This window comes from Lithobates pipiens, unplaced genomic scaffold (genome assembly GCF_037356315.1).
Source record: "Lithobates pipiens isolate NorthernLeopardFrog02 unplaced genomic scaffold, aLitPip1_a1.2 Scaffold_19, whole genome shotgun sequence".
NCBI classification, from domain to species: Eukaryota; Metazoa; Chordata; class Amphibia; order Anura; family Ranidae; genus Lithobates; species Lithobates pipiens.
Window position 1 is genome coordinate 28,278,204 of NW_027507764.1, and position 64,489 is coordinate 28,342,692.

The 64,489-nt window shown below is 45.8% G+C and overlaps 1 protein-coding gene and 1 long non-coding RNA gene across 2 annotated transcripts; both read right to left on the reverse strand.

Annotated features, from left to right (window-relative positions):
* Window positions 1–19,823: 19,823 nt before the first annotated feature.
* Window positions 19,824–21,723, reverse strand: LOC143998166 (uncharacterized). Its single transcript, XR_013277768.1, has 2 exons — window positions 21,249–21,723; window positions 19,824–20,038 (listed from the first exon to the last, which is right to left on the reverse strand). It is a non-coding gene; the product is annotated as an uncharacterized LOC143998166 (long non-coding RNA).
* A 10,572-nt stretch (window positions 21,724–32,295) lies between these two features.
* Window positions 32,296–44,206, reverse strand: LOC143995859 (uncharacterized). Its single transcript, XM_077490587.1, has 3 exons — window positions 43,884–44,206; window positions 38,689–38,848; window positions 32,296–33,025 (listed from the first exon to the last, which is right to left on the reverse strand). The coding sequence occupies exons 1-3, from the start codon at window positions 44,089–44,091 to the stop codon at window positions 32,401–32,403; spliced, it is 993 nt and encodes a 330-aa protein (XP_077346713.1). The 5' UTR covers window positions 44,092–44,206; the 3' UTR covers window positions 32,296–32,400.
* Window positions 44,207–64,489: the final 20,283 nt, after the last annotated feature.

Sequence of the window (64,489 nt, forward strand, 5' to 3'; positions counted from 1 at the left end):
ATACATTTAGGCCAAAATGTATTCAGCCACATGTCTTTGGTAAAAAAAAAGTCAATAATTGTATATTTATTGGTTTGCGCAAAAGTTGTCACATCTACAAACTAAGGTACGTTTTCTGGAATTTACACAGCTTTTAGTTTACGACTGCCTATCTCATTTCTTGAGGTGCTAAATTGGCAGGGCAGTACAAAACCCCCCCAAATGACCCCATTTTGGAAAGTAGACCCCCTAAGGAAATTGATAAGAGGCATGTTGAGCCCATTGAATATTTTATTTTTTTGCCTCAAGCGATTGAATAATGACAAAAAAAAATTTTTTATTTTTTTTTTACACAAAGTTGTCACTAAATGATATATTGCTCACACATGCTATGGGCATATGTGAAATGACACCCCAAAATAAATTCTGCTGCTTCTCCTGAGTACGGGGATACCACATATGTGGGACTTTTTGGGAGCCAACCGCGTACGGGGCCCCGAAAACCAAGCACCGCCTTCAGGCTTTCTAAGGGCGTAAATTTTTGAGTTCACTTCTCACTACCTATTACAGTTTTGAAGGCCATAAAATGCCAAGATGGCACAAAACCCCCACAAATGACCCCATTTTAGAAAGTAGACACCCCAAGCTATTTGCTGAGAGGCATGTTGAGTTCATGGAATATTTTATATTTTGCCACAAGTTGCGGGAAAATTACAAACTTTTTTTTTTTTTTTTTTTTTTTTTCACAAAGTTGTCACTAAATGATATATTGCTCACGCATGCCATGGGCATATGTGAAATGACACCCCAAAATAAATTCTGCTGCTTCTCCTGAGTACGGGGATACCACATATGTGGGACTTTTTGGGAGCCTAGCCGCGTACGGGGCCCCGAAAACCAAGCACCGCCTTCAGGCTTTCTAAGGGCGTTACAGTTTTGAAGGCCATAAAATGCCAAGATGGCACAAACCCCCCCCAAATGACCCCATTTTGGAAAGTAGACACCCCTAAATTTAGGGGTACACTAGTGAGACTAGGTAATAAATGGCGGGTGCCCTGAAACTATAAAAAAATAACTAACCAACCAGCGTCACCTGTAACAGTTATATGGTGATCACTGGTGAAAGGGTTAACTAGGGGGCAATCAGGGGGCTTTATGCGGTAGTATATGGGGGTCCCTGGCTCTATAAAAAGCTGCGGCGAACCTAAATACCTACCTGCCTAACTAGCGTCACCTGTGACACTAATACGGCGATCAGAAAAATGATCGCTTATTAGGCTGGGTTCACACTGGAGCGATGCGGAAATGCCGCGAATCCGCGGCGGGTTCCCGCATCGCATGCCTCCCGGCGGCAGTTCACACTGCCCTATGCGGACTGCTGGGAGTGTCAGTGAAATGTTACTGACACCCCCAGATCAGTTCGCATATCGCAGTGCGATCTGCAAACTCGGATCGCATGGTGTGAACACCCATGCGATCCGATTCTGCTGCGGGCCAAAAAAAGGGTCCCGTGTGAATTTGCGGCGGGTGCGGCGGTTGTGGCGGGTGCGGCGAATGGCTGAACTCGAATCGCACAGAGATCGGATGTGATTTGCACTGCAGTGCGGTGCGAATCACATCCGTTCTCATAAACCGCTGCAATGTGAACCCAGCCTTAGTGACACTGGCGACGGGGGGTGATCACGGGGTTAAACCTTTATTGGGGGGGTTAGGGGGGTACATTAGAACTAAAGGGGGCTAACCCTAACTGCCCTAACAGTTATTACAGTCACAAATGACACCAATGCAAAAAAAAAAAATAAATGACATTGGTGTCACTGTGACTGGGGGGCAGGGGTAATTGGGGGGGTGATCGGGGGGTAAAGGGGGGGTGTGAGTGTGCCTGGCATGTTCTACTGTGTGTGTAGAGTGTTGGTGCAACTCACCGATCCGCTCTCCTCCGTGTCGGAACGAAAAATACCGACACGGAGGAGAGAATACATCACTTCCTCTCCTGTGTTTACATTACAGGAGAGGAAGTGATGTCACGGGGGATTCCTATTCGTCGGGAGCGATCGCGTGGGGGTGGCCATGAATGAATGGCTGCCCCCTCGTCCCGGATCGCTCCCGGACGAAAACCGACCGCCGCAGGCACCGGGCGGGGGCCCGATCGGGCCCCCGACCCGCGGGAGGCAAGGGACGTACATGTACGCCAATATGCCTGCCCGTGCCATGCTGTCGACGTACATCGTCGTGCGGCGGTCGGCAACTGGTTAATATAGCAAAAAGTTAAAAAAAAAAAAAATTTCGAAATTGTGGCTTTTTTTGTTTATAGCGCAAAAAAAATAAAAAACTGCAGAGGTGATCAAATACCACCAAAAGAAAGCTCTATTTGTGGGGAAAAAAAAAGGACGTCAATTTTGTTTGGGTGCCACGTCGCACGACCGCGCAATTGTTAGAGCGACTCGCAAAAAAATGGTCCGGTCATTGAGCAGCCACATCTTCCGGGGCTGAAGTGGTTAAATGTGCCTCAGGCTAACCGGAGAAGTTCCTTTTTAAAATTGGGTCGTATTTGGCAAGTAGCTCTTTGATGAAGAGAGTTTCCATTGGTAACCTCTGCCAGGCGCTCTCTGTGACCACGAAAGGCTGTTTTTCGTTTTCTTTACCTTTTTTGTTTTACGCCTCCACTGATCATAGAATACACATGCTTCCATGTGACTTTGTGAAGACTCCTGGATCTGATCAGACAGCCTCTGCCACTTCTCGATCTCTTTTGCCCATGCAGGTTCAAATCCTACTTTTTTCTTACGGTCTGCAAACAACCAGCGTGGTTCACAGGACTCTGAATTAAGCTTTGGGGAGTAACAAAGCCACATTAAAGGTAGTTTTAAGCCCCGTCCTGGTGACTCGCTCTTAATAACTTTCAGAAAAGCATCTTTTCTTAGTATCATCATCCCTGGGGGGGGGGGGGGGGTCCTGGAGGTCTGCATGGGCCATGAACTAATATAAACCTTTTAACATTTGGATCTGTTCTGGTGTCTGGGTAATGACCCCTATCAGTCACGCATTTCTCACCAACAATACGATTTTCAATGGCACCACCTGGAGATGCTCTACTGCTCACCAAATCTTTATCATCATCAGTATTTGGGGTGGTGCCAAGAGGTTGTGTCTTGTGTTGTGCTACCGCCTTCAGGTGATTGCGGTCAAGCCAGCCGCGGTTTGAAAATACACGGTCTAGCCGGCCGCCAAAAAAAAAACCTGTGTGCCTATTACTATGAGTGCGGTAATTTTAGTAACAGTAGAGAGAGAACGCACTTCCAGAGCGCTCGAGTTTCCCAAATCTGTCTGTCTTTATTTCTCTTGAATTCTTAAAGCAGGATTCCATTGTCAGCAACTTTTTTTTTTTTGGCTATGACAATCAATAACCGTGTTAATTACAGCACTCACTTCTTCTGTTTTAAACTCGATTGTCTGTCCGCATTGGAGAACTTAAAAAAAATCAACATCCTGACCGTTGTCATTTTGCCTGTGGGCATGTGAAGCCCACAGGCACCCTCTTCCGGGATACGGGCATGCTGATGGACCAGCATGCACCGCCCATTAGAGCGCAGATCTCGCGCATGCGCAGTATCGCCGCCATCAACTGCATAGGTTGTCATCACAACGGGCGGCGTCGTAGGAAGTCCCGCCCCGTTGTGATGGCAACAAAGATAACCAGCATATAACCTGCATATAACCAGCTAGAGCGGAGAATCAGAGGAGAGAGCGGTGCTGGAGTTAGAGGAAAGGTAAGTATTAAAAGATCTTTTAAATTACAGCAAAATATATCATGAAGATAAATTAAACTGAAAATATATAAATTAAATTATAATTTAACTAAAAACGGCTTCATACAGTGTGTGTGTGTGTGTGTGTATGTATATATATATATATATATATATATATATAATTTACTTATTTATATTGGCATACTTTTTTTTTAACTACAGATAGAAATGATATATATATATATATATATAACAAATTAATATGTCTGTGCGTCTCTCTCTTTCTCTCTCTCTCTCACTCATTAAAAAGGAATACAAATTATATATATTATGTATTTTTATATATATATATTGTAAGGGATCTTCCCGGGGTAGGGTGTGTTTGGACACAGTTCACAGCAGACTTGGAATTTATAAAGCAGATCTTGGCGTTTATTCGTGGTACAAACAGTCCAGCAAACAAAATATACAGCAACACCGTGCTTTCTAAGTACAACAAAAATAAAAGTCCTAGCCCGGCTGGGCGCTTACTAACAGGTTCTGCTCACCTATCTGACACTTACAAACACAGCGTCTTTCGCCTGGATATCGCAGGGTGAGTTTTAGCTCCAGCAGTGGCTGTGCTTGCAGCTTCCTTCAACACACAGATTGTTCGTTCCCTGGCTGAGAGCAATCACCTGCAGACCCTGCAGTGCCTTTAGCTTCCCAGGCTAATTAGGATCAAAGCTCACCTGATCCCAAACCCAGAACTGGATCGGGGGATGTGGAATGACAGGTCCCTCTACCAAACCTACCTGCCATTCCATATAAACCCAGGCCCGGCAAAATTAAATAACAACTCAGCAGCATATCGCTGCTGAGAAACTGATCCATCCTGGATTTACCATCTCACACTGTGTAGCAACCTAGGTGAGATGTACACCCCCTCGATCACTTCTCCAGTGACATGTCTACATATCCCCCCCCTCTTTTTCAGACCGGAGGGCTGAGCCTTTTGTCCCCACAGACAACTCACCCTCGACAATGCGTCAGCATTTGCCTGTAATTTCCCTGGCCTGTGTTCCACAGTGAAATTAAAGTTTTGTAGGGAGAGAAACCATCTAGTCACTCTTGCATTTCTCTCCTTGTTTAACTTCATCCATGTTAGGGGGGCATGGTCTGTCACCAACTTGAATTTCCTGCCTAGCAAGTAATACTTTAACGATTCTAGGGCCCACTTTACTGCCAAACATTCTCGCTCCACAATGGCATAATTTTTCTCGGCCGGGGTTAGTTTTCTACTCAAGTACGTCACTGGATGCTCCTCACCATTCACTACTTGTGAGAGTACTGCACCTAAGCCTGTGTTAGAGGCATCTGTCTGGACCAGAAATTCTCGCCTGAAATCGGGGGTAACTAACACAGGTGGTTGGCACAAGGCAGACTTAAGGCTTTGGAAAGCCTTCTCGGCCTCTGGGGTCCACGTGACCATTGCTGTCTTTCCGCCCTTTGTCAAGACAGTTAGTGGAGCAGCAACTGAGGCAAAGTTCGGCACAAATCTACGGTAATACCCCGTAATACCCAGGAAAGCTCTAACCTGTTTCCTTGTCAGGGGTCTAGGCCAATTCTGTATTGCCTCAATTTTATTTAGCTGTGGCTTAATCAACCCTCTCCCAATAATGTAGCCCAGATATTTGGCCTCTTCTAGGGCTAGAGCACACTTCTCGGCATTTATGGTCAACCCCGCATCACTTATGGCATCCAACACGGCCTGTACCTTACAGAGGTGACTTTCCCAATCAGGGCTAAAAATGACCACATCATCGAGGTAGGCAGCTGAGTAATCACGATGTGGTCGCAGAATCAAGTCCATCAACCTCTGGAAAGTTGCAGGCGCTCCATGTAACCCGAATGGCATCACTACATACTGGAATAGCCCATCAGGGGTGGAGAATGCAGTTTTCTCTTTAGCCTCACCAGAAAGTGGAATCTGCCAGTAGCACTTTGTGAGATCGAGAGTGGTTATGTACCTGGCGTTACCCAACTTCTCAATCAACTCATCTACCCTGGGCATAGGATACGCATCGAACTTGGAGATCTCATTCAACTTTCTGAAATCGTTACAGAACCTCCAAGTTCCATTGGGCTTTGGGATTAGCACAATTGGGCTGGACCATTCACTCTGTGACACCTCAATTACCCCCAGAGCAAGCATACGTTTTACCTCGGCAGATACGGCTTCCCTACGTGCCTCCGGTATCCTATAGGGCTTAAGGTTTACTCTGCTTCTAGGCTCAGTTTCAATGTGATGATGGATGAGGTGTGTACGCCCTGGGAGGTCAGAGAACTTGTTTTTGTTTTTCTGTAAAAATTCCTGAGCCTCCTGTTTCTGTGACACTGATAGAGTATCACCTACCTTGACTGGAGGGATTGGTTGTGACAAATCATTAACAGTATTTGTCGCCACCAAGGATTCCCTGTCTTTCCAGGGCTTGATCAAGTTTATGTGATAAACTTGGAAAGGCTTCCTTCTACCTGGTTGGTGCACCTTGTAGTTCACCTCACTGATCTTTTCAACAATTTCATAAGGACCTTGCCACTTCGCCAAGAATTTACTCTCAACAGTGGGGACTAGTATAAGGACCCTATCGCCTGGGTTGAATGTCCTGATTCTTGCGGACCGGTTGTAAATTCTACTTTGGGCCTCTTGAGCCCTCTGGAGGCGTTCCCTTACCAGGGGCATTACAGTGGCTATACGGTCCTGCATTTGTGCTACATGCTCAATAACACTCTTGTATGGGGTGGACTCATTCTCCCATGTCTCTTTTGCAATGTCCAGTAGACCCCTAGGGTGATGACCATAGACCAACTCGAATGGTGAGAACCCTGTGGACGCTTGGGGCACCTCCCTAATAGCAAACATGAGGTAGGGTAATAAATGATCCCAGTCACGACCATCTTTTGCCACCACTTTCTTCAACATATGTTTCAAAGTTTTATTAAATCTCTCCACCAATCCGTCCGTCTGGGGGTGGTATACAGAGGTACGGATGTGTGAGATTTTAAATAGTTTGCATAATTCCTTCATTACTTTCGACATAAATGGCGTACCTTGGTCAGTTAGGATTTCTTTGGGGATCCCAGTCCTAGAGAACATATAAAACAACTCACGTGCAATTGTTTTAGATGCAGTGTTTCTTAAGGGTACAGCCTCAGGATAGCGGGTCGCATAATCCAGGACTACCAAAATATACTGGTGTCCTCTAGCTGACTTTACAATGGGACCCACTAAATCCATGGCAATACGCTCAAAAGGCACCTCTATAATAGGGAGCGAAACCAAAGGACTGCGAAAATGTGACACTGGGGCACTAACCTGACATGTGGGGCACGACTCACAGTATTTTTTAATGTCATCATATATGGCCGGCCAAAAAAACCTCTGGAGAACCCTCTCTCGCGTTTTGTCAGTCCCCAAGTGTCCCCCAAGAACATGGTTATGTGCCATGTCAAGCACCTGACGCCGGTACGGCTTAGGTACCAGAAGCTGTTCCACAATCTCATCTTTAACCTTATTGACTCTATAGAAAAGATCATTAGTCACCGAAAAATGTGGAAATCTTTTTTCAGCATCTGGTTCCTGAGGTACCCCATTCATAACAGCAACCTGCTCTCTCGCATTTTGGAGAGTGGGGTCCTGTAATTGTGCAGTCCCAAAATTATCGCTAGACACCTCTAAGTCTAGTATATTTTGCTCAGTGGGAGGAGCCTCCTCCTCCCCAGCCAGGACCTGCAAAGGAAAACAATCATTTTCATCCCGCACATTTTTATCATTCACAGTGGACAAGGCAACCCCCTTAGAGGTATCCTCACTCCTTTTGGGGATTTTTTCTTTTTTTCCAAAGAGCCCAGAATAATGGAAAATCGCGCCCCAATATTACATTATGCATGAGGTTTTTAACCACACCCACTTCATATTGTACGGTGCCTTGTTCAGTCCCGACTTTAGCCAGCACTATAGGGTACACTTTTGTATCACCATGTATGCACACAACACTCATATGCTTTTTAGACTCTAAGTCCCCAGTCACCAGGCTAGCATGCACCAAGGTTACAAGGCTTCCTGAGTCCATTAACGCTTTAACAGGAAAGTCATTGATTGTAATGTTGCAGATTTGCGGTTCAGTCTCTAGTCCAGGAACTGCAGCACAAGATGGTTCCGCAAATAGCGACTGACGCCGGCTAGCGTCACATTCCATGGGTTCAGAGGTAAGAGGGCAATGGGCAGACACGTGTCCCGCCTCATGGCATCTCCAACACTGGATAGGGCCTGGTCTCTTTGGCAAGGAGTCCTTTTCAGAGCCCCTTAGCCACCCGGGACCATCACCAGTCTTTTGTCCCTGAGACACCACTTGAGCCCTTTTCCCCCCATCAGCACCCCTCCACACTCCCCCAATAGATGGAAGTCTCTTACCAGCTGACGGCACAGTTCTGGCGCTCCGGGGAGGTGAAGATGCTGCAGGAACATCACGGAGGTAGTCCTCAGTTGCCTGGAACCTTTCCACAAGGTTGACAAGTTCGTTTGCGTTCCTAGGATCACCTTGTCCCACCCAGCGTTGCAGGTCAGTAGGAAGCGCTCGGAGGTAGCGATCCATCACAACCTTCTCTAGGATTTGTGCAGGAGTAGAAGTGTCTGGCTCCAACCACTTTCTTGCCAAATGGATTAGGTCATACATCTGGGACCTCGCTGATTTGTCCAGACTGTAGCTCCAGTTGCGTACCCTCCGGGCACGGACTGCAGTAGTAACTCCTAGTCGGGCAAGTATCTCCTCTTTTAGCCGAGTATAGTCCTTAACCTCTTGCTCACTGAGGTCATAGTAGGCCTTTTGAGGTTCACCTGTTAAATAGGGCGCAATTACCTCTGCCCACTCAGCGGCTGGTAACTTCTCTCGCTCAGCCACGCGCTCAAATACTGTTAGATAGGCCTCAACATCGTCCTCAGCAGTCATCTTTTGCAGCGCTTTCTGCACAGTCCTTCTCCCAAAAAAAATCTCTGGAGCGGCTCCCTCCATTGTGGGTGGATTAGCAACCACAGGCGCCTCTCGATTTACTATCAGGTGCTCGATAAGTTGTTGTTGGCTTTGGCGCAAAGCTTGCAACTCTTCCTTATGCATCCGCTGTTGTGCAGCCATCATCTGCTGTTGTGCAGCCATGGACTGTTCATGTCGTCTATTGGCCTCTGTCTGCGCCTGCTGTTGTTGCAAACTCACTTGCATAAACTGCTTCAGCATCTCCTCCATGTTGCTGGACTGTTTTTGGAGTGTAGTTGCAGCTTTCACCCAGGACATCAGCAGCTGTAGCCAAGTCTGTCCACACCGTTGCCCCTAGCAACCGCGTTGCCCGCTACCTCCACCAATTGTAAGGGATCTTCCCGGGGTAGGGTGTGTTTGGACACAGTTCACAGCAGACTTGGAATTTATAAAGCAGATCTTGGCGTTTATTCGTGGTACAAACAGTCCAGCAAACAAAATATACAGCAACACCGTGCTTTCTAAGTACAACAAAAATAAAAGTCCTAGCCCGGCTGGGCGCTTACTAACAGGTTCTGCTCACCTATCTGACACTTACAAACACAGCGTCTTTCGCCTGGATATCGCAGGGTGAGTTTTAGCTCCAGCAGTGGCTGTGCTTGCAGCTTCCTTCAACACACAGATTGTTCATTCCCTGGCTGAGAAGCAATCACCTGCAGACCCTGCAGAGCCTTTACCTTCCCAGGCTAATTAGGATCCAAGCTCACCTGATCCCAAACCCAGAACTGGATCGGGGGATGTGGAATGACAGGTCCCTCTACCAAACCTACCTGCCATTCCATATAAACCCAGGCCCGGCAAAATTAAATAACAACTCAGCAGCATATCGCTGCTGAGAAACTGATCCATCCTGGATTTACCATCTCACACTGTGTAGCAACCTAGGTGAGATGTACACCCCCTCGATCACTTCTCCAGTGACATGTCTACAATATATATATATATATATATATATATATATATATATATATATATATATATATATATATATATATATATATATATATATATATATATATAATTAGTCTTTATGTCAAATGCATTTATAAAATATGTGTGTGTGTGTATATGTGTATATATATATATATATATATATATATTCAGAAAAAAATTATGTTGCTAATGTATATAGATAGGGAGACCTAATATACTAATATATATATATATATATATAGATAGATAGATATAGATAGATAGATAGATATAGATATATAAAATGTGTGTGTATTTGATAAACTAAAATAAAGATTTGTTAGCTTTCTTTCTTATCTGTAAATCCCCCTCCACCCCTCCCCCCCATTTCTTTTCTTTTTTTTTAACTATCTCTGCCAGTTGTTATGGTAACATTTCTAATCTTGGCCATAAAAAGCCATCACAAGGTAGCCTTATTTGTTTCCAGTCAGCACACTAATTAGCATTCTTTTGGCTAAGGTTTCCATGAGTCCTTGTGCAAAATTCTCTGTCTATCTCTATTCTCTATTCTCTAATTCAAGAATAGAGTTTTTTGGGTTATAGGGATAATCGGAAAGCTGTACATGCCAGCCTCATTATACCAAACCCAAACCAAAAAGGTTGATGTTGGACTATACCGGTACTTTTATACATACATGGTAAGCAAGAGATTGAAAAGTAAAATTTAATATAAGTTTAACCACTTTCAGACCGGACCATTTTGCTGGTCAATGACCAGAGGTCTTTTTACAATTTGGCACTGCGCTGCTTTAACTGGTAATTGCGCGGTCATGCAATGTTGTACCCAAACAAAATTTGCGTCCTTTTCTTCCCACAAATAGAGCTTTCTTTTGATGGTATTTGATTGCCTCTGCGATTTTTATTTTTTGCGATATAAATGTAAAAAGACCGCAAATTTTGAAAAAAAATGATATTTTCTACTTTTTGTTATTAGAAAAATCCAGTAAACTCAATTTTAGTCATACATTTAGGCCAAAATGTATTCAGCCACATGTCTTTGGTAAAAAAAAAGTCAATAATTGTATATTTATTGGTTTGCGCAAAAGTTGTCACATCTACAAACTAAGGTACGTTTTCTGGAATTAACGCAGCTTTTAGTTTACGACTGCCTATCTCATTTCTTGAGGTGCTAAAATGGCAGGGCAGTACAAAACCCCCCCAAATGACCCCATTTTGGAAAGTAGACACCCTAAGGAAATTGATAAGTGGCATGTTGAGCCCATTGAATATTTTATTTTTTTGCCTCAAGCGATTAAATATTGACAAAAAAATTTTTTTTTTTTTTTTTACACAAAGTTGTCACTAAATGATATATTGCTTACACATGCTATGGGCATATGTGAAATGACACCCCAAAATAAATTCTGCTGCTTCTCCTGAGTACGGGGATACCACATATGTGGGACTTTTTGGGAGCCTAGCCGCGTACGGGGCCCCGAAAACCAAGCACCGCCTTCAGGCTTTCTAAGGGCGTAAATTTTTGATTTCACTTCTCACTACCTATTACAGTTTTGAAGGCCATAAAATGCCAAGATGGCACAAAACCCCCACAAATGACCCCATTTTAGAAAGTAGACACCCCAAGCTATTTGCTGAGAGGCATGTTGAGTCCATGGAATATTTTATATTTTGCCACAAGTTGCGGGAAAATTACAAACTTTAATTTTTTTTAATTTTTTTTTCACAAAGTTGTCACTAAATGATATATTGCTCACACATGCTATGGGCATATGTGAAATGACACGCCAAAATAAATTCTGCTGCTTCTCCTGAGTACGGGGATACCACATATGTGGGACTTTTTGGGAGCCTAGCCGCGTACCGGGCCCCGAAAACCAAGCACCGCCTTCAGGCTTTCTAAGGGCGTTACAGTTTTGAAGGCCATAAAATGCCAAGATGGCACAAACCCCCCCCCAAATGACCCCATTTTGGAAAGTAGACACCCCTAAATTTAGGGGTACACTAGTGAGACTAGGTAATAAATGGCGGGTGCCCTGAAACTATAAAAAAAATAACTAACCAACCAGCGTCACCTGTAACAGTTATATGGTGATCACTGGTGAAAGGGTTAACTAGGGGGCAATCAGGGGGCTTTATGCAGTAGTATATGGGGGTCCCTGGCGCTATAAAAAGCTGCGGCGAACCTAAATACCTACCTGCCTAACTAGCGTCACCTGTGACACTAATACAGTGATCAGAAAAACGATCGCTTATTAGGCTGGGTTCACACTGGAGCGATGCGGGAACGCCACGAATCCGCGGCGGGTTCCCGCATCGCATGCCTCCCGGCGGCAGTTCACACTGCCCTATGCGAACTGCTGGGAGTGTCAGTGAAATGTTAATGACACCCCCAGATCAGTTCGCATATCGCAGTGCGATCTGCAAACTCGGATCGCATGGTGTGAACACCCATGCGATCCGATTCTGCTGCGGACCAAAAAAAGGGTCCCGTGCGAGTTTGCGGCGGGTGCGGCGGGTGCGACACGAATTCAGCCATACTATCTGTATAGCTGAACTCGAATCGCACAGAGATCGGATGTGATTTGCACTGCAGTGCGGTGCGAATCACATCCGTTCTCATAAACCGCTGCAATGTGAACCCAGCCTTAGTGACACTGGCGACGGGGGGTGATCACGGGGTTAAACCTTTATTGGGGGGGTTAGGGGGTACCTTAGAACTAAAGGGGGCTAACCCTAACTGCCCTAACAGTTATTATAGTCACAAATGACACCCGCCGGGTGATCAGGGGGTTAAACCTTTATTAGGTAATAAATGGCGGGTGCCCTGAAACTATAAAAAAATAACTAACCAACCAGCGTCACCTGTAACAGTTATATGGTGATCACTGGTGAAAGGGTTAACTAGGGGGCAATCAGGGGGCTTTATGCGGTAGTATATGGGGGTCCCTGGCGCTATAAAAAGCTGCGGCGAACCTAAATACCTACCTGCCTAACTAGCGTCACCTGTGACACTAATACAGCGATCAGAAAAACTATCGCTTATTAGGCTGGGTGCACACTGGAGCGATGCGGGAACGCCATGAATCCACGGCGGGTTCCCGCATCGCATGCCTCCCGGCGGCAGTTCACACTGCCCTATGCAAACTGCTGGGAGTGTCAGTGAAATGTTAATGACACCCCCAGACCAGTCCGCATATCGCAGTGCGATCTGCAAACTCGGATCGCATGGTGTGAACACCCATGCGATCCGATTCTGCTGCGGGCCAAAAAAAGGGTCCCGTGCGAATTTGCGGCGGGTGCGACACGAATTCAGCCATACTATCTGTATGGCTGAACTCGAATCGCACAGAGATCGGATGTGATTTGCACTGCAGTGCGGTGCGAATCACATTCGTTCTCATAAACCGCTGCAATGTGAACCCAGCCTTAGTGACACTGGCGACGGGGGGTGATCACGGGGTTAAACCTTTATTGGGGGGGTTAGGGGGGCACATTAGAACTAAAGGGGGCTAACCCTAACTGCCCTAACAGTTATTACAGTCACAAATGACACCAATGCAAAAAAAAAAAAAAAAAAAAAAAAAAAGAAATAAAAGCAATTGGTGTCACTGTGACTGGGGGGGCAGGGGTAATTGGGGGGTGATCGGGGGGTAAAGGGGGGGTGTGAGTGTGCCTGGCATGTTCTACTGTATGTGTGGTGTGTTGGTGCAACTCACCGAACCTCTCTCCTCGGTGCCGGAACGAAAAATACCGACACGGAGGAGAGAATACATCACTTCCTCTCCTGTGTTTACATTACAGGAGAGGAAGTGATGTCACGGGACATTTTCATTCGCCGGGAGCGATCGCGAGGGGGTGGCCATGAATGAATGGCCGTCCCCTCGTCCGGGATCGCTCCCGAACGAATACCGACCGCCGCAGGCACCGGGCGGGGGCCCCATCGGGCCCCCGACCGGCGGGCAGGCAAGGACGTACATGTAAGCCCTTATGCCTGCCCGTGCCATTCTGTCGACGTACATCGTCGTGCGGCGGTCGGCAAGTGGTTAATGAACGACAAAGATAGCAAAAATACAAAAAAATGACAATTAAAAAACGAATACACCCCAGATGATTCGCATGTACAGTTACTCATAACAGAGTTCCTTTCTGGTGGCGTAGATGAAAAATTCCTCTACTAGTTTCGCGGGTTATCCGCTTCTTCAGGGGGAGGTCTATAAGTAGATAAATAATAGACAATTCATAACAATTAACAATTAATATAATTACACAGTTACAATATTTATAAAACCTATAAAGATAATATTTAGAATAAAGGGAATATGAGGAAACTTCAATCACCCAGAGATTCTAGGAAAAAGGAGGAGGGGGATAAAAACAAAAAATAGGAATATTGGGTCCTCTATGCTTCCCCACCGGCGGGCATGGGGGATAAAGTGCGTGTGGTACTGGAGAGGGAAAAAAAAAAGGGGGGGGGGGATTTAATACAAAAACATTATGTACAATAGGTGCATATGTGTGCACAGGTACAACTAAATGCACACATACCCCTACTGGGATAATAGAATATAATTAAATGTTCCAAATAATATACCAATTATTTACCTGACAGGAATATATGGATAAGGGAAACACGATTGTCCAATATCATTACGTGTTCAAAGTCTTGAACCTATAGAAGTATGTAATTACTATAGAGATGGACAATTGCTGCAAAGAATAGAAGAAAAGCCAGAAATAATATATTGTAATTGTGAAAGTTCCATCTAAGGTTTATTTAGGTAAAATATATAGGCTACCTGGCTGATGTAAACCACTCAAATGACGGGACCAATAATGCGTCGTCAAAGGAGTTCAATCTAAGATGGTGGGTGTGTATAGTAAAGCCACACATCCATCCTCCATTGCCATACACTTGAAAATCCAAGGTTAAAGCAGCTTCACTAGTTCAATAGAAGGTGTAATGCCGTTGCATCTATATACAGGGAGAGGTCAGGGATAAGTCTATATAGTGGTAGAGATATCTTGAGCAGCAATGTCCAAATAGATATAGATAGTGCTCGAGTATAAAGAAGAACATTACCTGGTAAGTATAACGATTAGGGCAAAGAAGAAGGGGATCAATCCTGTACCGCCGCAAGCCCAGACACAGCGGACTGAACCGGCCACTGTTTTATGGGATCCCCAACAGGTGTGACATCAGACGCCGCCGACGTTCCCGCCGGCGGATTCGCCCGACGTCACATCGTCAGCGCCTCTGCACTGCGCAGGTGCGGCGCAATGGAGCGTCACACCGGAAGTGCGCTGGGAAGGACGAAGGACAGCAGAATGGTTATGAATGAATGAAATACTTGTATAGTGCACAATGCGATCTGAATCGCCTCTAGGCGCGGTGGCGAGCTTTGATCATCTGCTAAAAGAGGAAGGTCTTGAGTTTTTTCCTAAAAGCCAGGTGATTTTCTTCCAGGCGGATGTTGATTGGTAGAGCATTCCATAGCTGAGGCCCTTGAACAGCGAATCTCCGATCCCCCTTGGATTTATACCGGGCTTTGGGCACGAGGAGGAGGTTTTTGTTGGCTGATCGAAGACCGCGGTTTGGTGCGTAATGATTTATTTTCTCCATTAGGTATTGCGGAGCTTCTCTATGCACGCATTTGTGGGTGAGGCAAAGGGTCTTGAACGTGATCCGATTTTTTTACAGTTAGCCAATGTAAGCTCTTCAGCGAAGGAGAGATGGATTCCCAGGGTTTTTTTCCTGTTATCAGCCTTGCCGCCGTGTTTTGGATCAGTTGTAATCGCGCAAGTTGATATTGTGGTAATCCTATGTAAAGCGAGTTTGCGTAGTCCAGTCGTGAATTAATGATTGTTCCAACTACCACTGCTTTGTCATTCTTTGGGATAAAAGGGATGAGTCTGCGAAGCATGCGCAGCAGATGGTGAGATCCACTGACTACTGCTCCTATTTGTGCATCCATTGACATTTGTGCGTCTAAAATAACCCAGAGACTCTTCGCTTTGGTCTTTGGGGAGATAGTCTGCCCAAAGACGGTTGGTGGAGACCAGGAGGTTTTGGTTGCGGGCTTATGATTTGGGTGTAAGATAAGAAGCTCGGTCTTTGATTCATTTAGCTGGGAGTTAGTGGTCATCCAGTCCTCTATTGATATGAGGCAGTTTTCAAGTTGTTGGTGATCTTTTTTTCCATTGATCCAGAAATAAAGTTGCGTTTCGTCAGCGTAAGAGTGGAAGCAGAGATCTGAGCATCTGATGATTTGAAGGAGTGGGCGAATGTAAATGTTGAAGAGAACGAGTGACAAAGGAGAGCCTTGAGGGACTCCGCAGATGACTGCCTGAGTTTCGGAGAGGAATTTTCCTAGTTTCACTGTCTGTGACCGATTTCCTAGGAAGGATGCGAACCATTGGAGATATATGTCTTGGACTCCGGCTACTTCTGTGAGGCGGACGAGTAGAGTATTGTGATCTACTGTATCAAACGCTGCACTTAGGTCTAGCAGCACGAGGAGACACGGCTCTCCGTCATCTGCTGCTTCGAGGGCGTTGTCCCAAATCTTGAGGAGAGCTGTTTCTTTTCCATGACCCGGGCGGATGCCTGATTGCAGCGGGTCCAGGAGTTTGTGAGTATCCAGGTGGAGTTGTAGCTGATGTACTACAGCTTTCTCCATGATCTTAGAAATGGTGTTAGGGCTTGTAATTGGCCTACGGTTGTTTGGATCCTGAGGGTCCAGGTTTGGTTTCTTGAGTAGAGGTTTGACGATGCCTTGTTTGAGGATGCTGGGAACAATCCCTTTGTGGAATGATCGGTTTATGAGGTGGGTTATGGTTGGAGCCACGATGTCGGAGCATTCTTTCAGTAGTTTTGTGGGGATGATGTCAATAGGTGAGGTACTGACACGCAGTTTATTAATGATGTTTTTTGCGGTATCTACGGTAATTGGGGATAGTGAACATTTCGGCGGTTGCGGTATGTTGGTGCAGACATCCTCTTTATGTATTTGGCCGAGGTTGGATGTTTTCTTCTGACAAATTGTTTCCCTGATGGTCTTGACTTTATCAATGAAAAAATCAGACAGTTTGTCACAGTAATCCTGGGATTCACTTTCTGGGGGTTCTAGGCACACCGGATTCATTGATTGACTAGTTTAAACAGTTCCCATGGTTGGTTTGCGGCCGTTGAGATTGTATATCAGAAGTGGGTCCTTTTTGGCTTTGAAGATTGCTTTCCGGTAATTCTCTGTTAGATCTTTGTAGTTAAAGTGGTTTTCCTCTGTGGGATTTCTTCTCCTTGTTCTTTCCGCTCTTCTGCGTTCTTGCTTTAGTACGGCGAGGGAGCTATTAAACCATCCAGAGTTTTTTTCCCTGATGAGAGCCCTGCGTTTTGGTGCTACCGAGTCTGCTGATTGCAGCAATGCCCTGTTCAGGGAGTTGAGTGTTTCCTCCATAGAGTGATTTAAGGTTATTGTAGTTATCTTGTTGGACAGAGTGGATTTGAAGGATTCGGAGTACAGTTTTTTATGCCATCTGGTCCAGTGCGTTGTTGTTACAGGATTCAGTTTTTCGTTGGTGATATTGGTAGCGATTTTGAATTTGATGACGTGGTGATCCGTCCATGGCAGTGTTATGTTGTCAAGCATGTTGACGTCAATGTTCTCTTTGAAAATGAGGTCCAGGGTGTGTCCTGACCCATGCGTGGGAGTCTTTATCAGTTGCTGGAGACCCAGTTCTTCTAGTTGATTGATGCAGGCAGTCACGATGGGGTCTTTGGGCTCGTTTGCCCAAAGGTTAAAATCTCTGAGTGCCAGGAAATTTTAGAATTTTAGGGTGTGCATTGCGAAGGATTCCGTGAGGGGTGAAAGAATATTGGACTTTGGTCCCAGTGGTCTGTAGCACAGTAGAATATGAGTGGTGTCATGGGGTGTTGGTTGAAGATGTAGCATCAGGGTTTCCATAAAAGGCACTGTGTTCTGAAATGATGGTTTAGTGAGATCCAGGTGACCTTTAAAGATCACTGCTAGGCCTCCTCCTTTTTTCCCTATCCAGTGTTCGGTTAGGATCCTGTAGTTTTCCGGCACCAATTCGGTGAGGATGGTGTTGCAGTCAGAGGTTAACCAGCTTTCGGTGATGAAGAGGCAGTCTACATTGTTTTCGATGATGAAGTCATGTACTTCCAGTCTATGTTTGACTGCAGACCTGGCGTTAATCAAGGCGCAATCTAATTGTAGTGGTTGAGTAGATGTCTTCCTGTGGTTGGGAGTTGCTTGTCGTCCGGTTTTTAATAGTTGTTCTCTTTAAAGTATTTTTTGTATGGAAGATGGCAATGTAGTGTTGATGTTCCTTAGTCTGTGCAGAACTTCAGCTGAGTATTTGAAGTAATACATGGTTTGTGGATGCTGTTGATGGTACTATGGGCTTAAAGATGATGATCCTGATCAGGGTATTTATCCTGAGGAGGGGCTAGGTATCAGACTTGCCGCCGTGCTTGAGGCTATTAGCGCACAAGTTGATCAGGGGATGCCTATATGGATGCGGAAGGAGTTGTTGTATTCGGTTGCTGGCTGTTCCGGTTACCTTTTACTTGAGGTCAAAGTCCCCGCTCAGAAAAGAAGTCTGGCTGTGATCTGGAGTAGTCGCCCTAGGATAGCGTGAAAAATGGAATGGAGGCCGGAGGTAGGGGAATGCTAACCTACGGTTGTTCCAGAGGAAGGCGAAAAAGCCCCCTGGCAGTAGCAGCCAAATGCGCCAGTGGGGCAACAATTCCTTCCTGACCCCCGTAGGTGGTCGGACGGAGTCCCTGAAACAATCACTGGGGGGGGGGTGTGGAGGTGCGAGCTTACCTGGCTGCGGTGGTCCCCGTTAAACAGTCTGGTTCCGGTGAATCTGGCTTGCTGTCAGCCTGACGTTTCTGGAGAGCGGTCTGGTTGCCCCTTGCTGTGGGATCTTTAAAATGAAGGGGAGGATGGAGGTAGGATAGAGGTTAGAGACTCCTGTTTTCAACTCCTGGTTATTAACTCTCCACTTTAGTTCAAAAATCCACATGCAAGCCACCATCAGGGAGCAAGCCCCTAGAGGAGTTTGTATAACTTCCTTTATACACCTGTGAACAATTAACCCCTCCCCTAAATTGGCAGGAAGAAAGAGAAAAAAAATGCTATTTAAAAAGTGTCAGAAAAAAGGTCTTTTAAAAACTGCTAGCAAATGTATCAAATAAAGGAGGGAAAAAAATAAACACCCCCAAAAACAACACTTGCAAGCAGAAGCAGTCAAAGCACAACTCCTGGTTATTAACTCTCCACTTTAGTTCAAAAATCCACTTGTGTTCACAAAATCCACCATCAGGGAGCAAGCTGACCTTTGTCCTCGAATTTTGTTTTTAGCAAGATTCCCTGTTTGATATAATCAGAATTACAGGTACAATTTTTAGTTTTAAGCGGTTGAATTGACTTTTTGGGATGTTGGATATCCATCTCGGATGATGGCAGCTTTGGAAATGCAAGTATGAATTGCCTGCTGTGGGCTTGACGTAATTTTTTGCAAAAATAGTGTTAAAAACTCTAACTAGCTTCATTACATTACGTAATTTTTTCTTTGTTTTGGCTAATGAGAATCTAGCCTCCTCAATTGCCGTAAAATATTGATTATACATTGATTTCCATAAAACGGCATCAGAGACCGGTTTCGCTAAACCTTTAAATTCTAATGTACTTTCATCGGCTAAAAAAAATCTTCGAATTCCTTATTAGTTTTCTACCGGATATAAAACTTTTTCAGTTTTCCCGCTGGACTGTAAACCGTCTGTGAAGACTTCTTTATGTCTGAAATTCTCCAGTCTTTCACAATCAATCAAATTTTCTCTAGGTTCTTTTCAGTCGTTTCAAAGTTTCCTTCAGTACTCTTGTTTCCAGAAGAATAATGAAGTATAGCCTCCATATAATAACTATTCATATAGAAAGTACCATCATCCAGTAATAATTCAAGGGGAAAGGAGGTAGATTGAAAATTGTGAAGGTAGGGGAGATGTGATAAAGAGCTCCCTATACCAATTCCAATTGTACTTAATTCAATACATAAAACTCAAAAAATATATAATAAAATAGTACAAATTTTAATACAAGGAAAGAATTTTTTCACAAACAAGAAACAATATATTGATACAGCGAAACATAATATATTTAAAAAGCTAGTGTATCCCAGATTTCTTGTGTACAGTTACTCATAATCGAGTTCCGTTCTAGGAGTACATTTTTGGAGATTCCTCGACTAGTTTCGCGGAATTTATCTGCTTCATCTGGAGGTAGTCTAAGAATTAAAATATACATTAGAGAATTCATACCTATTCATATACTTATACAGTCATATAGATATATATCTCAAAATAAGCAAAATCAAAAGGAATATACAATTAAATTTACAAAAAAGAAGGGATTGTAGGGGAATTTGTTACGAAGAACAAAGGGGAAAAAAAAAAAAGGGAAGCAGACGTCCGAGTCCCCTCAAGTTTTCTCACCCCGGCGGGCATGGGGGATATAGTGCACTTGATGGAACATGGTAAAATCTGATATAGAGAAAAAAAAAAAAAAACACATATAATGTAAAAATTATATTATATAACCATAAATTAAGAAAATGAAGTTAATCAAGACTATATAGCTGTACCAGACAAGGAAAATGTCTCAATCAAGAAATTGGCAGTGTGTGGATCGCCATCTTGAGGGTTTATGTTATCTGTAATTGCAGGGTATAGAGACTAATATATTCCCCAACTGTGCAAGGTTGGTCAGTGGGGATGAATGCTCCTCAGTTTCAGCAGCTCAAAAGGCAGGCAAAATATTCCTGCAATAAGTATAAAAATTAAGTATATTATAAATGGACACATCAAGGAGCCACATATAATATGGATAGGTAGTGAGGTAAACCATAATAGATCCAATAAGTGATCACATACCTGGTTTGCAGATGTCCTAAGTGAAACTGGGGCGTAGCAAATTTCAATCCACCATATAGAGTGCAGACCCATAACTAGCGGTCAATCCAGACCGCTGTTATATGGGATCCCCAACAGGATGTGATGTCAGACAATCAACACACTGTCAACACCTCCACACTGAACAGGTGGACTCCAGGAAGGCGTCACACAGGAAGTGTGCTAGGGAAGGGCGGAAGACAGCAGATGTACTGATGTCTCGCCCTTAGAACCTGCAAGCCAAAAGGGGAAAGAAACAAAGGTGACTGATTCACAATCAATCAATCAAATTTTCTCTAGGTTCTTTTCAGTCGTTTCAAAGTTTCCTTCAGTACTCATGTTTCCCCTCTTTTCAGTGAAGAAAGTGGTAAAAAAAAAACTTTTGAACATTGATTGGCTGGCTGAGCCAATGTAAAAGTAGCTTAATATTGCATAAGCTTCAAATGACTGATTACGATCGTGAGATGAATTTCCTTAATTATGTCTGAGTCAGCTTAAATCAAACTGTGTGTTTTATTGTACACACAAAAATAGTAAAATACTTACAAAAACAATGCAATGGTACAAAAATAATGCGTTTCTTCATATATGATCAAACGCTTCAAGTATTGTTTGTTTGTTTCAAAGATTGAAAGAGTTCTTTGTTAGACCATGTGGTCTATTGTGGTCTATCGTCGTCTTTAGCTTTTTTATAGATGGCCAATTAACTCTTTGTGTGCAGAAGAAAAGTCTGTGTGCTGAGATAGATGTTCAGAGAGCAGGCAAGATGCAAGAGGCCTTGAAAAGGAGCCTCATCCCTTTTTATCAACTCGCATTCTTTGTTTGAAAAATGCGCCCAAAAAGTATACACTCCTTTTCTCTCAAACTCCTCCCATCCATGAGTGGGGGCTAAGGATGTATGAGCTTTTCACATTTGGTATACCTCAAACACAGCAAGAGTGAAAAACATCTGGCTTATCTTAAAACATAGACTGCCGATTCATCTGACAGGAAATGAATGCTACTGAACACACATTCTTCATGCCAAAATATCAACTACACAGGAATATTACAATGTCCATCAATATGTCTAAAACAGCTTCTAAAACTTCAATCCAGTTCAAAATGTCACCATCTGGAGGTTATTATCTCAGTCTGGCATTCATACAATTTATATTATAGGGAATTCATACTCTGAATAAAGTATAATAAAGCCAAATTAATTTTTAGATATTAAGAATATAACAGGCATGCATAGATAGGCATCTGCCAGATCGACCAAAGTCATCCAATCCCCTTTCTTCTCAACTGAAATGATAGTCTGTAAAGACCAAATTCTGAATAGCGGAACTTTCATAAAGGAAGTCGGGGGCCTTTAGGTCCAAAACGGGCCTGAAGGGTCTCGGAACTGGCAGAGTCACTTGTGCTGTTAACAGTTCCTCGAAACAGGATTGAGGTGGTCTCCTTTTGAACTCAAATCGATACCTTCTTTGATGTCTAAGATCCAGGCATCTTGTACTTCGTCTGCCAAGACCTCCCTGAAACAAGATGGCTGCCTGAGAGGCCTGGGCGGGGACCCCTTCAGAAGAGCTTGTCTGAAGCTTTTGCTGCCTGATTGGCCATGGGCTTGACTGCCTTTGGGAAAGAGGGACCAGCTCCTTTCCACTGTCTGAAGAACGCCCTACCCAGTCGATATGCAGTATCTTCTCTGAATCCCTGTTTGGAAGGATAAAAGTACTGATGCAGCCTTCTTCTTTCCTGCAGGATTAGATCCGACTTGCAGCCAGAGACCCGCTGAATTGCTGATTCAAACTTCTTGCCGAACAATAGCTTTCCGTCAAATTGAACCGAACAAAGGCATTGTCAGCTGACCAATGCTTTACCCACAACCCCTATGAGCCACTACAGAATAAGCCATTCATTTAGCTGTCATCCTTACTTGGTACACAGCTGCTTCTGCCAAAAAGTCCACTGCAGTTTTAATGGACTGTAGAGAACTTCCACTTCCTACCACTTCTCCCAAAGATCTGGCCTCTAATTTTGCTACCCACTCTCTTAGAGCCGCCGCCACAGATGTAACTGCTATAGTCGGCCTGCAGGCTACTCCTGCCACTGTATACATTCTCTTCAAGTCTGTATCTATCCTACAATCCAGCTGGCATTTAACCTCCTAATCAGGCTCTTTATCAGCACCAACGTGTAAAGAAAACTCATCATCAAACATGATTAGAGCCTCGGCCATGGCATCCTCCTGTGGCTCTGGAGTCATCTCAGACTGCGATACAGAAGTGTCTATGACCAAACGGCCAGATATGGAGCTGTAAATTGGCCTGATGGACTCACTGTCTTTTGAGGTGTTCAGAATGGCATGTCTCACACAGGGGTTCATGAGATTGCACAGAAGAATAGCTTTCTATGGAATCCTCATCACCTTGTCTTGTGGTTTCTGCTTTCAAGCTTTCAGTTGTGTACTTCAACACTTCCAAAAGTTGACTTCTTTTAGTACAGTCAATGCCCAAAAGATCACTCAACATCCACCATATCCCAGAGCCAACCTTAGTCAATGTTTCAGGAAAATTGTGCATCTGGAAATTGCTTTGCTATTTAACAAGCTGTGTGTGTGTGTGTGTATATATATATATATATATATATATATATATATATATATATATATCATCATTGGGAATGACATTCTCCCATGGAAGCTCTTCTGTAAGTAGGCAATAGATGACCACTCAAAACGACCAAACATCAAGGCTGCCATCCACAACCAGGCCATCTGATGTTTCAACTTTGCACATTTCTATGTGAAGGATTCTTCATAGAGGAACACCCAGGTAGTAGAACAATTAAATAGAATTCTTTCTTGAAAAACAATTCCACCCACATAAAATATGAAAAAATACCACAATACCTCCACCACAAAATCTAAAATTATGATAAGGTTATCTTCAGACAGGTGATCACCACGAACAGAATCCCTCATTCATTCAATCTCCTACTAATTAGCAGCTAACAGATAACACCTGAAGAAAAATGAATAAACAAATCATTAGTTACAGCATAAATAAGCGTGTTAGGAACCTAATCGTCAGTTATTAAAAGCCGTCTTAGTTTTAAAGCCGTTGTATTCAGTCCTGCCTTGATACAATAGTCAAGGGGGAGCAGACGGAAAGTCAATAGGCTTCCAGAGCGATCCTGGCTAGTGTAGGAGACACCCTAATAATGGCACGGGTGTGAGGACAAAGATGGCACACTGCAGTAATACTATTTGGAAAATCAGCTTTAAAGAGGCAAACATATGGAGTAAATTCCCTTCTCTTACCCGAGATCAAATAAGTGGGCACAGTTTACGGCAGGTATAGGAGGAGAGAGGAAGAAAAGTCTGTGGTGGATACTGTACGTGCAGGGGCATCGTTTCATTCAACAGGCAAATTTCATCAGAGCTAGAAGGACACTAGATTGCTGTCCACTTAGAGCCGGTTCACACAGGAGCAAAACGACTTCCAGGGCGACTTTGTGAGGCAACTTGGACACGACTTGAGTATGAATGACAGCGCGACTTGGGGCAACTTACAACACGACTTGAAGTCGCCTCCAGGACAGGGAACTGTACAAGTGGCCAATTAGAGCTTTTTAGCCCTTGTGACATCATTCCTGTTCCTGTATTCTTCCTTGTTCCTGTTCTTCCCTGTTGTTCTGTGTCCAAAATGCTCTCTGTGCGTTACCTTTATGTCAGCTGTCATAACAGCTGGTTTGGCAGTATTGATGGAAGAGGAAGAAAGGAAGCGAAGGATGAGGATGAGAAGAAGACATTGCTACTGGATCTATCCAATCATTGCCAATAGACCTAACAGAGGGCAGTTCTGGGCTATGTATGAGAACTTGCGTGGTTTTGAGGACAAGTTTTTCAATTATACACGGATGTCGATCGCAAGGCAAGTACATATGCTGTATGTCATTGTCCACTTGCCACAAGTTGTGGATTGTCGACCTGCCACGCGTAGTGGGGTTCCTAGCACCAAGTGGCCCCGAGATACAGGGCCACAAAGTCAGGTTGCAAAAGCATGTTTCTGCAGCAAACTTGAGTATTGAGTATTATCCACTTACCACGTCAGCTGCCACAAGTTGTGGATTGTACACTTTGCACATCACTTGCCACGTCACCTCCCCCCCCCCCCGGCAGAACCACCTAAAACCGAGGACTCATATTTTGCATATGGTTGGCTAAGCGGTGATGTGTGTGTGTGTGTATAGATACCATTGGTTGACATTTCTTATTTTCTACATAGTAGGTTAAAAAAAAAAAATGTTTTTTGTGTTGCAGTTTTAACGGATTGCTTGGTCTGGTTGGCATCCATCTTGAGCGACAGAACACATCTTACAGGAGGAGAATCTCATCCACTGAAAGACTTATTATTACACTAAGGTAAACTATCTTTTTTTTGTGCACATTAGTAGCATATTTTCCCCATTAATGAAGTCCAAGCTGTGCTCATTTGTCCGGTCTTCTCCAACGGGTCAAATGAGTGCAGCTGCCTTGACTGATTGCAGTCCCAGTCTCTCAACAAGCCACTCTTTGCCCTTTCACGGCTCAGCGCTCCCCGCCCCTTCACAGCTCAGCGCTCCCCGCCCCTTCACAGCTCAGCGCTCCCCGCCCCTTCACAGCTCAGCGCTCCCCACCCCTTCACAGCTCAGCGCTCTCCGCCCCTTCACAGCTCAGCGCTCTCCGCCCCTTCACAGCTCAGCGCTCCCCGCCCCTTCACAGCTCTCCGCCCCTTCACAGCTCAGCGCTCCCCGCCCCTTCACAGCTCAGCGCTCCCCCGCCCCTTCACAGCTCAGCGCTCCCCCGCCCCTTCACAGCTCAGCGCTCTCCGCCCCTTCACAGCTCAGCGCTCTCCGCCCCTTCACAGCTCAGCGCTCCCCGCCCCTTCACAGCTCAGCGCTCCCCGCCCCTTCACAGCTCAGCGCTCCCCGCCCCTTTCACAGCTCAGCGCTCCCCGCCCCTACACAGCTCAGCGCTCCCCGCCCCTTCACAGCTCAGCGTTTCCCGCCCCCTTCACAGCTCAGCGCTCCCCGCCCCTTTCACAGCTCAGCGCTCCCCGCCCCTTTCACAGCTCAGCGCTCCCCGCCCCCTTTCACAGCTCAGCGCTCCCCGCCCCCTTTCACAGCTCAGCGCTCCCCGCCCCCTTTCACAGCTCAGCGCTCCCCGCCCCTTTCACAGCTCAGCGCTCCCCGCCCCTTTCACAGCTCAGCGTTCCCCGCCCCCTTTCACAGCTCAGCGCTCCCCGCCCCCTTTCACAGCTCAGCGCTCCCCGCCCCCTTTCACAGCTCAGCGCTCCCCGCCCCCTTTCACAGCTCAGCGCTCCCCGCCCCTTTCACAGCTCAGCGCTCCCCGCCCCTTTCACAGCTCAGCGCTCCAATGAGCGTGGAGGAGCACAGCAGAAGAGCTCCTGAGTGTCAGCAGCTCTCAGCTCATGGAGGGGAGAGAAGTGAGCCATTGACGATGTTTGATCATTCAGTTCTGTGTGAAGAAGCGGCAGTGGACAGATGTAGCATCGCTCCGATGCTGCATCCACCTAGGTAAGTATTTTTATAACAAAAAAAATATTGTGGAATAAATATGAAAAAAATTAACACACAAACATACCATACATTTTGAAAACTCAAACATTTTTTAATATTTCGAAAACAGTATTTTTTGGAAAATAGCAGTATAACAGTAGCGGCATCATTTTTTTACATTTTTTATCAGTAAAACAGTCAAGCGTAAATTACTTTTCTTGATCATACATCACGGGACACAGGAGCTTCATTACATAGTGGGTTATATAGGCACCTCTGGTGATTGGACACTGGTTGACCCAATTAAAGAGAATTCCTCCCCTATATAACCCCTCCCATCAGGGAGGCACCTCAGTTTTTTCGCCAGTGTCTGGTCGATGGTCACGTAAAACTTAGCTCTATGCGGGTCCCGGCGAGGGCCGAAGGGCTACAACAAACCGGATCCATACCTCGGGCCGATAATTGACTCCCAAGATGGTATGGTACCCGGGCCTCGTCTGCCGAAGACACGAGGTTTTGCCTGTAAGTCCTCTCCATTGGAAGACTGGACTCTGGGACAACCAGACTTGGGGTACTGTTTACTCAGGGCGCCCGTAAGTTTCTGGCAGAGTTTTTTACAAGGCCCAGGTAGGAGAATCTTTTCGTAAGATTCCCAGATACGCCTGAAGGTTGGCTAACAATACCCGCCGTGATGGGTGAAGGCTGGAATTGGTCTGAACACAGCAATTCCTGCGGCGGGGAACAGGTATGGGAAGTCATCCTATATATTTTAATATATGAATGGATTTCTTCATTTTGAGTAGTTGTATGTCTTACCTGGTTTCCACCACTTGAGGGAGTAAGAGCAAGCCTGATGCATACTTACATGCCTTTCAAACAAAACACGCTCAGTGAAATGCCTGGTCCTCCCAGCTATTCACGTCTCCTTGCAGTCCCTGCCACAATATAAGTAAAAAAGGGGTCCCACGCAGATCGGGGGGTCTCAGGTCACTCCTTTTGGGTTCCCCTTCCCCCCCCCGGATCCCGCGGTCCTCGTGCACGCGCGCGGGCGCGTGCACGCGCGCCGGGCGCGCTCCCGGCCTAATAGGGAAAGGGGGGGGGTGTGGTTGCCAGCTGTGCACAATCAAGTGCTCCAGACTGCAATGCAGGCGCCAAAACGGCCGATTTTAAAAGCCCAGAGCGTCAGGGGACTGTAAGGTGAGACACAGGAGCTGTGGGCTGTAAGCATCCGTGGGATTGGATCCAGGCGAACCTTAAGACACCTACTCGGCATCATATTGTGCAGTTAAGCTTATATTGATTTATTGTGAGACTTTAAGCACAACAAAGTGATTGCATTTTACACTAGTAACTCTGCTTTGTAGCTCAGTACTATGTCTCCTCGTAAGAGGGTTTCAGGGGCAGGTAACAAAAGCACTGGCAGGTCACCGCCTGGGTCCAGGGGTTCTAAAGGTGCATGCAGATTACCATCCCCCTCTGCAAGAGTGGAGCCTGCATCTCAAGACGAGTCAGTGCCCCTTTCAGGCTTTGCAGCCTCTCCTAATGTCGCAGCCCCGGTCTATGTCACTGAGGACTCCCTTAGGGCTTCATTGGAGAGTTTTGAAGGGAGGATAATGAATTTTATTTCTGCTTCCCTAAAAGATAGCAAGAAAAGGGGTAGATCCCCTCCCTCTGCTGAAATCCCTCTCTCAGACAGCTGCTCTGAAAATGAGGAGAGATCCCTATCTTTGGAAAGGGATCATGAGCAGTCGGATCAGTCAGAAGATGAGGAGTCAGTCCCCTCCTCCCAGGCACTCAGAAAGCAGGTGCAGTATTATACTGAATTGGTGCGTACCACGTTCAGAATGCCAGCTACTGAAGTCGCTACATCCTCTGTCTCTTCCCTGGGAGTCAGGAAAGCTCCACAGACTGCTTGTTCCTTCCCAATTCATCCTTTAATGGCTGACTTGATGTATAAGGACTGGGGACATCCCGATAAACTGTTTACTCCTCCCAAGAGGTTTTCTATGTATTATCCCGTGGAGGAAAGCTTCACCAAGAAATGGGGGGCCCCATCTGTGGATGCGGCTATCTCTTGTGTGAATAAAAACCTAACTTGTCCTTTGGATAATGCGCAGGTATTTAAGGACCCAGCTGACAAAAGACTGGAAACCTTGTTAAAAGCCTCCTTTTCCATGGCCGGCGCTGTGGTGCAACCTACAGTCGCAGCCGTGGGGTTGTGTCAGTTCCTTAAGGAACAGGTTAAACAGATGTTTGGACTTCTTCCTAATGAGGAAGTAGAGAAATATGCAGAGATGCCTCACATCTTATGTTTCATAATTGATGCGATTTTGGATTCTGTCCAACAAGCATCACGTTTGTCCCTCATGCTGGTACACATGCGTAGGGCTCTATGGCTAAAAAATTGGGCTGCTGAAATGTCATGCAAAAAGCATTTGACTGGGTTCCCGTTTAAAGGGGAACGGTTGTTTGGAGAGGAATTAGATAAATTCGTCCAAAATATTTCAGGAGGTAAATCTACACTCCTTCCAGTCAAGAAGAGTAAACGTCCTTCATTCAGGCGTACTCTTTCTCCCGAAACGTCGAGCTCTAAACAATGGCGACGGCCTTCTCAGCCCTCCTCGGCTGCAAAGCCTCAGGGCCGAGCCCAGGGACAGAAAAAGACGGAAGCCTGCCAAGCAGTCCTCCAAGACATCCTTGTGAAGGGGCGCCCCCGCTCGGCCGAGTGGGGGGAAGGCTCCTGCAGTTTGCAGGCGCCTGGCGGGTAGAGATTCAGGACAAATGGGTGATCTCTTCAGTATCTCTAGGCTACAGGCTAGAGTTTCAGGAGATTCCACCTTCCCGTTTTCTAAGGTCAAGGATCCCCAGGGATCCGATAAAGCAGAAACCGCTATTTCTGGCCTTAGATCAATTACTATCCCAAGGTGTGATAGTAGAGGTGAGCCCGAGAGATCAGGGTTCAGGTTTCTATTCGAATCTCTTCACCGTTCCAAAACCAAACGGAAGTGTCAGACCTATCTTGGATCTGAGAGACTTAAACCGGTTTCTACACATCCAGACCTTCCGGATGCAGTCAATACGCACTGTGGTCTCCTCCCTGCAAGGAGGAGAATTCATGGCATCAATAGATATCAAAGACGCATATCTCCATGTGCCAATATTTCCCGCACACCAGAAGTTTCTGAGGTTCGCGGTAGAGCAGCGCCATTTTCAATTTGTGGCCCTGCCGTTCGGCCTAGCCACGGCCCCTCGAGTCTTCACGAAGATTCTAGACCCTCTCTTAGCAATCTTAAGAGTTCAGGGCATAGCCGTCATGGCTTACCTAGACGACTTGCTTCTCGTAGAGAGAACTGCAACATGCCTAAGTCGCAGCGTCACCAAAACGCTAGAACATCTGGGCCGCCTAGGTTGGATTATAAACCTAGAAAAGTCGTCTTTACAACCGACCACCAGGTTGGATTACCTGGGTCTGATTATCGACACCGCTCAGGGCAGGGTGTTCCTTCCAAAGCCAAAGGCCTTGGCCATTGGAGATCTAGTGCGCCTGATTCTGGGCAGAAGATTCTCCTCCATTCGGTTGTACATGAGATCAGTACAATCTGATCTATGCTGTTGGGAAAGATGGTCGCCTCTTTCGAGGCCGTTCCATTTGCCCAGTTCCACTCAAGGCCCCTGCAAAGATGCATCCTTGCGATTTGGAACAGGAAGCCCCAATCCCTGGATCTTCCTATGCGTTTATCCCCTCGGGCACGCAAAAGTCTTGTCTGGTGGTTACAGACCAAAAATTTGCTGAAAGGCAAAACCTTTCTTCCCCTCTCATGGAAGATTGTCACCACGGATGCCAGCCTGACAGGTTGGGGAGCCGTGTTGCAGGAAACATGCTCGCAGGGAAAATGGTCTGCGACCGAAAGTCTGCTGCCCATAAATGTCTTGGAGATTCGGGCAATTTACATGGCACTCAGAGAGTGGTCTCACAGACTGCGAGGTTTCCCAGTTCGGATTCAGTCCGACAATGCCACTGCAGTGGCTTACATCAATCACCAGGGCGGTACCAGAAGTCTGGTGGCCCAAAAGGAGGTGAATCGCATACTTGTCTGGGCAGAAGAGCATGTTCCGTGCCTCTCTGCAGTCTTCATTCCAGGAGTGGAGAATTGGCAGGCAGATTATCTCAGCCGCCAGCAGTTGTGCCCAGGAGAATGGGCTCTGCACCCCGATGTGTTTCAAGACATATGTCACAAGTGGGGCACTCCAGACGTGGATTTGTTTGCGTCCAGATTCAACAGGAAACTGGACAACTTTGTGTCAAGGACAAGAGATGCACTTGCTCAGGGGTCAGATGCTCTGACAGTTCCCTGGAATCAGTACAATCTGATCTATGCCTTCCCCCCGAACCCGCTGTTATCGAGGTTCTTGGGAAGGGTCAAGAGGGAGACGAAGCCGGTCCTTCTAGTGGCCTCGGCTTGGCCCAGGCGACCATGGTTCGCAGAAATCATGAAGTTGGCAGTGGGCAGGTCATGGACCCTCCCTCTCCGGCCAGATCTGCTCTCACAGGGTCCAATTTACCACCCTGCTTTACGCAGTCTGAATTTGACGGTCTGGCTGCTGAGACCCACATTTTGAGAGGCTGTGGTCTTTCGGGGCCAGTCCTCTCCACTCTGGTCAATGCCAGAAAACCGGCCTCCAGGCGTATCTATTACAAGATCTGGAGGGCATATGTTTCCTGGTGTGAACCCAGGAGATGGCATCCTAGAAGGTATGTCATTTGCAGAATCTTGGCCTTTCTCCAATCAGGCCTTGAAATGAATTTGGCCATAAGCACCATCAAGGTGCAGATTTCGGCCCTATCGGTCTTTTTTCAAAGATCGCTTGCATCACTTTCCCTAGTACGGGCTTTTATCCAGGGGGCTATGCGGATGAGACCGCCAGTCAAACCTCCGGTATGCCCTTGGGATCTGAATTTGGTTCTCTCGGCCTTAGAAGCCCAACCATTTGAACCTCTGCATCTGGCTTCTTTAACTCTCCTGACAAAGAAGCTGGTATTCCTAGTAGCCATATCCACGGCTAGAAGGGTATCAGAATTGGTAGCTCTTTCCTGTAAAGAGCCCTATTTAATTATCCATAAGGACCGAGTGGTCATGCGTCCCAACAGGTCCTTTCTACCTAAGGTAGTTTCAGGTTTTCACCTGAATCAGGATGTAATCCTACCATCCTTTTTTCCAAACCCTCAGTCCACAGAGGAAGAATCCTTACACACTTTAGATGTGGTTAGAGCAATCAGTCTTTATCTTCAGGCAACTGCTCAGATAAGAAAGACTGACTGTTTATTTATTCTGCCAGAAGGCCCTAAAAAGGGTCAGGCAGCGTCAAAGTCCACTCTTTCGAGGTGGATCAGACAGGTTATTTCTCAGGCCTATGACTTAAAGGGGAAGATTCCTCCTTTTCAGGTGAGAGCGCACTCTACTAGGGCTGTAAGTGCTTCTTGGGCAGTGCATCACCAGGCCTCCCTGGCTCAGATCTGTAAGGCTGCGACTTGGTCATCAGTCCACACATTCACCAGATTCTATCAGGTGGATGTCAGAGGGCAGGAGGATATCGCCTTTGGGCGCAGTGTACTGCAGGCTGCAGTTCAGGTCCTCAGGTCCCTGGCGGTCTAGATTCATGATCTGTGTCTCCCTCCCCTCAACCTGAGCATTGCTATGGGACATCCCACTATGTAATGAAGCTCCTGTGTCCCGTGATGTATGATCAAGAAAATAGGATTTTTATATACAGCTTACCTGTAAAATCCTTTTCTTGAGAGTACATCACGGGACACAGGGCTCCCGCCCCTCTTGGGTTTTACGTGGTTTCTTATTGCTTTGCTACAAAACTGAGGTGCCTCCCTGATGGGAGGGGTTATATAGGGGAGGAATTCTCTTTAATTGGGTCAACCAGTGTCCAATCACCAGAGGTGCCTATATAACCCACTATGTAATGAAGCTCCTGTGTCCCGTGATGTACTCTCAAGAAAAGGATTTTACAGGTAAGCTGTATATAAAAATCCTATTTTCAAACATAGTATCCAACCTACCAGCAATTACAAACTAGCTGGGTTGTTGGAAGGCCTTGGGGAAGGTGTGGGTGGAATCTCAACTGTTGCTTCATGAGTAGCCATTTATAGGGGTTGGTAATGATAGGGGATAGGGGCATTGCCTTGATTTATGGCATTACCATAATTGTCGGTGTATGGCCTGAAGCGAGGGGTATAGTAGGGGTGAGTTCTGGGTGGCGGAGGGTTAGGGAAATCATAGAAGGGTCCTGATGGGGGTGGTGGTCCAAACATTGGTGAGGGGGCAGTGGCTGGCTGATTCACCATATTAGCCTCCAGGAGGTCAATGATTGCTTTTTTAACGTGGCCTTGACGCTCCTGCGGAACTCTCTTTATCACTCCTGCCACCACGATGCCAAATCCACTTTCTTCACTCTCCAGGGATTCAAGTTTCTCATGCATTGTCTCCATTAGGGAGGCAAACTGATCCATATTTTGAGAATGTCTGCCCAATCTCGCACTTTGTTCAGGGATAGGCCTAGCTGGCTGCTCAACTTGTTGATGCCCGACCTCTGGCAGATTGACCTCTGGAACCTGGGAAGAAGACTCTCCAATCTCAGTCTCCTGAGTGGTTTGGATTTGATTAGGTGAATCAGCCAAAGGCTGAAAATGTGCCCCTCCTCCTACAACGCATGCGGCCTCTCCACCTGCCTGCTGTGCTTGACGTTGGTCCTCCAAACTTGATTGTGTTCTGCATTAAAGGGGTTGTAAAGGTAAACATTGTATAGGTTAAAATCAATGTCTGTTAGGTACTAATACTCATTCAGGTTCTTACTTTTATATATATTCTTTCTATATATCACAAAATCTACCTTCAATAACATGCCCCTGCCTTCCTCTGTTGTCTCTGCCTTTATTTCCGGTTTTGCGATGCACGTTCATGACAGGCACGGCGTAATAACAATTCCCGTCAGGCTTAGCGGCATAACGTGTGCGCACTGTCTTTGTTTTTAATTTCACCTGGCTACCGAGAACGAGCAATATAAAATATATATATTATTATATATTATTATTATATATATATATAAAAAAAAAAATTCTGGATTTAAATTTATTTTTAAAAAACTCATACTATAATTTTTTTTTAATGAAATAAAGGTAAACTTTATTGGAATAAATCATAGTATCTTCTGTTATAATTACAGTATAATTACATTTTTCAATTACATATAAAAAAATATATATACTTTTTTTTTTTTTTATATGTAATCGAAAAATGTAATTATACTGTAATTATAACAGAAGATACGATTTATTCCAATAAAGTTTACATTTATTTCATTAAAAAAAACATAGTATGATTTTTTTTTTATTATTTAAATCCAGAATATATATATATTAAAGCACTGCATAAATTGTAATCACTATATAAATCGTGTATAATAATAAATATATATGTATTATAACCCTAAATAGTTTAACCACTTCAATACCGGGCACACCTTCCTGCCCAGACCAATTTTGAGCTTTCAGCGCTGTCGCACTTTGAGTGACAATTGCGCGGTCATGCTACACTGTACCCAAATGAAATTTTTATCATTTTTTTTCCCCACAAATAGAGCTTTCTTTTGTTTGATCACCTCTGCGGTTTTTATTTTTTGCTCAACAAATAAAAAAAATACAGAAAATTTTGAAAAAAATTGTTTTTTTTTTGTTTGTTTCAAAACTTTGTAAATAAATACGTTTTCTCTTTCACTGATGGGCAATGATGGGCGGCACAGATGGGCAATGATAGGTGGCACGGATGGGCACCGATAGGCGGAACAGATGGGAACTGATAGGCGGCATTGTATTATAATATACTGTACTAATGGATGCCAATCAGTGATGCCCATTGTGGGCACTGATTGGCATCCATTGTGGCACTGACTGGAATCCCTAGTGATCTAGGGTGGCATACCTTGTCCTGGGCATCCCTGGTGGTGTCCCTGGTGGTCCAGTGTGGGCATCCTCAGGGGGGCTGCGCTGATAATCGATCAGCACAGACTCCCCTGTCAGAGGAGCAGCCGATCGGCTCTCCTCTACTCGCGTCTGACAGACATGAGTGAGGAAAAGCCGATCACCGGCTCTTCTTATTTACACTGTGATCAGCCGTAATTGGACACGGCTGATCACGTGCTAAAGCGTCTCCGGAGACTCTCTACCGAGATCGTAGTTGCGGTGTGTCAGACTGACACCCCGCAACAACGATCGCCGCACGCAGCGGCTCAAAATCCTGATCACGTCATATGACGTCCGGTCAGGATTTTGAAACCACTTTGCCACCGTCATTTTGTTATAGGGCGGGTGGCAAGTGGTTAAAACTATTACAGTTTACTATTACAAACTATTTAGTGTTATAATATATATAAAATTATAAAAAAATATATTATATATATATATTTATTTATTAATATACACACACACAAACATAAATATGACAGGGGGACATGGTTTTAGTGTTGGGAGGTATGACCGAGGTATAAGGAATTTAAAAATCTTCCTCTTTCCTCATCAGATCCCCCCAGATTCTCTCTTCACTCCCCGATTCTTCACCTCTGAGTTGGTAGATCGGGGAGTGTCAATTCTGACACAGATCTCCAGTGAAAAGCTCAGATAGCAGCTTAATAAACTGGCCGTTAATGTGACAGTGTATGGGGATTCTCCATGTGCGTAGATAATCGGTGGGAGAACATATTCAAATTCACTTCTACCCCGATTACCTCAGGTTCATAAACTGTTTATGGGTTGTGATCAGCGGAGATCCTCTGGATCACCTCTGATCACTGCTTCTTAAACGGACACCTAAGAGAGGTATGGACTCCAGAGAGAGAGAGATATCATTTTGCCCCCCTGTACAAATCATTAGTAAGACCTCATCTGGAATATGCCGTTCAGTTTTGTGCACAAGTTCTCAAAAAGGATATCGGGGAACTGGAGAAAGTGCAGAGAAGGGCAACCAAACTGATAACAGGCATAGAGGAGCTCAACTATGAGGAAAGATTAGAGGAACTGAATTCACTCTTTAGAAGAGTAGAATAAGGGGGGATATGATCAACATGTTCAAATATATAAGGGGTCCATACAGTGAACTTGGTGTAGAGTTATTCTCTGTAGGGTCAACCCAGAGGACACGGGGGCACTCTTTACGTCTAGAGGAAAAGAGTTTTCATCTTCAAATATGGAAAGGTTTCTTCACAGTAAGAGCGGAGAGGATGTGGAATATACTCCCACCAGAGGTGGTTATGGCTGGCTCAGTAGATTGCTTTAAAAAAAGGCCTGGATACTTTACTGAATGTACATAATATATATAGGTCCTAACATTTATAGGTAAAGTTGATCCATGGAAAATCCGATTGCCTCTCTGTGATCAGGAATTAAATCTTTTCTCCTGCTATAGCAAAAAGGAGCATGCTCTTCTTCTGGGTTTTTCTTTATTTTGCCTTCCTCTGGATCAACTGTGGTTATAAAATTGTGTATATTATAAGATTTTTTTTAATTATATTTATTTATTGTTTCTAATATTGAACTGGATGGACTTGTCTTTTTTCAACCGGACTATGTAACTATGAATGGATGGAGATGACAGACAAGAGATAGAGTGATGCATATCCAAGACATGGGAGGGAGGGATGGACATGAGAGAGAGATGTGACTAGAGAGAAGTGTGTATAATAAATAAGGTGGAGGGATGGACATGACAGAGATCTGACAGAGAGAAGTGTGTATAATAAATAGGGCAAAGGGATGGATGAGCAGACATGGGGATGGAGGGATGGATGAGCAGACATCGGGATGGAGGGATGGATGAGCAGACATCAGGATGGATGAGCAGACATCGGGATGGAGGGATGGATGAGCAGACATCGGGATGGAGGGATGGACATGACAGAGATGTGACGGAGAGAAGTGTGTATAATAAGGTGGAGGGATGGATGAGCAGACATTGGGATGGATGAGCAGACATTGGGATGGATGAGCAGACATTGGGAAGGAGGGATGGATGAGCAGACATTGGGATGGAGGGATGGATGAGCAGACATTGGGATGGAGGGATGGACATGAGAGAGATGTGATGGAGACAAGTGTGAATAAATAGGGCAGAGGGATGGATGAGCAGACATCGGGATTGATGAGCAGACATCGGGATGGATGAGCAGACATCGGGAAGGAGGGATGGATGAGCAGACATCGGGAAGGAGGGATGGATGAGCAGACATCGGGAAGGAGGGATGGATGAGAAGACATTGGGATGAAAGGATGGACATGACAGATGTGACGGAGAGAAGTGTTTATAATAGGGCAGAGGGATGCATGAGCAGACATTGGGATGGAGGGATGGATGAGAAGACATTGGGATGGAGGGATGGATGAGAAGACATTGGGATGGAGGGATGGATGAGCAGACATTGGGATGAAAGGATGGACATGACAGATGTGACGGAGAGAAGTGTTTATAATAGGGCAGAGGGATGGATGAGCAGACATTGGGATGGAGGGATGGATGAGAAGACATTGGGAAGGAGGGATGGATGAGAAGACATTGGGATGAAAGGATGGACATGACAGATGTGACGGAGAGAAGTGTTTATAATAGGGCAGAGGGATGCATGAGCAGACATTGGGATGGAGGGATGGATGAGAAGACATTGGGATGGAGGGATGGATGAGAAGACATTGGGATGGAGGGATGGATGAGCAGACATTGGGATGAAAGGATGGACATGACAGATGTGACGGAGAGAAGTGTTTATAATAGGGCAGAGGGATGGATGAGCAGACATTGGGATGGAGGGATGGATGAGAAGACATTGGGATGGAGGGATGGATGAGAAGACATTGGGATGGAGGGATGGATGAGAAGACATTGGGATGGAGGGATGGATGAGCAGACATTGGGATGAAAGGATGGACATGACAGATGTGACGGAGAGAAGTGTTTATAATAGGGCAGAGGGATGGATGAGAAGACATTGGGATGGAGGGATGGATGAGCAGACATTGGGATGGAGGGATGGATGAGCAGACATTGGGATGGAGGGATGGATGAGCAGACATTGGGATGGAGGGATGGATGAGCAGACATTGGGATGGAGGGATGGATGAGCAGACATAGGGATGGACATGAGAGAGATGTGACGGAGAGAAGTGTGTATAATAAATAGGGCAGAGGGATGAGCAGACATAGGGATGGATGAGCAGACATAGGGATGGATGAGCAGACATAGGGATGGATGAGCAGACATAGGGATGGAGGGATGGACATGACAGAGATGTGATGGAGAGAAGTGTAAATAATAGGGCAGAGGGATGGATGAGCAGACATTGGGATGGAGGGATGGATGAGCAGACATTGGGATGGAGGGATGGACATGAGAGAGATGTGATGGAGACAAGTGTGAATAAATAGGGCAGAGGGATGGATGAGCAGACATAAGGATGGAGGGATGGACATGACAGAGATGTGACGGAGAGCAGTGTGTATAATAGGGCAGAGGGATGGATGAGCAGACATTGGGAAGGAGGGATGGATGAGCAGACATTGGGATGGATGAGCAGACATTGGGATGGATGAGCAGACATTGGGATGGAGGGATGGATGAGCAGACCTAGGGATGGACATGAGAGAGATGTGAAGCTGGGATGCATGTAAAAATATTACAGCCTAGGCAATGTGGTGGGGGGGGGGGGGGTGTTTTTGTTTATATTGTGTATGAGGAGGAGACACAGTACACGCTTGCTGGTTCATGAATACAGTAAAGGAAACCATCTAAATAAACTTTATATTGCAAATTGACAGTAATTAAATAGTCCCCTATAATATTTGGTTACACATGACCTTGTTGGTTAATATAAAGTTTAGAGGCTGCAGCTGTTTTCTTATCTTAGAATTTAGTTTAGAAGATCTTCCGTTTATGATTCCTAGTCTGCAGACTGCTAGGGGGCGGAGTCAAGGCGGGGCTGTGTAGATCAGTGCAGAATCCTAATAAGGAATAGAAGGAGGTGCTGCATCACTGTAGACACACCCACAAACCACCAGCCCCCTGTGTCTCTCTGTTACGCACAGAGCGTCTCCACGCAGGGCTGTAGTACTAGCCTGGGGGCGAGCACGACTCCTCACCACCACACCAACGGCTCCAGACACAGTGAGAAGCACCAGGAAGTACTACAGGAAGTGAAGATTTTGAAGAGGGACCAGTGACAATTGGAGAGGAATAGAAGGAACAGGTAAGTGAAAAAGCTCCGCCTCAGCTTAGAAGATAATTAGCTAATAAAAAAAATTACTTTACAACCCCTTTAAACATAGAATACAATTATTACAACCTTCTACAACTGTATAGTATCAATTTAAAAAAATGAAAGATGTTATCTTACTCTCCAAGTTCCATGAATGGCCTCACAAACTCCATCTCATCTGCATGTACATAGGATACAAGCCTTTTGGAACCAGATCCACTTCTGGACTCTTGTATTTTTCTTAAGTAGCGCTTATAACAGTCCCTTAAACCCTTCCAGCATGTTTGTAAAGTTATCACTGCAAAATATAAACAGGAACATAATTATTTATTTTGTATTTCAGATACCTGGCAACCGGTCATTCTTTAATAAACCTACATTATGAGTTCATGGTGGGCAGGTCGACTATCAGCTATATCATCCGAGAAACCGGCAAAATGTTATGGGACGCGCTTAACACCATAATGATGAGGAGGCCTACACCTAAGAATTGGCGTGATATTGCAAATCTATTTTGGAGTAGGTGCGATTTCCCCAATTTCATTGGAGCTATCGATGGGAAGCATGTGCGTGTAATTAAGCCTGTTGGTAGCGGAAGTATGTACTTCAATTACAAAAAATATTGCTCCTTTGTACTGCTCGCCGTAGCTGATTCCAACTATTGTTTCACATATATAGATATAGAATCCTATGGAAGTACCTGCGATGCACAGACTTTTGCTACTTCATCCTTTGGTCAAAGACTACGGGAGAATCCACTCGATCTTCCGGAAAACTGTCCTTTTCCTGGTACAACTGAACCCCCGCTATCCTATGTGTTTAGCGGATGATGCCTTTGCGTTGGGTGAACACATGAGGCCTTACTCTAGTAGGAACCTGACGACTCCGAAAAGGGTTTTTAAGTAGGGCAAGAAGGGTGGTTGAGTGCAGTTTTGGAAATCTAGCCAATAAATGGCGTTTCCTACATACAGCAATAGGCTTCAATATTGAAAATGCTATAACTGCAGTGAAAGCAGCATGCGTGCTGCACAATTTTGTCAGAGTATGGGACGGATGTTGTTTTGAGGATTCTCTCATGCACGAAATGGAAAGTGCACACATCAGTGCTACGAGGGGATCCAGTGATGGTGCCACTGGGCGCGATCAATTTAACTCTTATTTTAATTCACCAGTAGGGATGAGCCGAACACCCCCCGGTTTGGTTCGCACCAGAACTTTCGAACGGACCCCAAATTCGTTACGAACGTTAGAACCCTATTGAAGTCTATGGGACTCGAACATTCGAAATGAAAAGTGCTAATCTTAACGGCTAATATGCAAGATACTGTCCTAAAAAGGGTTTGGGGACCTGGCTCCTGCCCCAGGGGACATGGGTCAATGCCTAAAATGTTTTTAAAAATGGCCGTTTTGGCGGGAGCACTGATTTTAATGACGATTAAAGTGAAAAAAAAAAGTGAAATATTCCTTTAAATATGGTGCCTGGGGGGTGTCTGTAGTATGCCTGTGAAGTGCCACGTGTTTCCCGTGTTTAGAACAGTCCCTGCACAAAATGACATTAAACGGAAATAACACCATTTAAAACTGCTTGCGGTTTTAATGTTATATCTGGTTCCTGCAATATGGTTGAAAATCATTGAGAAAAATGGCATGGGTAGCCCTCCCTGCCCATTACCAGCCTATTTGGGTCTTGTACGGATATTAAGGGGAACCCTGTACCCATATTAAAAAAAGGAAATGCGTGTGGCCCCCAGGCCCTATATACTCAGAACAGCAGTATACAGGCGGTGCAAACAAGACAGGGACTGTGTAGGTTTGTTGTGTTAAGTTGAATCTGTTTGTAATTTTCAACTGGTACATTTTTAAAGTGTAGCTCCAGTCAAAAAAACAATTTTTAAGCTTTTTGGAAAACATAGGGAAGGGTTATCACCCCTGTATAATTTGTTTTGTCGTCCATCTTTTTTCATCTCACTTGCTGTTGTCTCCTTCCGTTTGCAAGTAGGAGATGTTTGTAAATTGGATGTTTGAAAGTAGGGGCCTGCCCTATATGCTCTGCAGAAATGGCGGAACAAGGTGTTGGTTTTGCCACAAAATTGTAAGCCCTCAAAGTGACTCTTGGTGGGCGCTGGAGCGCCCTGCTGTGAACGATTATATCAAGAATTGTAATTACATGCCATTGTTGAACAGTGGTAGAAAAATTGACCTTTGGTGGTTGTGGTGCTGGTGCCACAACACTATAAGTCGTCACCGTTACTCTGGGTGGGCACAGGAAGGGGCCCTCCTGTGAAATATTATATCAAGAAGTGTAATTACATGTCCCTGTTAAACAGGGGCAGAAAAATTGGGCCTTAGGCACTGCTGCTGGTGCCACCACACTGCAACCTCTGCTATATACTCTAGTTTTAATGCAGGAATTAGCCCTGCTGCAAAGCATTGCATCAAAAATTGTAATTAAACGCCCCTGTTAAACAGGGGCAGAAAAATTGGGCCTCTGGTGCTGGTGCCACCACACTGCAACCTCTCCCATATACTCTTGTTTGATTGCAGGAATTAGCCCTGCTGCAAAGCATTGCATCAAAAATTGTACTTAAACGCCCCTGTTAAACAGGGGCAGAAAAATTGGGCTGATGGCATCAACCAGAACAAGAAATGTTCTTCCAACATATCAGCGGAGGAGGAAGAGGATAGACAATCAACATAACAGGACAGTCACTCAGCATAGGCAGTCTTGAAGGGATGTGATATTTCAAAAAAAATTATTCTGTTACATCAGCTTCAGGTGCTTGGTAGCTGTGGGTGATCCAAGACTGATTCATCTTGATGAAGGTCAGTCGATCAACTGATTCGGTGGACAGGCGCACCCTGTGATCGGTAACAAAGCCACCAGCAGCACTGAAGGTGCGTTCCGAAAGAACGCTGGATGCAGGACAGGCCAGTAGCTCAATTGCATACTGTGCAAGCTCTGGCCAGTGATCCATCCTCAAGACCCAGTAAGCCAGAGGATTTTCGGTGGGAAAGGTCAGGTGTCCAAGTCTGACCTTGCCCCTAGGTATTCCTGCACCATGTTAATCAGACGCTGGCGATGGTTGCTGGAACCGATCATACCTTGGGGCTGCGGACTAAAAAATTGTCTGAAAGCATCAGTCAGACGGCCACCTTCTCCACCGCTCCTTCTGACCGATGCCTCAGCAACACGTTGTCCAGGACCAGGAGTTTGTAACCTCCCAGTCTCTGGGAACGCGTTGCACAGACCATTCTGCAAGGCCTCCCGGAGATGTCTCATCCTCTGCTCCCTCTGCGATGGCAAGATAAGGTCGGCAACCTTACCCTTGTACCGTGGATCAAGCAGAGTGGCCAGCCAGTAATGGTCCCTCTCCTTGATCCGAAGAATACGAGGATCCTTCCGCAGGCTTTGCAGGATCAGGGAGGCCATGCAGCGTAGGTTAGCTGAGGCATTCGGTCCGGAGTCCTCTGGGTCACTAAGGACAACATGATCCGCAGCTACCTCCTCCCAGCCACGTACAAGTCCACGTGTTTCTTGGGACTGTAAATTATCCCTAAAAGACTGCTGCTGATGCTGAGTGCCAGCCTCCACCTCCATGCTGACACAATCATCCTCCTCCTCCTCTTCCTCCTCCTCATCCTCTTCCTGTGTGATGGGTGGCACAGCAGGAACACTGTCTGGATAAAGGGGGCCTTGAGAGGCAAGGAAGTCCTCCTCTTCCTGCCTCTGTTCTGCCTCAAGTGCCCTGTCCATTATTCCACGCAGCGTATGCTCCAAGAGGTGGAGAAGAGGTACAGTGTCACTGATGCATGCACTGTCACTGCTCACCATCCTTGTGGCCTCCTCAAACGGTGACAGGACAGTGCATGCATCCCTGATCATGCCCCACTGGCGTGGTGAGAAAAAACCGAGCTCCCCTGACCCTGGTGCTGTAGTCGCACAGGTACTTATTGATGGCCCTCTGCTGTGTGTGCAGCCGCTGCAGCATGGCCAATGTTGAGTTCCACCTGGTGGGCATGTCACATATAAGGCGGTTCTTGGGCAGGTTCAACTCCTTTTGGAGCTCAGCCAGCCGAGCACAGGCATTAAATGATCGGCGGAAATGCACACAGACTTTCCTGGCCTGCTTCAGGACATCCTGTAAGCCGGGGTACCTGCCCAAGAACCGCTGCACCACCAGGTTAAGGACGTGAGCTACACAGGGCACATGGGTCAGTTGTCCCTGCCTGTGGCCAATCGTGGCTCTCCTCGCTGCTGGCGCTGCGATTGGCCAAGCATGCGGGGTCACAGTGCATGCTTGGCCAATCATGAGCCAGCAATGCACTGCGCCATCGCAGTGCACTGTGGGCCGTGAGCGCCACACGAATTTGGCGCGAACGGACCAAAATGTTTGGACTTCGCCGAACGGACGAACAGCCAATGTTCGAGTCGAACGTACATTCGACTCGAACACGAAGCTCATCCCTATTCACCAGCTGGTGAAATACCGCGGCAAATGGACGCCATTTCATAATTTCCTTCATTAAAATTTTTTCCAACTGTTTAGTTTTCCTATCCAATATTTTTTGTTTGATATTTGAGTTACTGATGTTAACATGTGATAATATTGATTGTTGTTTTGTTATGTAAAGTGGCCTGCTATGTTATTTGACACTTCCGTTATTGTGTTCAATAAGTTTTGGATGTTAAAATTTTGTTGTACTTATTTTAGCTGTGGTTATATTGTTCAATCATTATCTAAATAAAATTACCATAGAGCTACACATCGGTGACAGACTTCACAAGGTTTCTCCATACTCTTGCTCTCAAGTTATTATTGAACACTGCTTTTTTGAAGAAGGAACGTTGGGCAATACAGTTCAGGCACCATTAGTACTTAGTGTATGGGGTGGTCTACTGTTGCTGTCATTGGATCTACTGTTGCTGTCATTGGATCTACTGTTGCTGTCATTGGATACACTGTTGCTGACAGTTGCAACATGACCTGCCACATGACCTGTCACAAGTGCCAGGTGACCTGCCATAAGTGCCATGTAACGTGACCTGCCACAAGTTGGTATTGAAACACTGCTTTTTTTGAAGCAGGAACGTGGGGAATACAGTTCAGACACCCGTTAGTACAGAGTCAGTGCATCTACTGTTGATGTCAGTGGATCTATTGTTGCTGGGGTGTTATATTTTTGATGACAGGGGGATCTAGGGGGAGGAACCAAGGGATGTGCAAAAGGGGGAGTTTATGCACCGATTCTCTGTGCAAAAGAAGACCTATATGGAACTACAACAATCATGCAGAGTTAAGGACAACAGACATATAATAAAAGGTTAAACTTACATTTGTCAGAGCGGTCGGTCTGCGACAATACATCCCAATCCTCATAGGACAGGCGGCAGATCTCCAGCCAGGCATTGTCCCTCTTCTGCTGGTCTTTGTAGTTTGTGTCGGTTTTGTCATAGAGACATGTTCTCTCCCTGATGTATCTTATCAGAGATTCATTATCCACAGCCTCTCTTATATTGACTACCCTGGCTCTGCTAGACATTGTATTCTTCTGTATACACGGATCAACAGAGACAACGTACAAAACGAAAGTAATCTCTGTGTTTGGGAAGGAGGGGCTGCCTGCAGTGGGGGATGGGTAAATTCCTTTCTACTTCCTGTAACGTTGCCTGCAATATGAACATGGATCCGACTTGAGGCGACCTGAAGTCGGATCTGAGTTACCTCGGTGTGAACCGGCTTTGAATAGTCAGTTAATTTATTCTAATTAGAGCCAGAATATTCCATTCAGACTGCCCACATTTGTCAATTAACCCCAAACATTCAAAATTACTGTGAAGACGCTCAGCTTCAGGGCACAATTTTTCAAAGGTAAACTCACTTATAGCAGTAAAAATAATACCATAAAAATAAGAGTAGATAGATGAATACATAAGAGAGAGTAAATAAGGAGACACATCAACAATATTGCTCTTTCTTTTATAGTGTGTGTGTTTTTTTTTTTTCACATTTACTTCCCACATCTTTTATCACTTTCTTATAATAGATGTGGATTACTGCTTCACCAGTAATATAATATCTCACATACTGTTCATATACAGATGTTTTCATTCACAGACCATGCACATACATGGATTTTGGTGGGGTCCCCTCCCCCAGTCACACCTCACACTTCAGGATTCCGTGTTGCTTTGCCATGGTTTTTGCCACCTCTGCCCCCGTGGGAGAGAATTGTCCGCAGCTTCGCCTTGGCATCCACCGCCGCACACCACGTTCATTGTTGACCTATAAGTATGGGTGAATGTTCCATCATTCCCCCGGCTCCATCTTATGTATGATCAGTTTACTCACTGTTTACCTTTCAATTTTGTTTCAAATTACTTTTATTATTTTCAAAACATACATCATATTACAACAATCAAACATACGTTTTCCATTCTCCCCTCCTCCCCTCTCCCCCTCCTCTCCCTCTCCCCCTCCTCTCCCCCCTCTCCCTCCCCCCCTCTCCCCCTCCTCTCCCCCCTCTCCCTCCCCCCCTCTCCCCCTCCTCTCCCCCCTCTCCCTCCCCCCCTCTCCTCCAACCTCTCCTCCAACCTCTCTCCCCTCCCTCCTCTCCTCCCTCTCTCCCCTCCCTCCTCTCCTCCCTCTCTCCTCCCCCCTCTCCTCCCCCCCTCTCCTCCCCCCCTCTCCTCTCCCCTCTCCTCCCCTCTCCTCTCCCCCCCTCTCCTCTCCTCCGCCCTCTCCTCCCCTCCCCCTCTCCTCCCCCTCTCCTCCCCCTCTCCTCCCCTCTCCCCCTCTCCCCCCCCCTCCTCTCCTCCTCTCCCCCCCCTCCTCTCCTCCTCTCCCCCTCTCCTCCCCTCCTCTTCCCCTCTCCTCCCCTCCTCTTCCCCTCTCCTCCCCTCCTCCTCCCCCCTCTCTTCCCCCCCCTCTTTTCCCCCCTCTCTTCCCCCCCCTCTCTTCCCCCTCCTCTCCTCTCCCCCTCCTCCCCCCCTCTCCCCCCCTTTTCCCTCCAGTTCATTATGGGAAAGCACATTTAATACAATCAGGAACCAGAAAGTAAGAGGCAGCTCATATTCCCAAAATAAAGAACATACTCCAAGCAAGTTAATAAATGTTTCTTTTAAAAGTTCATGGACTGTGTGCTGATGTGAATTTGTGCAGGGGTGGAAGAACGGTTGCAGTTAACAGAAAGGTATGAACACACCCGGCAGCTCCCAAGGGAGTAGTGCGCTACACATACAATATAAGAATATCAAAAGATACTTATCACACATGGTTTCATCGGCTGGTTCTGGATGATAAAAGGGGTCTGGGCCACATGGAGTTTAGGCCCAAGCCATCAGTCAGAGCAAGGTCCCAAGATGGCAGAGACACAACCTCATGGCAAGGCTGTGCAGCGAAGAGACCAAGCTCTCTGAAACAATCCTTTTTACAAAACTCACTTATTCAAACTCCCATTACCAGTCCCATTTGCTTTGGACCAATCAGTGTTCACATGACAATCCTCCTTATATTACTGACTGTCCTGCCATACTTGGCCCCTGGGGACAGTGTTGCAGTCCATGCCCCCTGGGCCATCTTTATCATCAATCTATTTGAAGCTTCTTGCACACCAGGTGGGCTGAAGAGAAGTCATTTTGCTATGCAGATTCTGTTTGGGGCCACATTCATCTGTACCCTTTTAAAACTGTGGGACTGCAAGTGTCAGTATTGGCTGATCTCGGTTGTAAAAACAGATGTGTAGAAACTTTAGAAATAAAAAATTAATTCATGTTGAATTCCAACAAGGAGCTTTAGGTTGTAGTTCAGGAAACACCGTCTCTCTGCATTTTCTCCTGTGAGCTCCTCTTCGTGTCATAGATGATTCCAATCTCACTGAATACTCTCACTGAGAACAGAAGAGGCAGGTGGACAGAGAGATTTTCTTGCCAGTGGGGCAAGGTGGCACAGGCAGGATACATTCTATTTCCACCATTCAAGTGGCAGACCAGTCTGTCTGTCTATCAGTGGCTCACGGAGGTATGTTTCCAACTGCTCAGAGATGAAGTGCTCATCACTCTCTTCAGCAGGAGTTCCATGAGCCCCCAAAATGTTTGCATACATTTTCTTAAGACCACCAGAGGGACCGGGTTCCTCCTCCTCTTCTACCCTTGTCCTTGGTCTCGGCTGGTGGCTCTTTTTTGTTACTTGGACACAATAGTGTGTACTTCTTGCAGCCAAGTTTTTGCTTTGCTCAGTGTAACCCCTGCAAATGCATTACCCTTGTACCAAGGAAGAAGCAGTGTTGCCAGCACCAAACATTTGGTATCCTCCATCTTTGCAAATCGTCTCTCCAAGCTTTGCCACTTGGTTTCCCTAAGTGTTTTGATGCCCCTTGTGGTGTGACCCTCTGCCTAAAGAGAGGAGTACAAGAGGGTACAGAGAGGTGGCTGTGGAGAAGGGGCGTTATGGGGTACACTACAGAAAGGTGGCTGTGGAGGAGGGAGGTACGCAGAGAGGTGCAGAACAAAGAAGAACTCTGGTTCAAAAAAGATGCCACTCCAAGACCCATTTGCAATCTAATGGTCACATAAATGTATATGGGAAAGGTGCGTACACGTTCAATGACTTGGAATGCTATCTAATGTTCAATAGGCGTGAGAGCCAGTGCCACCATGGTCACTGGACCAATACTGCTGGTTGTGCTGCAAGGACAGAAAGGTTAAAAAAATATGCAAATTGGATGGACCAGATGGCTGTGAGTGGCAGATCTACACACACTCTATTCGGAATGTAGCTAGAGCAAGCATATCGGAGAATTGGCTGTGGAGGAAGGGGGTGCACTACAGAAAAGTGGCTGTAAAGTGTCTATAGCTGATTTTTTTTTCAATTTTTAGTTTGTTTATATACCTCTTTAAGACTAGTGCTGTACGTGACTCGCCGGCTGCCGCCTCTCTTCTCCTCATCTGACAAGTGCACCGGGAGGAGGAGAGAGGTCGGTGAGTGACGAGTCTCCTGAGCACTGAGTGGCACTCTTATGAGGTCAGAGCTGTATTTCTGATGTTTTTATGATAAAACAGAGGACAGTCAGAAGTCTCAGGACACTTATTCACACTTATCTCCGCAGGCCGGGTATAGTGTAGCTGCCGCACTGCTGTGTTAATCTACCAATGCTGATTTCTTAGATCGGCCGATATTTGGCCTTTTTTTATCAGTCAACCTCTAGTTTAGTGGCCCCGCAGGAATGCTATCTGCATAATGGGGGCCTTGAGAGGAAAGGAAGCCCTTCTCTTCCTCCTGCTGTTCTGCCTCAAATACCCTGTCCAAGATTCCATGAAGTGTGTGTTCCAGCAGGAAGACTAGAGCGACAGTGTCACTGATGCATACATTGCTGCGGTTCACCATCCTTGTGGCCTCCTCAAATGGTGACAGGACAGTGCATGTGTCCTTTATCAGCAGCCACTGCCATGGTGAAAAAAAGCCGAACTCCCCTGATCCTGTCCTTGTGCCATGCTCACAGAGGTACTCATTGTTGACCCTCTGCTGCGTGTTCAGCCACTGCAGCATTGCCAATGTTGAGTTCCACCTGGTGGGCATGTCAAACACGTGGTGGCTGGTGGACAGTTTGAAATTCCCCTTGAATGTCAGCCAGATAAATACTGTAAATGTATGACCACATACTTTTCTGGCCTGCCTTAGAAGATCTTTTAAACCTGGGTACCTGTTCAAGAAACGCTGCAGCACCAAATTCAGGGCATGTGCCAAGCATGGGTCAAGTGTCCCTGTCAGAGGATGGAGAGAAGGTTGGTGCTATGGTCACATACAGCCATTCCTGGCGCAAGCTGCCCTAGTGCCAACCACCTCTGAGTCTCCCCCTGCAGAGCCGACAGAATCACTGCCCCGAGTGTGGCTCCTGTTCCCTAGACAGCAACTGAAGCACTGCATGTCATATTTTAGCCTGACTACTTGTGTAGCCCCTTGCACGCTTAGGGGAGCACTGCTCGTTCAGAGGACAATTCAGCAGAAGAGGCCGTAGAGGAAGATAAAGAGGAGGAGGGTGGAGCAGATAGATGTGGCTGAATCACCACCAGCTTTTTGGAGGCGTAGTGGCGGAACAAGCTCCAACACTGAACCCTGTCTTGCATACTTCCCAGCTGCCAGCACAGTTAGCAGAACAAATTTGTGGTGTGGTGTGGCACAGACAAACTGCCAACCAGATGATCATCTGTCCTCCATGTTCCAGAAACCTCTCCAATCTCGCTCCACCAGGACTCTGGAAGTGAAAAACAAGAGCAGTATATATATATATATATATATATATATATATATATATATAATCTGTTCTCTTGCTACGTCTACTTATGGTTCCCTCCTTGGAACCCAAGAACCTAATATTTCTGGCTTCTGCAACTCTAAACAAATTATCAAAGCAACCATGATTTCTTTATGCTGAACCCACTGCAAAATGGATCCCCATGGTCTGATCAAAAATTTAAAAACAAAACAAATGTTAATGTTGTTTCTCAAAATTTCTCAAATTTAACCACTTGCAGACCGGACCATTTTGCTGGTCAAAGACCAGACGACTTTTTGCGATTCGGCACTGCGTCGCTTTAACTGACAATTGCGCGGTCGTGCGACGTGGCTCCCAAACAAAATTGACGTCCCTTTTTTTCCCACAAATAGAGCTTTCTTTTGGTGGTATTTGATCACCCCTGCGGTTTTTATTTTTTGCGCTATAAACAAAAATAGAGCGAGAATTTTGAAAAAAAACGCATTCTTTTTTACTTTCTGTTATAATAAATATCCCCCAAAAATATATAAAAAAACATTTTTTTCCCTCAATTTAGGCCGATACGTATTCTTTTACATATTTTTGGTAAAAAAAAATCGCAATAAGCGATTATTAATTGGTTTGCGCAAAAGTTATAGCGTTTACAAAATAGGGATAGTTTTATAGCATTTTTATAAATTTTTTATTATTTTGTTTACTAGTAATGGCGGCGATCAGCGATTTTTATTGTGACTGCAACATTGTGGGGGACCCATCGGACATTTTTGACACATTTTTGGTACCATTGTCATTTATACAGTAATCACTGCTATATAAATGCAGTGATTCCTGTGTAAATGACACTGGCAGTGAAGGGGTTAACCAGTGGGTGGCAGTGTAGGGGTTAAGTGTTCCTAGGGGTGTGTTACTAACTGTGGGGGGGGGTTGGGCTTTCATTTAGTGAACACTGATCTCTGCTCCAATCACATGGAGCAGAGATCAGCATCACTAGTTGCTAGGCAGAATGGAGAAATGCTGTTTACACGGCATTTCCTCCATTCAGCCGTCCCGTGAGGCGTTCGCGGGTATGCCCGCGGCAATCAAGTCCGCGGGTCCCGCGACCGGACTCACGGGGGTCCCGACCAGCGCGGGAGCGTGCCGCCGCCGGCGCGCTCCCGATGGCAGGGCGGCATTGAAGATTGGACGTACATGTACGCCAATATGCCTGCCCGTGCCATTCTGTCGACGTACATCGTCGTGCGCTGGTCGAGAAGTGGTTAAACCCTAAAAAAAAAAAAAAAAAAATGCATTTATCTGTATCTTAAGATCTATGCACTAACTCCCCTTTCAGGTGGACAAAGGCTAAACCTTTTGGAACTCTTTTCCACCTGAATGGACATAAAAACAAAGAAAAAAAAAAATGAACTCCAGCAGCTAGAATGGCTTCCTACCAACTTTTTGTCTTAAACAAAATGTATCCAGCTGCTAATTTAGGGCATAGTCAATTACCCCCTTTTAGGTGGACTAAACATAATAATTTTTCCACCTGAACAAAACAAAAATAAAAGAAATGAATAAACAACCAAAAAATTATTTTTTTTTTAAATGAAGAAAAAAAATAAAAAATCTTAAAAATAAAAAACTATTTAAAAAAAAAATGTAAATTAAAAATAAGAGAGGAAACAAATAAATAATAACAAAAAAATAAATAAAACAAACAATTCAGAGGCTTATCCCTGAAAATACAAAAAAAATATACATCAAAGTCCTCTATCATATTCCAAACATTAAGGGCAAAACTCACATCTAAACTTTTTTCATAGAAAGGAAACATTGACCAGCATATTCTTACCCTACCTGCAGCTCACTAAGTGCTGCTAACATTGTTTCCCCCAGTGCTATATTTGAATAGCCATGTGGCTACCTCCATTTTGAATTTACACAACTGTTCTTTATATTGATGATTTTCAGGTTGTAGACTCCGCATTTGGGTCTTAAAAGGGAAATGGGTTTGATTACTATGGCCTCCATGCTTTGGCTTGCTACCCCACCAGGCCGAAGAACATTCGTAATGCCTCGGGGGGTCATCTTAGGGTGGTGCGATCTTCCTTTTATATCATTATTCGCCATCAAACAATACTTGGCTAGGTGAACCCCCCCCCGTTTTACACAAAAAAAACATTTTAGCTCTGGTTTCCCTGCATAGGCCCTTCTTTGTGCATATGGCGCTGGAACCTCACATTGCTGGATAATATTACTACGATTGGAATGAACCAACTTTACACTTTCATCGTCTGAGGAGTCATCAGAAGTTTCCATTGTTTCAAGTCCTGAATCAATTTCAAGTGCAGTTATCACACCTTTATTTAAATCTCCAACATTGATTCCCATCATAGTAATATCATTTGCAGCAACAATGGCATAGAGTTTTTCTACATGTTGTTTCTCTGATGTGCAGTGAGAGGGTATCTCCACCTTTGCACATTCGGCTTTTCTATGTTTGGAGGATAACTCCATTATGGCTGCCTGTGCACCCTGTAATTCCACCCTAAGCGGTATGATATCCATGCAAATTCTCAGCCTCTCTCTGATTCAAAGAGGCAATGCAACTTTCTCTTTACACATTTGTTCTAATTCATCTAATCTCTGTTCCAATACACCAGGGATATGCAATTAGCGGACCTCCAGCTGTTGCAGAACTACAAGTCCCATGAGGCACAGCAAGACTCTGACAGCCACAAACATGACACCCAGAGACAGAGGCATGATGGGACTTGTAGTTTTGCAGCAGCTGGAGGTCCGCTAATTGCATATCCCTGCAATACACATTTCTCAGTCACTAATTGTTGAATGTGACCACGGACATTTGCATCTGCTTTTGCAACTATTGCTAATATATTTTCAGTTACACTTTGTACCGGTTCCCAGAATTGCTTTTTTTTTTCCTGCACACCATTGGAATTTTATTTTAATTTTTTTTCCGCAACGTCTTTCACCTTCAACAACATGCATATAATATTGTATAGAGTCAAATCTAACACAGCCATGTTTGTTAATGAAACCTTCAATGACTTTCATTGATTATGCTAATTAGCCTGCCCACACTGAAGATTGTCTAACCTGTTTTTACAACAGTTGGTTACAATGCACACAGATATCAGAAAACACAACAATTAATGTTGAAAATGATGGACTTTTTAGGCATAAATATAGATATAACAAAAAAAAAAAAAGGTAATTTTAAACAATTTTTATTTCTAAAAACAAACAGAATCTCAATGCCTCAGAGCATAATATTTCACTGTCTAGTATGTTGTAAATGCATCACATTTTACATATATTCCCATATGCATCCAACATGGGGATAGCGAGGGGAAAAAAAACCCATCAATACAAAAGATACAGCACACAGATATCAGATACAAAACACACACAGAGGCACAGATAAAGCCGTTTAAAAACTAGCTTTCACCTGTAGTCCCACAACCAAAAAAAAACATACAAATCTGTTTAAACACAAATGTCTTACTTGTAGTTGTACAACTTAGAAGACACAAGGCACATTCTAAGCCCTTGTACACACGGTGGGAGAATCCGTCGGAATGTGTCCTATCAGACCGCGTCGTCGGATAATCCGACTGTGTGTGGTATGCATCGGACTGATTCCGTCTGAATATCCGTTGGACCCAATTTTCCAACATGTTGGAAATATTTCCCGACCAACTGGTTCGATAGGACATACTCCGATCATGTGTAGAGAATTTTGATCGGACAAAGTGCCACGCATGCTCAGATCAAATTCCTACATCAAAGCTATTGGCTACTAGCCTGATAGTAGTCCCATCGTAACGAAATTACGTCATCATGTTCTGAAAGATCGGATTTTTTGACAACTTAGTTCGACCGTGTGTATGCAACAGTTTCGGACAAGATCCGACGGACAAAATCCGACGGATTTGGTTGTTGAAATCTCCGACCGTGTGTACAGGGGCTAAGACACAAGGCAGACTCTTAATGCCTTCCTGTTAGGTTGCAGGCCACATAGAACTTCTATTGGAACAGAGGGCTATTTCAATCTCACGTGGGTAAAAATACAAACTTAAAAATGTAAAACAAAAAATAAAATAATTAAAATAACAATCTATATTTCGCCCACTTTTTCCTCAAAGATGTATGGTAATTCCTGTCAATCTCTAACCAAGGGTGATCAGCCCTTTACTCGCCAGGCCACTTGACCGGCTACACCGGATTATAACAATTTGCATTAACAATACAATAAACGTTTAACATGTATACATATCTCAGACAAAAATCTCACCAGGTTTTTGCACATCTGCTAACATATGAAATATTTCACAGAACTTTCAGGACCATTCACGCAGGATTTGCGTCTTCACGACCAGTGCCAATCTTTATCCACGCCAAAGACGGCCTTCAGTTCTAGTTACAGGGACTTAAGACAAAAATACATTTAGGTTTTGTGGATTCTGTGTAAAAATACATTTCACACTCTTTCTGGGGTGCCAAATTATATAATCGATACTTAATATTCTATCTGTGTATTAATTTGCCTAGTCCCTATAGTTAGTCTAGTAAACTCTGAGTGCATGTTACTGTTGGTATCACAATAATACAAGGGTAGCTATGAAACCAAACACACGGTTTATACGTAATCAAATCCTAGTTTCCTAATTCCTGGGGAAATAAATAACATAAAAGTATTAAAAGGTATTACAGTGTTACATAGCTTACAATCAGAACACAGTATACTAAACAGATATCTACAACATATCACAACAATCAAACATATGAGGCACCCACCACCTTTAGGTAGGTGCTAAATAGTTTAGATAAGGTAAGTGTTAGGTAAATTTAACCAGGGCCTTGCACTTTAAGGCCTGGTTGTCTGTTTTGGGAGAGGAGAAGTGACAGAGTAGAGAGGGGAGGGTGTGGCCACTTGTATTCTGACCCTGAAAGATCTCCCTTACCTTCCATTGAAATGTTCTGGAAGGAAGGTGGGCTGGGGACTGGGGTGCAGGCAGTTTGTAAGGCGAGCCCTGGACCAATCATTAAATTGTGTTGGCAGGGGCAGGACTTGCATATAAGCTGGGGGTCACATGCTCCTGGGAGGAATGGGAAGAGTCTGGAGCTGAAATGTAGCTATCAAGGAGCAGGCTTGAAGGCCGGGGGGTTCAGAGACCCCAGCACTGGATAGCAGGAAGGGGCTTGAAGGCCTGAGGGTTCAGTGACCTCAGCGCCGGATAGTCAGAATAACCGCCGTCATGTAATCTGCAGAAGTGGACCGGGCATCCCAGCTTAGGATGTATCCATCCATGTGGAGCTGGAAGTAGCTGAAAAGTAGACTGGGATCGACTTTGTGGCAATCATGGACTGGACTCGTCCAGGACTTTCCTGAACTGATGCGGGAGGACTGCAGGAGTCAAGATAGGCAGGTGAAGCCTGGGGCTTCCAGCATCCACATAACCACAATGTCTTTCAGAGGGGAATTGGTCAGTTCATTATGGGAAAGCACATTTAATACAATCAGGAACCAGAAAGTAAGAGGCAGCTCATATTCCCAAAATCAATAACAAACTCCAAGAAAGTTAATAAATGTTTCTTTTAAAAGTTCATGGACTGTCTGCTGATGTGAATTTGTGCAGGGGTGGAAGAACGGTTGCAGTTAACAGAAAGGTATAAACACACCCGGCAGCTCCCAAGGGAGTAGTGCGCTACACATACAATATAAGAATATCAAAAGATACTTATCACACATGGTTTCATTGGCTGGTTCTGGATGATAAAAGGGGTCTGGGCCACATGGAGTTTAGGCCCAAGCCATCAGTCAGAGCAAGGTCCCAAGATGGCAGAGAGACAACCTCATGGCAAGGCTGTGCAGCGAAGAGACCAAGCTCTCTGAAACAATCCTTTTTACAAAACTCACTCGTTCAAACTCCCCCCCCCCTTGCCAGTCCCATTTGCTTTGGACCAATCAGTGTTCACATCACAATACTCCTTTATATTACTAACTGTCCTGCCATACTTGGCTCCTGGGGACAGTGTTGCAGTCCATGCACCCTGGGTCATCTTTATCATCAATCTATTTGAAGCTTCTTGCACACCAGGTGGGCTGAAGAGAAGTCATTTTGCTATGCAGATTCTGTTTGGGGCCACAATCCTCTGTACCCTTTTAAAACTGTGGGACTGCAAGTGTCAGTATTGGCCGATCTCGGTTGTAAAAACAGATGTGTAGAAACTTTAGAAATATAACATTAATTCATGTTGAATTCCAACAAAGAGCTTTAGGTTGTAGTTCAGGAAACACCGTCTCTCTGCATTTTCTCCTGTGAGCTCCTCTTCGTGTCATAGATGATTCCAATCTCATTGAATACTCTTTCACTGAGAACAGAAGAGGCAGGTGGACAGAGACATTTTCTTGCCAGTGGGGCAAGGTGGCACAGGCAGGATACATTCTATTTCCACCATTCCAGTGGCAGACCAGTCTGTCTGTCTATCAGTGGCTCACGGAGGTATGTTTCCAACTGCTCAGAGATGGAGTGCTCATCACTCTCTTCAGCAGGAGTTCCATGAGCCCCCAAAATGTTTGCATACATTTTCTTAAGACCACCAGAGGGACGGGGTTCCTCCTTCTCTTCTACCCTTGTCCTTGGTCTCGGCTGGTGGCTCTTTTTTGTTGCTTGGACACAATAGTGTGTACTTCTTGCAGCCAAGTTTTTGCTTTGCTCGGTGTGTCCCCTGCAAATACATTACCCTTGTACCAAGGAAGAAGCAGTGTTGCCAGCACCACAAATTTGGTATCCTCCATCTTTGCAAATCGTCTCTCCAAGCTTTGCCACATGGTTTCCCTAAGTGTTTTGATGCCCCTTGTGGTGTGACCCTCTGCCTAAAGAGAGCAGTACAAGAGGGTACAGAGAGGTGGCTGTGGAGAAGGGGCGTTGTGGGGACACTACAGAAAGGTGGCTGTGGAGGAGGGAGGTACGCAGAGAGGTGCAGAACAAAGAAGAACTCTGGTTCAAAAAAGATGCCACTCCAAGACCCAATTGCAATCTAATGGTCACATAAATGTATATGGGACAGGTGCGTACACTTTCAATGCTTGGAATGCTATCTATTGTTCAATAGGCGTGTGAGAGCCAGTGCCACCATGGTCACTGGACCAATACTGCTGGTTGTGCTGCAAGGACAGAAAGGTTAAAAAAAATATGCAAATTGGATGGACCAGATGGCTGTGAGTGGCAGATCTACACACACTCTGTTCGGAATGTAGCTAGAGCAAGCATATCGGAGAGGTGGCTGTGGAGGAAGGGGGTGCACTACAGAAAGGTGGCTGTAAAGTGTCTATAGATGACTTTTTTTTTTTCTATTTTAAATAAATAATTTGTTTATATACCTCTTTAAGACTAGTGCTGCTCGTGACTCGCCGGCTGCCGCCTCTCTTCTCCTCATCTGACAAGTGCACCGGGAGGAGGAGAGAGGCGGTGAGTGACGAGTCTCCTGAGCACTGAGTGGCACTCTTATGAGGTCAGAGCTGTATTTCTGATATTTTTATGATAAAACAGAGGACAGTCAGAAGTCTCAGGACACTTATTCACACTTATCTCCGCAGGCCGGGTATAGTGTAGCTGCCGCACTGCTGTGTTAATCTACCAATGCTGATTTCTTAGATCGGCCGATATTTGGCCTTTTTTTATCAGTCGACCTCTAGTTTAGTGGCCCCGCAGGAATGCTATCTGCATAAAGGGGGCCTTGAGAGGAAAGGAAGCCCCCCTCTTCCTCCTGCTGTTCTGCCTCAAATACCCTGTCCAAGATTCCATGAAGTGTGTGTTCCAGCAGGAAGACTAGAGCGACAGTGTCACTGATGCACACATTGCTGCGGTTCACCATCCTTGTGGCCTCCTCAAATGGTGACAGGACAGTGCATGTGTCCTTTATCAGCAGCCACTGCCATGGTGAAAAGAAGCCAAACTCCCCTGATCCTGTCCTTGTGCCATGCTCACAGAGGTACTCATTGTTGACCCTCTGCTGCGTGTTCAGCCGCTGCAGTATTGCCAATGTTGAGTTCCACCTGGTGGGCATGTCAAACACGTGGTGGCTGGTGGGCAGTTTGAAATTCCCCTTGAATGTAAGCCAGATGAATACTGGCAATGTATGACCACATACTTTTCTGGCCTGCCTTAGAAGATCTTTTAAACCTGGGTACCTGTTCAAGAAACGCTGCAGCACCAAATTCAGGGCATGTGCCAAGCATGGGTCAAGTGTCCCTGTCAGAGGATGGAGAGAAGGTTGGTGCTATGGTCACATACAGCCATTCCTGGCGCAAGCTGCCCTGGTACCAACCACCTCTGAGTCTCCCCCTGCAGAGCCGACAGAATCTCTGCCCCGGTGTGGCTCCTGTCCCCTAGACAGCAACTGAAGCACCGCATGTCATATTTTAGCCTGACTACTTGTGTAGCCCCTTGCACGCTTAGGGAGCACTGCTCGTTCAGAGGACAATTCAGCAGAAGAGGCCAGAGGCCGTAGAGGAAGAAGAGGAGGAGGGGGTGGAGCAGATAGATGTGGCTGAATCACCACCAGCTTTTTGGAGGCGTGGTGGCGGAACAAGCTCCAACACTAAACCCTGTCTTGCATCCTTCCCAGCTGCCAGCAGAGTTATTCAGTGCGCCGTGAGGGATCATTTTATGTCCCTGACCATGCCTGCTGGACCATGTGTCAGTAATAATGTGAACCTTGCTGCTGACCGCCCTGTCCAACGAGGCCAAAACATTGCCTTCCACATGATGGTACAGAACTGGAATGTGAAAATAGGATTTTTATATACAGCTTACCCGTAAAATCCTTTTCTTGAGAGTACATCACGGGACACAGGAGCTCATTACATAGTGGGTTATATAGGCACCTCTGGTGATTGGACACTGGTTGACCCAATTAAAGAGAATTCCTCCCCTATATAACCCCTCCCATTAGGGAGGCACCTCAGTTTTGTAGCAAAGCAATAAGCAACCACGTAAAACCCAAGAGGGGCGGGAGCCCTGTGTCCCGTGATGTACTCTCAAGAAAAGGATTTTACAGGTAAGCTGTATATAAAAATCCTATTTTCTTGATCATACATCACGGGACACAGGAGCTTCATTACATAGTGGGATGTCCCATAGCAATGCTCAGGTTGAGGGGAGGGAGACACAGATCATAATTATAGACCGCCAGGGACCTGAGGACCTAAACTGCAGCCTGCAGTACACTGCGCCCGAAGGCGATATCCTCTTGCCCTCTGACATCCACCTGATGGAATCTGGTGAATGTGTGGACTGATGACCAAGTCGCAGCCTTACAGATCTGAGCCAGGGAGGCCTGGTGATGCACTGCCCAAGAAGCACTTACAGCCCTAGTAGAGTGCGCTTTCACCTGAAAGGAGGAATCTTCCCCTTTAAGTCATAGGCCTGAGAAATAACCTGTCTGATCCACCTTGAGAGAGTGGACCTTGACGCTGCCTGACCCCTTTTAGGGCCTTCTGGCAGAAATAAATAAACAGTCAGTTTTCCTTATCTGAGCAGTTGCTTGAAGATAAAGACTGATTGCTCTAACCACATCTAAAGTGTGTAAGGATTCTTCCTCTGTGGACTGAGGATTCGGAAAAAAGGATGGTAGGATTACATCCTGATTCAGGTGGAAACCTGAAACTACCTTAGGTAGAAAGGACCTGTTGGGACGCATAACCACTCGGTCCTTATGGATAATTAAATAGGGCTCTTTACAGGAAAGAGCTGCCAATTCCCATACCCTTCTAGCCGTGGATATGGCTACTAGGAAAACCAGCTTCCTTGTCAAGAGAGCTAAAGAAGCCAGATGCAGAGGTTCAAATGGATGGGCTTCTAAGGCCGAGAGAACCAAATTCAGAACCCAAGGGCATACCGGAGGTTTGACTGGCGGTTTTAGCCGCATAGCCCCCTGGATAAAAGCCCGTACTAGGGAATGTGATGCAAGCGGTCTTTGAAAAAAGACCGATAGGGCCGAAATCTGCACCTTGATGGTGCTTATGGCCAAATTCATTTCAAGGCCTGATTGGAGAAAGGCCAAGATTCTGCTAATGACATACCTTCTAAGGATGCCATCTCCTGGGTTCACACCAGGAAACATATGTCCTCCAGATCTTGTAATAGATACGCCTGGAGGCCGGCTTTCTGGCATTGACCAGAGTGGAAAGGACTGGCCCCGAAAGACCACGGCCTCTCAAAATGTGGGTCTCAGCAGCCAGACCGTCAAATTCAGACTGCGTAAAGCAGGATGGTAAATTGGACCCTGTGAGAGCAGATCTGGCCGGAGAGGGAGGGTCCATGGCCTGCCCACTACCAACTTCATGATTTCTACGAACCATGGTCGCCTGGGCCAAGCCGAGGCCACTAGAAGGACCGACTTCGTCTCCCTCTTGACCCTTCCCAGGAACCACGATAGCAGCGGGTTCGGGGGGAAGGCATAGATCAGATTGTACTGATCCCAGGGAACCGTCAGAGCATCTGACCCCTGAGCAAGTGCATCTCTTGTCCTTGACACAAAGTTGTCCAGTTTCCTGTTGAATCTGGACGAAAACAGATCCACGTCTGGAGTGCCCCACTTGTAACATATGTCTCGAAACACATCGGGGTGCAGAGCCCATTCTCCTGGGCACAACTGCTGGCAGCTGAGATAATCCGCCTGCCAATTCTCCACTCCTGGGATGAAGACTGCAGAGAGGCACGGAACATGCTCTTCTGCCCGGACAAGTATGCGATTCACCTCCTTTTGGGCCACCAGACTTCTGGTACCGCCCTGGTGATTGATGTAAGCCACCGCGGTGGCATTGTCGGACTGAATCCGAACTGGGAAACCTCGCAGTCTGTGAGACCACTCTCTGAGTGCCATGTAAACTGCCCGAATCTCCAAGATATTTATGGGCAGCAGACTTTCGGTCACAGACCATTTTTCCCTGCAAGCATGTTCCCTGCAACACGGCTCCCCAGCCTGTCAGGCTGGCATCCGTAGTGACAATCTTCCATGAGAGGGGAAGAAAAGTTTTGCCTTTCAGCAAATTTTTGGTCTGTAACCACCAGACAAGACTTTTGCGTGCCCGAGGGGATAAACGCATAGGAAGATCCAGGGATTGGGGCTTCCTGTTCCAAATCGCAAGGATGCATCTTTGCAGGGGCCTTGAGTGGAACTGGGCGAATGGGACGGCCTCGAATGAGGCGACCATCTTTCCCAACAGTCTCATACACAACCGAATGGAGGAAGATCTTCTGCCCAGAATCAGGCGCACCAGATCTCCAATGACCAAGGCCTTTGGCCTTGGAAGGAACACCCTGCCTTGAGCGGTGTCGATAATCAGACCCAGGTAATCCAACCTGGTGGTTGGTTGTAAAGACGACTTTTCTAGGTTTATAATCCAACCTAGGCGGCCCAGATGTTCTAGCGTTTTGGTGACGCTGCGACTTAGGCATGTTGCAGTTCTCTCTACGAGAAGCAAGTCGTCTAGGTAAGCCATGACGGCTATGCCCTGAACTCTTAAGATTGCTAAGAGATGGTCTAGAATCTTCGTGAAGACTCGGGGGGCCGTGGCTAGGCCGAACGGCAGGGCCACAAATTGAAAATGGCGCTGCTCTACCGCGAACCTCAGAAACTTCTGGTGTGCAGGAAATATTGGCACATGGAGATATGCATCTTTGATATCTATTAATGCCATGAATTCTCCTCCTTACAGGGAGGAGACCACAGTGCGTATTGACTGCATCCGGAAGGTCTGGATGTGTAGAAACCGGTTTAAGTCTCTCAGATCCAAGATAGGTCTGACACTTCCGTTTTGGAACGGTGAAGAGATTCGAATAAAAACCTGAACCCTGATCTTTCAGGCTCACTTCTACTATCACACCCTGGGATAGTAATTGATCTAAGGCCAGAAATAGCGATTTCTGCTTTATCGGATCCCTGGGGATCCTTGACCTTAGAAAACGAGAAGGTGGAATCTCCTGAAACTCTAGCCTGTAGCCCAGAGACACTGAAGAGATCACCCATTTGTCCTGAATCTCCTCCCGCCAGGCGCCTGCAAACTGCAGGAGCCTTCCCCCCACTCGGCCGAGCGGGGGCGCCCCTTCACAAGGAGGTCTTGGAGGTCTGCTTGGCAGGCTTCCGCCCCCAAGTCTTTCTCTGTCCCTGGGCTCGGCCCTGAGGCTTTCTAGCCGAGGAGGGCTGGGAAGGCCGTCGCCACTGTTTAGAGCTTGATGCTTCGGGAGAAAGAGTACGCCTGAATGAAGGACGTTTACTCTTCTTGACTGGAAGGAGTGTAGATTTACCTCCCGAAATATTTTGGACGAATTTATCTAATTCCTCTCCAAACAAACGTTCCCCATTAAACGGGAACCCAGCCAAATGCTTCTTGCATGACATTTCAGCAGCCCAATTTTTTAGCCATAGAGCCCTACGCATGTGTACCAACATGAGGGATAAACGTGATGCTTGTTGGACAGAATCCAAAATCGCATCATTAATGAAACATAAGATGTGAGGCATCTCTGCATATTTCTCTACTTCCTCACTGGGAAGGAGTTCAAACATTTGTTTAACCTGTTCCTTAAGGAACTGACACAACCCCACGGCTGCGACTGTAGGTTGCACCACAGCGCCGGCCATGGAAAAGGAGGCTTTTAACAAGGTTTCCAGCCCTTTGTCAGCTGGATCCTTAAATACCTGCGCATTGTCCAAGGACAAGTTAGGTTTTTATTCACACAAGAGATAGCCGCATCGACAGATGGGGCCCCCCATCTCTTGGTGAAACTTTCCTCCACGGGATAATACATGGAAAACCTCTTGGGAGGAGTAAACAGTTTATCGGGATGTCCCCAGTCCTCATACATCAAGTCACCCATTAAAGGATGAATTGGGAAGGAACAAGCAGTCTGTGGGGCTTTCCTGATTCCCAGGGAAGAGACAGAGGATGTAGCGACTTCAGCAGCCGGCATTCTGAATGTGGTACGCACCAATTCAGTATAATACTGCACCTGCTTTCTGAGTGCCTGGGAGGAGGGGACTAACTCCTCATCCTCTGACTGATCCGACTGCTCATGATCCCTATCTAAAGATAGGGATCTCTCCTCATTTTCAGAACAACTGTCCGAGAGAGGGATTTCAGCAGAGGGAGGGGCTCTACCCCTTTTCTTGCTATCTTTTAGGGAGGCAGAAATAAAATTCATTATCCTCCCTTCAAAACTCTCCAATGTAGCCCTAAGGGAGTCCTCAGTGACATATACCGGGGCTGCGACATTAGGAGAGGCTGCAAAGCCTGAAAGGGGCACTGACTCGTCTTGAGATGCAGGCTCCACTTTTGCAGAGGGGGATGGTAATTTGCATGCACTTTTGGAACCCCTGGACCTAGGCGGTGACTTGCCAGTGCTTTTATTACCTGCTCCTGATACCCTCTTACGAGGAGACATAGTCCTAAGCTACAAAGCAGAGGTACTAGTACAAATGCAATCAGTTTGTTTGTGCTTAAAGTCTCACAATAAATCAATATATGCTTAACTGCACAACCTGATGCCGAGTAGGTGTCTTAAGGTTTTGCCTGGATCCAATTCCCACGGAAGCTTACAGCCCACAGCTCCTGTGTTTCACGTTACAGTCCCCTGACGCTCTGGGCTTTTTAAAACGGCCGTTTGGCGCCTGCACCATAGCATTGAGCACACTAAACGTGCACAGCTGGCAACCACCCCCCCCCCTCCTCCATTAAGCCGGGAGCGCGCCCGGCGCGCGTGCACGAGGACCGCGGGATCCGGGGGGGGGGAAGGAGAACCCAAAGGGAGCAACGTGGAACCCCTGGACCTGCATGGGACCCCTTTTTTTACCTTAACTTGTGGCAGGAACTGTAAGGGAGACGTGAGTAGCTGGAGAACCAGGCAATCACTGAGCGTGTTTGTTTGAAAGGCATGTAAGTGTGCATCAGGCTGCTCTTACTCCATCTAGTGGTGGAAACCAGGTAAGACATACAACTACTCACAATGAAGAAATCCATTCATATATTAAAATATATAGGATGACTTCCCTTACCTGTCCCCGCCGCAGGAATTGCTGATCTCAGACCAATTCCAGCCTTCACCCATCACGGCGGGTATTGTTAGCCAACCTTCAGGCGTATCTGGGGTTCTTACGAAAAGATCCTCCTACCTGGGCCATGTAAAAAGCTCTGCCAGAAACTTTCGGGCGCCCTGAGTCAACAGTACCCCAAGTCTGGTTGTCCCAGAGCCCAGTCTTCCAATGGAGAGGACTTACAGGCAGAACCTCGTTTCTTCGGCAGACGAGGCCCGGGTACCATACCATCTTGGGAGTCAAATATCGGCCCGAGGTATGGATCCGGCTTGATGTAGCCCTTCGGCCCTCGCTGGGACCCGCATAGAGCTAAGTTTTACGTGACCGTCCACCAGACACTGGCGAAAAAACTGAGGTGCCTCCCTAATGGGAGGGGTTATATAGGGGAGGAATTCTCTTTAATTGGGTCAACCAGTGTCCAATCACCAGAGGTGCCTATATAACCCACTATGTAATGAAGCTCCTGTGTCCCGTGATGTATGATCAAGAAAATACATTTCTTTTTGAAACCTACCACTGTGCTACAGCACATTCTGCAAATTCACGAAAGGGGTCAGAGTTTACCAGATGAAAAGGCAGCAGTAGTAGCGCTAACAATTTGGCCAAGCTAGCTTTTAGAAGCTGAGAATGTGGATGGCTGGGACAGTGTGTGTGTGTGTATATATATATATATATATATATATATATTTTTTTTTTTTTACGGTTCAGCAACTGAGTTAGTGAAATTTGCCTTGTGAAATCAAAGGTAGCGTACTGCTAGCAGATTGGGTGCGAGTTCCTGTGGCACCCATTGCTATACCATCATCCCTCTCAGTGGAGGTTTTTCAGAAGACTTTTATAGTAGGGGTAGAAATTCCAAATGAGCGAGAAATCTGCATTTTTTTTTTTGATGTGGGTCTTTCATGTACTGTTGCCAGTGGACTGCATGACAGGTCATCATGTCTTGTCAAGCATGTGGTGGCCAAGCGACTGGTGTTCTGGCCACGCTTGATCCGCTTCAGACACAGATTGCAAACAGCAACACTGCAATCTGCTGCAAACATGTTGAAAAAAAAATCACACACCAATGAGCTCCTGTGGAGCTCTTTGCTGTGATGCAATAGGGTGGCTACCCTTAAGCCGGCTCCTGGAGGACATCCTGCCTCATTGGAGTTGTGACTCTTCCTCCTCTGTTCTCTCAGGCACCCAAGTACAGTCAGTGACCTCATCATACCCTTTCTCCTCGTCACTGGAGCAAACAAGCATTTAATTTGCTCTGCATCCTCCAGCAGCATTTAGCTGACATTGTGAAAAAAAAAAAAAAAAAAATCAGACGACACCACTGTGCATGATGGTGGGGCTACAGAAGGAGTAGCTGTGGACAAGGAGCCTGTGGAAAAGGTTGCTTTGGCAGCTGCAGTGGGAGGCAAACTAGTATGACGCTGAGATTAACTGTGACGAGCGCAGACGCGGAGATGAACTGTGAACCAACCTGAGACAGATGCCCAACAAACGGAGCCGGCGGGGGCCAAAAGCACCCCCGTCCACGAGTGCCAGAGCAGCAGAATGTCCTCCTCCAACC

What these genes read in the sequence shown, in the direction of transcription:
- LOC143995859 (XM_077490587.1), bottom strand. Translation starts at nt 44,091, where the DNA reads ATGTCTAGCAGAGCCAGGGTAGTCAATATAAGAGAGGCTGTGGATAAT. An exon ending in GACCGACCGCTCTGACAAAT is followed by an intron (nt 38,849 to 43,883) that starts GTAAGTTTAACC and finishes TATATTTTGCAG; the next exon opens with TGATAACTTTACAAACATGC. An exon ending in CCATTCATGGAACTTGGAGA is followed by an intron (nt 33,026 to 38,688) that starts GTAAGATAACAT and finishes CCTTTAATGCAG; the next exon opens with AACACAATCAAGTTTGGAGG.